Source organism: Protopterus annectens, chromosome 2.part0, assembly GCF_019279795.1.
Source record: "Protopterus annectens isolate FY-2018-M chromosome 2.part0, PAN1.0, whole genome shotgun sequence".
Lineage (NCBI taxonomy): Eukaryota > Metazoa > Chordata > Ceratodontiformes > Protopteridae > Protopterus > Protopterus annectens.
The window spans coordinates 899,385,023-899,457,111 of NC_056728.1; positions in this window are offsets into that span (position 1 = coordinate 899,385,023).

The following is a 72,089-nucleotide window of genomic DNA, read 5'->3' on the forward strand; positions in this document are numbered from 1 at the left end:
CAGGGTATCACACTGCTCCTCCTCCCTTGTTGTGTCTGAGTCTGATACAGGGTATCACACTGCTCCTCCTCCCTTGTTGTGTCTGAGTCTGATACAGGGTATCACACTGCTCCTCCTCCCTTGTTGTGTCTGAGTCTGATACAGGGTATCACACTGCTCCCTCTCCCTTGTTGTGTCTGAGTCTGATACAGGGTAGCACACTGCTCCTCCTCCCTTGTTGTATCTGAGTCTGATACAGGGTATCACACTGCTCCTCCTCCCTTGTTGTGTCTGAGTCTGATACAGGGTAGCACACTGCTCCTCCTCCCTTGTTGTATCTGAGTCTGATACAGGGTATCACACTGCTCCCTCTCCCTTGTTGTATCTGAGTCTGATACAGGGTATCACTCTGCTCCTCCTCCCTTATTGTGTCTGACTCTGATACAGGGTATCACACTGCTCCCTCTCCCTTGTTGTGTCTGAGTCTGATACAGGGTATCACACTGCTCCTCCTCCCTTGTTGTGTCTGAGTCTGATACAGGGTATCACACTGCTCCCTCTCCCTTGTTGTGTCTGAGTCTGATACAGGGTATCACACTGCTCCCTCTCCCTTGTTGTGTCTGAGTCTGATACAGGGTATCACACTGCTCCTCTCCCTTGTTGTGTCTGAGTCTGATACAGGGTATCACACTGCTCCTCCTCCCTTGTTGTGTCTGAGTCTGATACAGGGTATCACACTGCTCCTCCTCCCTTGTTGTGTCTGAGTCTGATACAGGGTATCACACTGCTCCTCCTCCCTTGTTGTGTCTGAGTCTGATACAGGGTATCACACTGCTCCTCCTCCCTTGTTGTGTCTGAGTCTGATACAGGGTATCACACTGCTCCTCCTCCCTTGTTGTGTCTGAGTCTGATACAGGGTAGCACACTGCTCCTCCTCCCTTGTTGTATCTGAGTCTGATACAGGGTATCACACTGCTCCCTCTCCCTTGTTGTATCTGAGTCTGATACAGGGTATCACACTGCTCCCTCTCCCTTGTTGTGTCTGAGTCTGATACAGGGTATCACACTGCTCCTCCTCCCTTGTTGTGTCTGAGTCTGATACAGGGTATCACACTGCTCCTCCTCCCTTGTTGTGTCTGAGTCTGATACAGGGTATCACACTGCTCCTCCTCCCTTGTTGTGTCTGAGTCTGATACAGGGTATCACACTGCTCCTCCTCCCTTGTTGTGTCTGAGTCTGATACAGGGTATCACACTGCTCCTCCTCCCTTGTTGTGTCTGAGTCTGATACAGGGTATCACACTGCTCCTCCTCCCTTGTTGTGTCTGAGTCTGATACAGGGTATCACACTGCTCCTCCTCCCTTGTTGTGTCTGAGTCTGATACAGGGTATCACACTGCTCCTCCTCCCTTGTTGTGTCTGAGTCTGATACAGGGTATCACACTGCTCCTCCTCCCTTGTTGTGTCTGAGTCTGATACAGGGTATCACACTGCTCCTCCTCCCTTGTTGTGTCTGAGTCTGATACAGGGTATCACACTGCTCCCTCTCCCTTGTTGTATCTGAGTCTGATACAGGGTATCACACTGCTCCCTCTCCCTTGTTGTGTCTGAGTCTGATACAGGGTAGCACACTGCTCCTCCTCCCTTGTTGTATCTGAGTCTGATACAGGGTATCACACTGCTCCTCCTCCCTTGTTGTGTCTGAGTCTGATACAGGGTATCACACTGCTCCTCTCCCTTGTTGTGTCTGAGTCTGATACAGGGTATCACACTGCTCCTCCTCCCTTGTTGTGTCTGAGTCTGATACAGGGTATCACACTGCTCCTCCTCCCTTGTTGTGTCTGAGTCTGATACAGGGTATCACACTGCTCCTCCTCCCTTGTTGTGTCTGAGTCTGATACAGGGTATCACACTGCTCCTCCTCCCTTGTTGTGTCTGAGTCTGATACAGGGTATCACACTGCTCCTCCTCCCTTGTTGTGTCTGAGTCTGATACAGGGTATCACACTGCTCCCTCTCCCTTGTTGTGTCTGAGTCTGATACAGGGTATCACACTGCTCCTCCTCCCTTGTTGTATCTGAGTCTGATACAGGGTATCACACTGCTCCTCCTCCCTTGTTGTGTCTGAGTCTGATACAGGGTAGCACACTGCTCCTCCTCCCTTGTTGTATCTGAGTCTGATACAGGGTATCACACTGCTCCCTCTCCCTTGTTGTGTCTGATTCTGATACAGTGTATCACTCTGCTCCTCCCTTGTTGTATCTGAGTCTGATACAGGGTATCACACTGCTCCCTCTCCCTTGTTGTGTCTGAGTCTGATACAGGGTAGCACACTGCTCCTCCTCCCTTGTTGTGTCTGAGTCTGATACAGGGTAGCACACTGCTCCTCCTCCCTTGTTGTATCTGAGTCTGATACAGGGTATCACTCTGCTCCTCCTCCCTTATTGTGTCTGACTCTGATACAGGGTATCACACTGCTCCCTCTCCCTTGTTGTGTCTGAGTCTGATACAGGGTATCACACTGCTCCCTCTCCCTTGTTGTGTCTGAGTCTGATACAGGGTATCACACTGCTCCCTCTCCCTTGTTGTGTCTGAGTCTGATACAGGGTATCACACTGCTCCTCCTCCCTTGTTGTGTCTGAGTCTGATACAGGATATCACACTGCTCCTCCTCCCTTGTTGTATCTGAGTCTGATACAGGGTATCACTCTGCTCCTCCTCCCTTGTTGTGTCTGAGTCTGATACAGTGTATCACTCTGCTCCTCCCTTGTTGTGTCTGAGTCTGATACAGGGTATCACACTGCTCCTCCTCCCTTGTTGTGTCTGAGTCTGATACAGGGTATCACACTGCTCCTCCTCCCTTGTTGTGTCTGAGTCTGATACAGGGTATCACACTGCTCCCTCTCCCTTGTTGTATCTGAGTCTGATACAGGGTATCACTCTGCTCCTCCTCCCTTGTTGTGTCTGAGTCTGATACAGGGTATCACACTGCTCCTCCTCCCTTGTTGTGTCTGAGTCTGATACAGGGTATCACACTGCTCCCTCTCCCTTGTTGTGTCTGAGTCTGATACAGGGTATCACACTGCTCCCTCTCCCTTGTTGTGTCTGAGTCTGATACAGGGTATCACACTGCTCCCTCTCCCTTGTTGTGTCTGAGTCTGATACAGGGTATCACACTGCTCCCTCTCCCTTGTTGTGTCTGAGTCTGATACAGGGTATCACACTGCTCCTCCTCCCTTGTTGTGTCTGAGTCTGATACAGGGTATCACACTGCTCCTCCTCCCTTGTTGTGTCTGAGTCTGATACAGGGTATCACACTGCTCCTCCTCCCTTGTTGTGTCTGAGTCTGATACAGGGTATCACACTGCTCCTCCTCCCTTGTTGTGTCTGAGTCTGATACAGGGTATCACACTGCTCCTCCTCCCTTGTTGTATCTGAGTCTGATACAGGGTATCACTCTGCTCCTCCTCCCTTGTTGTGTCTGAGTCTGATACAGGGTATCACACTGCTCCTCCTCCCTTGTTGTGTCTGAGTCTGATACAGGGTATCACACTGCTCCCTCTCCCTTGTTGTGTCTGAGTCTGATACAGGGTATCACACTGCTCCTCCTCCCTTGTTGTGTCTGAGTCTGATACAGGGTATCACACTGCTCCCTCTCCCTTGTTGTGTCTGAGTCTGATACAGGGTATCACACTGCTCCTCCTCCCTTGTTGTGTCTGAGTCTGATACAGGGTATCACACTGCTCCCTCTCCCTTGTTGTGTCTGAGTCTGATACAGGGTATCACACTGCTCCTCCTCCCTTGTTGTGTCTGAGTCTGATACAGGGTATCACACTGCTCCTCCTCCCTTGTTGTGTCTGAGTCTGATACAGGGTATCACACTGCTCCTCCTCCCTTGTTGTGTCTGAGTCTGATACAGGGTATCACTCTGCTCCTCCTCCCTTGTTGTGTCTGAGTCTGATACAGTGTATCACTCTGCTCTTCCTCCCTTGTTGTGTCTGAGTCTGATACAGGGTATCACTCTGCTCCTCCTCCCTTGTTGTGTCTGAGTCTGATACAGGGTATCACACTGCTCCTCCTCCCTTGTTGTGTCTGAGTCTGATACAGGGTATCACACTGCTCCTCCTCCCTTGTTGTGTCTGAGTCTGATACAGGGTATCACACTGCTCCCTCTCCCTTGTTGTGTCTGAGTCTGATACAGGGTATCACACTGCTCCCTCTCCCTTGTTGTGTCTGAGTCTGATACAGGGTATCACACTGCTCCCTCTCCCTTGTTGTGTCTGAGTCTGATACAGGGTATCACACTGCTCCTCCTCCCTTGTTGTGTCTGAGTCTGATACAGGGTATCACACTGCTCCTCCTCCCTTGTTGTGTCTGAGTCTGATACAGGGTATCACACTGCTCCTCCTCCCTTGTTGTGTCTGAGTCTGATACAGGGTATCACACTGCTCCTCCTCCCTTGTTGTGTCTGAGTCTGATACAGGGTATCACACTGCTCCTCCTCCCTTGTTGTGTCTGAGTCTGATACAGGGTAGCACACTGCTCCTCCTCCCTTGTTGTGTCTGAGTCTGATACAGGATATCACACTGCTCCTCCTCCCTTGTTGTATCTGAGTCTGATACAGGGTATCACTCTGCTCCTCCTCCCTTGTTGTGTCTGAGTCTGATACAGGGTATCACACTGCTCCTCTCCCTTGTTGTGTCTGAGTCTGATACAGGGTATCACACTGCTCCTCCTCCCTTGTTGTGTCTGAGTCTGATACAGGGTATCACACTGCTCCCTCTCCCTTGTTGTGTCTGAGTCTGATACAGTGTATCACTCTGCTCTTCCTCCCTTGTTGTGTCTGAGTCTGATACAGTGTATCACACTGCTCCCTCTCCCTTGTTGTGTCTGAGTCTGATACAGGGTATCACACTGCTCCTCTTCCCTTGTTGTATCTGAGTCTGATACAGGGTATCACTCTGCTCCTCCTCCCTTGTTGTGTCTGAGTCTGATACAGGGTATCACACTGCTCCTCCTCCCTTGTTGTGTCTGAGTCTGATACAGTGTATCACTCTGCTCCCTCTCCCTTGTTGTGTCTGAGTCTGATACAGTGTATCACTCTGCTCCCTCTCCCTTGTTGTGTCTGAGTCTGATACAGGATATCACACTGCTCCCTCTCCCTTGTTGTGTCTGAGTCTGATACAGGGTATCACTCTGCTCCTCCTCCCTTGTTGTGTCTGAGTCTGATACAGGGTATCACACTGCTCCTCCTCCCTTGTTGTATCTGAGTCTGATACAGTGTATCACACTGCTCCCTCTCCCTTGTTGTGTCTGAGTCTGATACAGTGTATCACTCTGCTCCCTCTCCCTTGTTGTGTCTGAGTCTGATACAGTGTATCACACTGCTCGCTCTCCCTTGTTGTGTCTGAGTCTGATACAGTGTATCACTCTGCTCCCTCTCCCTTGTTGTGTCTGAGTCTGATACAGGGTATCACTGTGGCAGCCCTCCTCCCCTCTCCTTCATCTACTTTACCTGTCAGAATAGATACTGTAGGTATTAATCCTCTCAGTACTGTTATCACATTTCTGGTTTGGTGTTCTTCCTCTTCTCTTTCCTGTCATCTGAGACCTCCCTTTAGAGTGCTACTCCATCTCCATGATTCCATTCTCTGTGATTCCTGAAAAACCTCTACCCCGGCACCTCCATGTTCCATCCTCTCTTGTACTGGCCATGTTTCTGGGATACCAGTAATGTCTACCCTCACCTGTCACTCCATTTATAAAGCTTTATGGAAACTCCATATAGCTCGGTGCAGTAGACAATTTATATAATTACTTCAGCCCATTGAAATCAATGACAGACAGTAATTTAAACCTAAGTAATTAAAAGTGAAAACAAAGCACCCACTTAGAAGAGATCTATCTTTTATTTACATGAAAGCATCAGTCAAGTGCTTTTACCTTTAAACAAAACTATTGTACCAGAAAGAAAAATCATGTTTAAATACAAACCAGTTACCACACGTGGTAGCCAGCAAACAATAATACTACTAAAATAAATCCCGTGTATTTCTGCGGTGGTGCAGCGGTAGCATTGTTGCCTCACAGCAAGAGGTTCTCCTGTTCGATTCTCGGCTGGAGTGTGGGGAGTGCCTTCTGTGTGGAGTCTGCATGCCCTCTCTGGTTGAGTGGGCATTCGAAAGACATGCGTAAATGGGCGTGCCTTCATTGAAGGTTGAACGTCTAGCTGGCACCTCTGCATTCGTCAAAATCTACTGCTAATCACTGGTGGACTGGAGTTCCGCTGTGGCGACCCCTAATCGGGAAAAGCCAAAAGACAACAACAGGATCTTAAAACTAATTCTTGATTTAACTATAGGAAAATGTGCCAAATTGTAAACAATGTGAGTAAATGCTACAACAAAATATAAATAGGTATAAAATATACATCACGGATACAGTGCTTATACAGTATGTAAAAACATCATAAAACAAAATTCCTGAAATCCTATTTTATTAGTGGGATTTAAAACACATCTAATATATCTAAATGATCATTGAGTTCTAGAGGGCACTGGCATTTAGCTTAATATGCCAGAAAAGTTCTAGAGTCTCTGTATTATTGTTTTGAACCCACCATGTGGCTTTTTACAAATGCTATCTAGGTAAACAAAATATAAACTTCCTAAAATTTGTACATCTTTCAGAATGCTCATATGGAGCATTATATTTATTTTTCACTTTAATGGTATAAAATGCTCACCAATTCTTGAGCTTTATTTTTTGTCTTGCTGACATAAAAGTCACTAGAAGAAGTACAAATTGCATGGTACACCATACCGGTACAGTTTGCAAGAGAATGTACCAGTGCTACTCAAACCTGTACCAAGATACTCCAATGCCACAACTGGGCCTTTATTATTAAGGAACATTATTTACAAAATCTGCAATAATATATGCTGTACTTCTGGAGGTATCTTGGATTTCAGGGAAATACCTACCACCTAACTCCAATAGATTCTCAAGATATTACCCTTTTTCTTTACAAAACTAGGAGCTGCACTAACTCCGGATGTTTGTCATATGATTATTCAGTTCTCATGTAAGATATCTTTAAGATTATTGCCATCAACTCAGGAGATGACTGGGAAAGCAATGCTATAATCCTTGCTTCTGTTTGAGAATACACATGTAGGGGCAACATTAACACTACATGTACCTGAATGATCTTTATAGAAATAGCTGTATATGAGTTTTGTCTATTGCTTTCAACATAATCCAAAATGCCTTTAATAAACTCAGTCATAAAGCCCCTTTCACCAGACAGAGAATTTACATTTTCTAAAAGTACCTCAAACATGCCATCATTAGAAATTAACTTGGACAATCTAACTGCTTGATTTTTAATTGCATTAATTTTAACATGGAGTGGATGTGTCCTGTATATACCCTGAATCAAGCTGGCTACTATTGCAAGAGGTGAGCTACTGTTTACCTGTCAGGCATGACATGGCCCTAAGCTTATCAACAATTATCATAGAGAAAAGCTGTATGAGAATACTAGCTAATTAAACAGCTCACTCATGGCACAGCAGGGCCCACATTAAAGATACATATTACCTAGTGGAGGCTTAGTAAAGTGCCAATGAAATCTTGTGAATATGGTGCGTGGATGAGTGTCAATCTGGCTCAGTGAGTCCACATGCACAAAGAAGCAATAAAATGGGAAAGGAAGTGATCAGTCCTAAAGGTCTCACTGCATGTGTTTAATCTATTTTTAAATAGTCAAACTTATTGCACAAAACATATTTTCATATCACTTCTGTACTGCAGTTCTCATGTACGGTACACTTTATCATCACCAGCAGATGGCCCCTTTTCGTTTATATCCTTAACTACACTCCATCTTATCTTTTCCATCAGACACAGCCAAAACTGGTGTTTTCAATTGATAATTTTATTTATTTATTTATTTATTGCATTTGTTTACCGGGAAGGTCCACAGGGCCTAGGAGAGCCAATTTTCAGTGGAGGCCCGGAGAGAAAAGCTCCACATACATTTCAGGTAGTATACATTACAATAATACAGAGAAATACTGTTACAGTTACATAGATAACTAGAGGCAATAGAGAAAACACAGAAATATAGTAGCAGTTACATAGCTAGCTAGATGGAAAAATACAGTAACAATCCTAGGCATTAATTTAAATATGTTATTTAATACATTAGAGTACGTGCATTATGAGTAAAAAATTTAGAACATATTGGGGTACATACATTCATAGGATTCATAGAAATGAGGACAGGTGGAATAGGTAAGTTGAAAACAAAGAAGTAGGGATGGAGAGAGAGGAGGGATAATCAAGCTATGACCTCAGGGGTGATGCTGGGGCAGTCACAGTTTTAATAAATGTTTCACTGCTGTTAGTCACTGTGATACTCATTGTCACCCTCAGAGGTGATGCTAGAGCAGTCACAGTTTTAATAAATGTGTCACTGCCCCAGTAGTCACTGTGGTACTCATTGTCACCCTCAGGGGTGATGCTGGGGCAGTCACAGTTTTAAGAAATGTGTCACTACCAGTAGTCAATGGGGTGCTCATTGTCACCCTCAGGGGTGATTGTGTGGCAGTCACAGTTTTAAGAAATGTGTCAGTGCTGGTAGTCACTGTGGTGCTCATTGTCACCCTCAGGGGCGATGTTGGGGCAATCACAGTTTTAAGAAATGTGCCACTGCCGGTATTCAGTGTCATTGGGTAGTCATTATCACACACTGACCCTGTATCATCTGACTGTGCTTACGAGTTCATGTCCTTTATGACACAGAAATAAGAGTCTCTATACAGGAGCTGGTCAAGATGTGTCACCCTCATCTGCAGACAAGCGGGATTCATGGAAAACTGTCCCAGTGTCCCAAAGTATCTGTGGCTTTGAGAATATTAGCTGCAGAGCTCTCACAGTGATCAACAGAAGATTTAATTGGAAGGTATCCCAGACACTTTCCTCAAACATACCCCATTAGTCCCTCGATGCCATGTTCCCAGTGTTGACGAGAATATGTGATTTCCTTATACAGCAAAGGAGAGAATAGAACCAGTGTCATGAAGGATGGTTATGATATTGCAAGCAGAGAACAAGATGCTCTCTGGTTTGATTCTCAGCTGGGGTGCTCTCTGTGTGGAGACTGCACATCGTCCCGGCATTCGCATGGGTTTCTTTTGGGTGCTTTGGTTTCCTCCCACATTCCAAAGACATGAGTCTGGAGCTTTTCTCCTCTGGCCTCCACTGAAAATAGGCTCTGTCTCAGTCAGAATTTCTTGGAAAATAAATGTTAAAATAAAATAAAATAATAAAATATAGACAGTTTCAGTGAGATACTGGGGGCTATAGACTGCATCCAGACTGAAATAAAGGCCCTACCTGGTGAGCTGGGATAAAAGTACATTACTGGTATAGATTACCACTCCATCAACTGCTAGGTGGTCTGCAATGTACAGGGTATAATCTTCAATGTATTTATAGGTGACTCATGCAGTACTTGTAACTGCCACATATGGCACACTTGCAGTCTATAGTAATGATTTTGTGAGGAATGATTTTCCTCAGTTATCTTATTGGTGATACCAGATATGCCCTGGAGCCATGATTAATGACATAAATCAGAAATTCACAGACCGTTGAAGACAGTGGCTACAACTTAGCCAAGTCACAAACCTTAGTTATCAGAACATGTGTTTGGTCTGCTAAAAGCATGTTTTCACTGCATGAATGTAGCACCCTGCAGTATGATCCTGGCACATGTAAGAAGATATTCCCTGAATGTGAAATGTTACATAATGTAATGTTGAGGAAACAGTTGCAACAGGGAGTATGCAAGTAGAATGAACATGCTCATCACACCCAACAATGGACAGTGAGCAAGATGGAGAAATATTGGAGGAGCAGGAGAGAACCATGACAGAAGAAGGAAGGCTCAGTACACCATGCATTGGCTAAAAGCTAGCAGCTGGCCCATAACATTGGTCTAGATTAAAAGCAATACACAACAGTAAAAGTGCTGCATGCGAACATACAACCAGAATGTGTTTACCAATGCACATACTGTCCACAGTCTTTATCAGACATAGACAACCCAAATAACATTCAAAGAGCATGACAATAAATATATCATAAATATAAATAAATATATAATATAATATAATATAAATATAGCATAAATATATCATCATTACAGAAATATAGCTACCTTATCTGGTGTCCTGTGCAGTTCTCTGATGTGGCAAGTTGTGCACACAAAAAAAAAAAAGGAAGAGCCCTCTCTAAAATTGGTGGGTGGAGAACACAGTGGCAGTGTCTTCTACAGGGAAAGTGTGTGTCCTCCTCTATCTATACTACACATTTTGCAGCTTGTATGAAGTGTGTTGGGCCAGGGCTTAAGGCAAACTAATCTGGAAGGGGGGCACTCTCATCATGTGTGTGTGCATGTATGTGGAACTGGGAACTTATGTGCGTGTGTGTGTGTGTGTGTGTGTGTGTGTGTGTGTGTGTGTGTGTGTGTGTGTGTGTGTGTGTGTCTGTCTGTCTGTCTGTCTGTCTGCCAGGACAGTAAAAGTTGCACCCAGTACTCATGGCATCTACAGCCACCAGCATGTGGACCACCCTGTCCTCTACACACTCGTGGCAAACAATATGGCTTGAACCTATATGCTCCAGGGATCTAAACCTTGTCATCACAATGAACAAACATGCTGGAAGGATAGGTTCCTGACCCAGACACGTGAAGCAGAGCGCCTCATTGGCCTTCTTCAAAAGGAACCTTGATGGTTGGATGGGAGATAGGAAATTCACCCTGGGGATCATGTCAGTTGCCCTGCTAGACAGGTGTCCAGGGAAGTAAATACTGTGGGAAGAAATAGCCAAGGAATTGTTATGACTAGGCTTGTATAGGCCCTAGGGCTGATAGCCTAGTACCAACCTATGAACCACAGGAGAAGAGATACTTTCCCAGCTAGAATTTTCAGTGAAAAACTGTCCTACACTATCTATCTATCTATCTATCTATCTATCTATCTATCTATCTATCTATCTATCTATCTATCTATCTATCTATTTGTGTATCTGGAGTGGGTTCCTTGTCCAATGACTGGGAAAGAGATCTGGATTCCACATTCCCTGTGCCCCCTGACCTTGCCAAATGTTAATTGTTGTCATTGTCTGAGTCATCTCCAACATCAGGTAATGGTATATCCATGGTGGAGGAGCCAGAAAGTATATCACCAGTGAATAAACAAAATGAAACTACCTACAATAAGTAAGACCCATCACCATTACTTTTTTGCCAGTGAAGAAATGATAAGGTTGGTTTATAGTGGTAGGATATAATGTGATAGACCTTATCTTGCTCAGATGCTCTTCTTATTTGCAGCCCTGATGTTCCTACACAATAAAGGACACTACACTAACAGTATACTACACCGTTAAGCAGTATGCATTCCCCACAACAGTACTGATACACACCTGTGGCATCACCAATGGAGATTCTAGGAGGACTCTGTCATTTTGTACGACAATCCAGCACCCCATCATGGGATACTGATGCATGTGTTTCCCTCATGGAGACAGGCATTGAACTCCTCCATCTCAGTTGATGGTAGCTTGCTGTTGGACTGATTACCATTACCCTAACCTTCTGGGCCAGCTAAGCAAGTTGCATCTGGACATCACAAATCAAGTTAGTGGCTGAGTATCTGACCTAATGGTAATCTTTGCCCTGGCCATTGGCTGCATTGATATCATTAACTGCATCCTGCAAAGTATGTCTCCTGGATGAACATCTGTCAGCTGTGGAGATGGAAGATATGTGGCAAGATCTCATTCTTTGCACAGGAAAACCTGTCATTTCATGGCTTCCTTTTGCCAGGAATTGTACTGTGTGGGGAAAGAATAAAGTGTGTGAGGACATGGGGCATGGCTACATTTATCAAACGTATACAATCAACTACTCTGTGGTGATGACAGAGTCCTGTTAATACAATATTGTTACACACTGGCTTAACAGAACTATCACCACAAATAGTACCATGCCATACCATTCCCCTCACCCCCACCCAGGAAAGTAACACTATACCTTTTAAATAGCATAAACATGACCTATCAGGGCCTCTGGAATTAATATTTAACTGTAGCCTCCAAACAGACTTCAGAGAAAGATACCAGTCATCCCTCTGCACAATGGTGGGCAATATGCAGACCCTAGAAACTACAGACCCATAAGTCTCACTAGTCTTATATGTAAATCCATGGAAAGAATTATCATGGAGATAATCAACAGAGATATAGTAAACCTCCAGACAATGGACCCAACCCAGTTTGGTTTCATCAAGGGCAGATCATGCCTAATCAACCTGGTGGACTTCTTTGAGAAGACCAGCAAAGCAATGGATAAGGGCAAAATCGTTCACACTGCCTACCTTGACCTAGCCAAGGCATTTGATGCAATACCCCACTCCGGGTATTGTTGACAAAATCAAGAGGTTAGGTACAAACTTGTATGTCACCAGGTGGATAGCCAAATGGCTCACAGACAGGACCCAGGAAGTCAGAATTGGGGAGTCCACCTCTAAAAAGAGGCCAGTCACAAGTGGAGTTCCACAGGGATCAGTCCTTGGACTGCTTCTTTTTGGAATTTATTTCTCAGAAGTCAAGGCCAATGTCAGTGGTCTCTGGCTGACTAAATTTGCAGATGATTGCAAATTAGGAGCTGTCATTGAATCTCACACTGACACAAATGTTCTCCAGGAGGGGCTGACATAGACAAACAACTGGTGTCAGAGTCACTGACTAAAACTAAATGCCATGAAATGCATAATAGTATCCCTTGGGAAGTCATCCATTCCTGGTAACTATTATATTGACAACACACCCCTTAGAGTTGACCCAGTAGTCAGGGAATTAGGGACTTAGGGACACACATAGTAATCTAGCCTTTGATCATCACTTGTCTACAGTAGTGAGGAAATCATTCTATGTTGCGCAACTTATAAACAAAGGTATGGCATCTAAGTCCAAGGAAGACATTGTTCCATTGTATTCAGCATTCAACAGACCTATCACTGAGTACAATGCCCCCTTTGGTATGTACCTAACCAGGCATATCCAACAACTGGAATGTCCACAGAGGCTCCTCACTAAAACAATACAGGGTGTAAGTAATATGTCCTGTGCAGAATGTCTCAAGGCCCTATCCCTATATTCTGTCTCTTACAGGCTATTGAGGGGAGATCTATGCCTGGCATACAGGGCATTGTCAGACCCCACTCTGATGAACCACTTGCATATCCACAAAGCAAACAGTATCAGAATTATTCATTACAAAGACTTAAACCTTGCCTGTGATACAAATAGGACCTGCTGGAGAAATAGGTATGTATCCTAGAGACTACCCCATCTATGGAACAGGCTCCCCATCCACATAAAGCAGAGTTCCTCCCTAACCCAATTCAAGTGCAACTTGGATAATTGGATGGGAAAACAGAAATTCATTCCTGGTTTGGCACCTATGTCTCTAGTGCCAACAGGTAACCTGTAAATAGTTCATCTTCCAGGCCCATGCTTACACTTATCAAGGGTATCAGAACTTGTCAAAGATTTGGGATGCATGGCTAGGCTTAAAAAGGCCCTTGTGGTCATTAGCCTAGTAAACACCTATGAACCTATATCCAGTATACATACTATGCTCAACCTGCATTTCAGGTTATCTGACAAGGGATTTTTTTCTCAGACAGCCTTGTCACTTGTTTTCTGTATAATACTTGCGTGTTGCTGACCTGGCATTTGTCATATCATTCTTTGCATCGGATTCTAAGCATACAGATAGAGACCACATTTAGCAAAGAAGAAAATCTGTATAGGTCTAGCAGGCCCTATACAGCATGCCTGCAGGAAGGGTCTGAGTTCCTCACCCAAGCGTAGATAACAAATTAGATTCTTCAGCTGTATTTACTGTCATGCACATATGAGCAGATTCTGTTTATCCTGCTGTACAGGGGTGTCACTGCCCATATCTGCGGTAATGTGCATGAACTTTGAACTGCAGTTGGCTACAACAAAGCAGACTAATAAACTGGATGAACAGCCATTTCCTGTGAAAGTTATGCTCTGCTGTGATAGTGTACTCTATAAAGTCCCCCCCCCCAAAGGAAAAAATCTCCTTTGGAAATTACAGTATAGCATATGTATGGTCATGACTGGATGTAAAATAAGCATGTAGTACTGGCAATGTAATCATTAATCATAAACCTGAACTCAACCTTGTACAGCAGCAGCATACAACACCTGAGACTTGATAGTCATGTCCTGAGTTTCACAATGGGGGGTCATAACAATTCCCAAATGTATGGCTTTGCTCCTTTAATGCTAGATTGCACCTTTACCTCAAGCAATTTTACCCTAGGTAACCTCCCCTTTTAATTAGTACACTTAGTTTGATTACACTTCTTAGTGCAGCAGTAGCTTACAAATGGTTCCTCCCACTGAAACCTTATATTGCAAGCACGGGTCTAGAAACAAGAAGCTCCTGAAGGCAGACCAGCTAAGGTAAAGGTCAGAAAAGGTTAAGGCTTTCTTCACTAAGCAAGATATGTGGCTTCTTTTTCAACACATTAGTGCAGCTGTAACACACTCACTGAAGTTGCTACCTTTAGTCTTCTGCAGAGGGATGAAACTGTTGGCATCTGTTGGGATTTATATCATGTAGACTTCAACCTCAGAGTACAGTCATAAACAAATGAAGGCCCAACACATGAATGCTTCTGAATTACACTTTCTGTGTGTCACATCTGTGGCCCTGGTTATACTAAGACACTGCCACTCTCTCATGAACCCTCATGGACACCAGTGGAGAGCTCTGAGCAAGCGTGAGCCATTGCTGACATAAATGGGGACACCATGCAATATATTTTACATTTGCAGCTGATGAAGATGCTGAATAGCAAATCTACTCTCAAAGCTAATCCTTCTGCATATAGTGCATGGATGGAATACCATTCCTCACACATTCATGCCTGTAGGAGGAAACCCGTAATCTCTGTAGACTGGACAGAAAGTTACAGTAAATCACAGGTACCCTTTCCCTGACCTCTTCATCCCATGAGCTCAGGATGTCAGGATGGTGCACAAGTTACTGCAGTGGTATGGGCAGTTACATGACAGATCCTTGTGGTGATCCCTAGTGGAGGCTGGGGATATTTCTTTGGGGGTGTTGTCTAAAAAGTGGGAAGGGTGGTGGGCCTGCCTGAGCTGCCATGGAGGTTGGGTGATTTGTCAAATGCCTCCACTGCATCCCTGCCTCTTGGACACATCCACAAAGGCCTCAGTGTGAGACAGGAAGTAACAGGGTAGGCCAAAAAGCAAAATCCCTTGGGCTGATGATAGTGATGGCAAAGATTTTCAGGGGATACTTAAGTTCTTTGACTATCCACAGCTACATTGGAGTTAAACAAAAAATGCAGGACAAAGCACATTCAAAACTCAGGAATCTTCAGCTATTCAGCCCTTTAATGAAAAAACAAGACACAGTGCCTCACTGAGACAATGAAGTAAAGCGCTTTTCATCTGGTGCAATGACCACATTTCTTCAGACAAAAAACAGCAGGCACAAAAGTGGTTAGGTTTATATCTTCACATGAGTGTTCTTCACAAGAGCCCATCTTCCTGCAGATAAGCAGAAGAACTATCCATGTGCAGGGTGTGTGTGGTTTCTGATTATTGTTCTGGCTCTGCCAACACATCATGCTTCATACAGAGCCAGAAAGAGATGGAAGTAGGGATCCAATCATCTTCTCTGCTGCCTTCCCCACCTTCTGTATGGCCTTTCCGAGGCTTTACAGTTCCCAAATCAGACTAAGATTACTAGTCAAGGTGCTTTCAGTGGTATCCCTATAAAATGTTTTGAGTACAGAGGAAAGGAGACTAGCTTTCCTTAGCTTGCCCGAGAAGGTGAAAAACAGTTTAGCGCTTTCATCCTGATCTTATCCAGGACTTCATGAGAACTGGAGAAGATCAGGACAAAAGAGCTTAACTATTAAGTACAAACAAAGAATTTTGGAATATATTCCAGTGTTGGTGTTTCACCTTTTGGACTTATGTGGTTGTCCATTACACTTCGTCGGTGGCATTTCTGTGTTGACAGGTTTTGGTCATTCAGTTTAAGGGAATGCAGGAATTGATACATTTATGTAATGATGAATTGATTTTAAATATGCAAAAAATATATGTGATATGTTTGCAACTGAGAATATGTTAATATGTTTTGCTTTCTTTTATATAAATATATGTTTGCTTATATCTTATAGTGGATCTAAGAAGTGTACACACCCCTGTTAAAATGCCAGGTTTTTGTGATATAAAAAACGAGACCACAATAAATCATTTCAAAATTTTTCCCACCTTTAATGTGACCTATAACCTGTACAATTCAATTGAAAAACAAGCAAATCTGTTAGGGGAAAAATATAAAAAATAAAAAACGTACAATACGCTGGTTGCATAAGTGTGCACACCCTTAAACTAATACTTTGTTGAAAAATCTTTTGATTTAATTACAGCATTCAGTCCTATTGGGAACACACCTGCCATCAATTAAAGAGACTCTGATTAACCCCAAATAAAGTTCAGCTGCCCTAGTAGGATTTTCCTGACATTTACTCAGTTGCCTGCTACAGCAAAAGCCATGGTTCACAGAGAGCTTGCAAAGCATCAAAGGGATCTCATTGTTGAAAGGTGTCAGTCAGGAGAAGGGTACAAAAAAAATTTGTAAAGCATTGGATATACCATGGAACACAGTGAAGACAGTCATCAAAAAGTGAAGAAAATATGGGACAGCAGTGACGTTGCAAAGAACCATTAACTTCCAGAGCATGTTGATGAAAAGACAAGATGAAACCTTATCAGGGAGACTGCCAAGAGACCTACAGCAACACTGCAGGAATTTCTGGCAAGTACTGCTTGTGTAATACATGCGACAATTATTCTCCATATGTCTGGACTCTGGGGTAGGGTTGCAAGATGGAAGCTTTTCTTACACAGAAAAACATACAGGCTTGGCTAAAATTTGCAAAACAATACATCAAGTCTCCCAAAAGCATGTGGGAAAATGTGTTATGGTCTGATGAGACTAAGGTTGAACGTTTTGGCCACAATTCCAAAAGGTACGTTTGGTGCAAAAACAACACTACGCATCATCAAAAGAACACCATCCCCACGGTGAAGCATTGCTGACATAAATGGTGGCAGTATCATGCTTTGAGGTTGCTTTTCTTCAGTTGGAACTGGGGCTTTGGTCAAGGTGGAGGGAATTATGAGCAGTTACAAATACCAGTCACTTTTGGCCCAAAACCTTCAGGTGTCTGCTAGAAAGTTGAAGATGAAGAGGAATTTCACCTTTCAACATGACAATGACATCAAACATACATCCAAATCAACAAAAGAATGGCTTCACCAGAAGAAAATTAAAGTTTTGGAATGGCCCAGACAGAGCCCAAACCTAAATCCAATTGAAAATCTGTGGTGTGACCTGAAGAGGGCTGTGCACAAGAAATGCCCTCGCAATCTGACATATTTGGAGCACGTTTGCAAGGAAGAGTGGGCAAATATTGCCAAGTCAAGATGTGCCATGCTGGTAAACTCCTACCTAAGAAGGGTGAATGCTGTAATTAAATCAAAAGGTGCTTCAATATAGTATTAGTTTAAGGGTGTGCACACACAACAAAGTATTAGTTTAAGGGTGTGCACACTTATGCAACCAGCATATTGTATGTTTTTTATTTTTTATATTTCTTCCTCTAACAAATTTGTTTTTCAATTGAATTGTACAGGTTATAGGTCACATTAAAGCTAGGAAAAGTTTTGGAATTATTTATTGTGGTCTCATTTTTTTATATCACAAAATCTGGCATTTTAACAAGGGTGTGTACACTTTTTATATCCGCTGTAAATAATAATTCAATAAAGGTGTTAAAATAATATGAAATTAAGTTATCTTCTAGTAACATATATAATGTATTTGTCTGGTCACATCAAATTCTTTATGTATTGATTCAGTACAATATCCAGCTGTGTCATAATTAAAAAATATACTGACATGCAGTTATAGTGTTGCATTGTGATTCATACCACATACATTGCAGACCCATTATTAAAACATGAATAAAATCAATGTAATAGCCTAGCCCTTTCCCAGGATTCAGAGAACGAGAAATTTGAGACAAACACTGTACTGGAATAACAATGCTGAATACTGAGTCAGGAGTAAGCAGCCCTAGTTTATTCATTACACCTCCTGTATATATCTGTGTCAAACACTGTTTACAGTACCAAGGGATACTGCTGACCTACTGGTCCTGGGGTATCACTGCATAATAAGCAGCTACAGAATCATACTGCCATAACTTTTAGGGAGCAACAATTACCTCTTTTTTTAGTAAAGCCAAATGTGACTGCACCATTCATTTTTACCCTAATGTTTGCTCTTCTCTTTTTTCACATTCTTATACTTGGATACAAACGCTTTTACAATTATTCATCACAAATATGAAAGCACAAGAGTTTCTAACTTCAGCTTATTGTGAAGGAGGAAAACTTCTGACTTTCTTTTTGCTCCTGCTACTTAAGTCTTTACCCATCCCTTATATATTTTTCCATCATGCTTTAATTCAGGGTGGTGAGTTCTCACAAATTTTCTTTGTGATCAAGTGCTTCAAATACTTGTATTTCAGCCATGTTCTGTCCCTTACTTTAAGCTACTTTTCCATGTCTTGTCCTGGATTCCCTTCACAAGCTCGAAGTTTCAAAACTTTTAAACTGCAAATGGTCAAGACCATAAGATCGAAGTTATGAAACTTCAAACATTTTGAATGGAGATTGCTGTACAGAGCATAATGGGAAATTTACTGTTTTCCGCACTGTAGTGTGATCTTGGAGTTGGTATATTTAATTAACAGGGTGTGAGGGGGATGCAAGGGGCTTGCCCCCAGCAAAAAGTAAGACAATGTTTTCGTTTTTATTTTTTTATTAGAATTTCGAAGTTTCAAAACTTTGATCTTATGGTCTTGACCATTTGTAGTTTGAAGCTTTGAAACTTCAAGCTTATGAAGTAGATCCCTTGTTCTTCAAGTTTCAGCTCTTATGGGAGACTGCTTCTCATGGCACTGACTTACAGTATGGCCTGACAGCAGCAGTTATTCTGGCTTTTCATGCAGGCAAGAATCACTAACTATCCTCCCTCCTTTTACCAGCCATTCGTCCATGATGGAAAGAGTAGCTTGTTCTGCTCCAGGTCTTGGCTTGTTTTCTTCCCTGATGCTAGGATGGACAATTGGCATCTTTAACTTGGTCTCTGGAAGTAAGTGTTGGATCACCATGCTGTGTGATCCAGGTAAACCTGTCATTCTGAAGGGCATTTACAAAGATTTCACCTTCATAACAAGAGGTAAAACATGCAACAATGTACACAATGCCTTGCATGAGCTTTGATGCATTATAAGGGAAGAGGCCCAATCATTAAATCTATAGAATTCAGCAGATCTCTAGTAGTGAACTCCGTCTCCCATCAGAGAATGGGACCTGTAATCAGGTGCTCTAAAGAAGAAAGTTCATTTCTGGACTTAGTGACACATGCAGTTGGCCATTGCTGCACCAAGGGGCCAGCACTCCTCTCTCCTCTTCCACTGGAAGTAAATAATTATTGCGTGTAGATGAACTGTCACTTCTTCAAATCCACAACCATCAAAGCCATGTTCTTTCTTGGTGTAGATACAGCAGTTCTGAAGGTTGTCTCCACATGGCCTCTGTAGTAAGTTGTCCTTCCTAATTAAGCTTTCATAGTATGCATCCTTAATGACATTTGCATGCTTCTTTCAATCACTGAATTGTCTGCTGCAGTGGCAATCTGACTGGCAAGGATGAAGCTCATCTAGCCCACTGCTAGATGTAATCCTTTAGCCTGTTTGAAGCTCTAGGTCAGGCAGCTGGCCTCTCAGTGCAAGTCATATCTTGCAGGGATTACCTGGGCGTTTCACACTTATATGCAAGCCTATCTCCCACTGAGACATCTGAGTGCTTACCCTGATCTATTCTGCACTGTATATGATGGAATCATGCAGACCATTAAATATTAATTTTGCACAGCCATCAGCCAATGTCCAGAGAAAGTATCAGACCATCTCATCTGCTCCAGTGCATGTACAATTGTACTTTGTTTTTCCTTTGCTTTAGAGGTTCATACATGGTCAACATTACTAGGTGCATTCTGGCAAAACCATTGTTCACAAGATTTTGCCTGCTCAGTCTCTAAAATACAAAAAGAGTTCCTACATTAGCAGCAGAATAAACTAAAGTGTTTTTTCAGTGATGTTAGCCCATTTCTGGTGTTTATGGAACTTTTAGTATAGGTTAATGATGACTTTTGTACCTCTATAATTTTAGACCAAGATAGGAGAAGAATTGTAACTTAACGTATAACTAAATAACTACAGGGTACAACTTCAATACTCTTCATGCCTTACACCAATGAGTGCTGAAATTGATTCCTCAAACAATTAAATATTATTTTAGAGGTTATGCCAATACTTTTATTGTTTTACAATCATCAGCTGATATATATCTTTATTGTACATTAAAAGTTATATTAGTTTCAACTCTTAGAATGGGTATGTGGTGCTTTGAAACATTATTTTTGTCATACTAATGACTGTAAAATTCAAAAAAGACTTCTTTGTAATTGGGGATCCTGTATGTGGCTATATTTTCTTTATGGTATATTGTCATACTCAGGATTACACAGTTCAGATTTGTGGGTTAAACAGAAGTCCAGGTGCTTTTATGTTTATGAAACTACAGTTCTAATGCAACACTTTTTTGTTGTGTCTTTCGGCTTTTCCCGGTTAGGGGTCGCCACAGTGAAACTCCAGTCCGCTAATGATGGTAGTTGATTTTTACGTGCCGAGTTACCAGCCCTGATGCACAACCTTCAACAAAAGTACACCCATTCACGCATGTCTCCACGCACAAGACGCTCTAGCTGAGAATCGAACCGGATAGCGTCTTACTGTGAGGCGACAACGCTACCGCAGCACCACCACCGCGGGTAGCTCTAATGCAACACTGGATTCCTCAAATTAGTTCACATTAAAGGAAAAAAAACACCCTATTGCATTACGATAAGTAAAGTATTACATCAAAATGCACAGAAGTAAATGTTTTTCATATTTACATCACACACTACATCAACAATTTCTAATTAATCCCAGATTTTAATGAGAGATCTCAACATACAACTAATCATGTTAGATGTCCAGTCAATGCAACGGAGCATAGTAACATTATACTGTGTGTCCAGTCTTGTATGTGTGCAGTCTGCAGTTAGGACACCGCAGCAGGGCATTCATCACTGCTCTTCCTTTCTTTACACGTCACAAATTAATTTAAAGGAAAATCTGTTTATAAGCCATCTGTCTATAACCACACCTGTCAGTAGTGTTTTCTTATGAAAAGACTAAAGTCAAAAGTCAAAAGTAACTTTACTGTCATTTAGATCTACACAAGTCTAGATTAAATGAGATTCTGTGTAATCTGCTTATCACGGGACAGACAAAAAAGAAATCACGTACATTGAAAGACATAATTTAAAACAACATATAATAATACTACCACTATCTTATAAATCAACTCTACACTTAAGTATATCGCTAAATATATTCCTAGAAACACACACTTGTTAAGATACTAAAAATACACATCTAACAGCAAAGTTCAAGTAATAGTATTGCATATCAATCATGTACCACATTATGGGTGAAGAAGCATATAGCAGTAGCAGCTGAAGAAAAAAAAGTATTGCACCTGAGTTAGTAGTATAAATGATAATGGTTGGCTGGTCTAAATAAATAATAGATAAAATAAAATCACACAGTGAGTGGGAAGTCCCAACACCCTGACCTGTCACTGATCAGACCTAATGTTGGAGTTAAGAAGTCTGATCACCTTTGGATAAAAACTGTCTTTGAATCTAGTTGTCCTGCATCGAATACTGTGGTATCTTTTACCCAATGACAGGCTCATAAACAAACTGTTTACAGAATGAGTTGCATCATTTAAGTATTTTAGTGACTCTCTTTAGGCTCCTCAATGTATAAAGATCCTGGATTGTGGGCAGACTAGTGCCAGTTATCCTCTCAATAACTCTCACAATCTCCGTAGGGATTTCTTACCTGTGACTGAACCGCTCCCATACCATACCAAAAAACTGGATGTTAAGATGCTTTCAATTGCTGCTCTATAGAAGGTGGAAAGTGCCGACAATGGTAGTTTCACATTTTTGAGTCTTCTCAAAAAGTGGAGACATTGGTGTGACTTTTTCACTATGTGGCAGGAGTTTCCTTACGAAGAGAGAACACCAAAATATGAACTCCAAAGAATTTGGTACTGTATACACTTTCCACCATCTCACTGTCGATCAGGAGTGGTGTATGGGGTGTTTGCCTCTTCCTGTAGTCTACAATGATCTCTTGATTTACTTATATTCAGGTCAAGGTTGTTTCTTGCACACCAAGCAATCAGTGTGTTAACCTCTTCTCTGTATGCACTCTTGTTCTCTCTCCTGATGAGACCCACGATTGTGGTGTTGTCACCAAACTTGATGATATGAGCTGTACTGAAATTTGCTGTGCAGTTATGGGTTAGGATAGTAAACAGTAGGGGGCTGAGAACGCAACCCTGAGGAATACCTGTGTTGAGTGTTATGCTCCTAGAGGTATTCTTGCCCACACAAACCTTCTGTGGCCTGTTAATCAAAAAGTCCAGGATTCAATTGCAGAGGTGCTTGCTGATGCCCAGATGTACTAGCTTATTGATCAATTGCATAGGGTCAGCTGTGTTAAATGCTGAACTAATGTCGATGAACAGCATTCTCACATAGCTGTCCTTGCTCTCCAGATGCTCAAGAGCAAGATGCAATGTAACTGCTAATGCATCAGCTGTGGATCTGTTTTCTCTGTAGGCAAACTGCAGTGGATCAGAAGTTGATAGTAGTTCTGCTGACAGGTGTTTCTTGACTAGCCTCTCAAAACATTTCATAACTGTGGATGTTAGTGCAACAAGCCTGAAGTTGTTCAAGCTGGAGGGTGAGCTTTTTTGGGTAGAGAGATGGTACTTGTTACTTTGTAACATGAAGGGACCTTTGCTAGGCCACGTCAGGTATTAAATATGTCTGTGAGTACTGTACATAGCTGGTCTGCACAGCTCACTAACACCTTACCCAAGATATTATCTGTACCAGCCGCCTTTCTGGGATTGACTTTCTGTAGCACCCGTTTTACTTCCATCGAGTTAAGGCTGAGTACTGCATCATACTGCTCTGTGTGTAACCTTGCACAGATGCGGTGTTCCTCTCCTCAAATCTTCCAAAAAAGATATTCAGCCTGTCTAGGAAGTCAGTGTTATCATCACATATCATGTGCAGCTCTTGTTTTATAGTTCGTAATTTGTTGTATACCCTGCCACCACTATCTGGTATCCCTCACGTCCTCAAACTGGTTTAGTACCTTCCTCCATATTTTCTCCTAGCCTCTTTTATGTCTTTCTTCAGGTTTGCCCTTGCCACACTTAAGGTTTCCCTGTCATTTGCCGTGAATGCTGAATTTTGTGCTTTCAGAAGATCATAGACCTTACTTGTAAGCCATGGCTTTTGCTTAGCTCTTGTGATGATGTTTCTGATCTCTGTGACATCATCAATGGATTTTATGATGTAAGACATCACTACTTCAGTATGTTCATCTAGGTCTATATGCTGGTCTGTTGTGGCTGCCTTCCTGAAAGTGCTCCAGTTAGTACATTCAAAACAATCCTGGAGAGCTGATAATGCCCCCTCAGGCCAAATCCTGATCTGTTTCACCATAGGCTTCGCCCTGACCAGAGCAGGTTTATAAGCAGGCATTAGCATGATAGAAAGATGATCCAAACCGCTAAGGTGTGGATGCTGAACTGCTTTGTTGGCTTGCTTTATATTGGTATACACTTTATTCAAGGTACCCCAACCCCTTTTTGGAAAGTTTCCATGCTGGTAGTAATGGGGCAGTACTGACTTTAGATCAGCCTGATTAAAATCACCAGCTATCATGAGAGCAAACATGGGGTGTTTATTCTGCATGTCACAGTTAGACTGGTACAATTTTGGGAGTGCCTCATTTGTGTTAGCAATAGGTGGGATATACTCCACTGTTATGCAGATTCCATTTAGCTCTCTTAGAAATGTAAAAAGGTATCTGTTTTATAGAAAGAAACTCCAGATTCTCAGAGCCGTGGGGCATAATGACTACACAGTTACTGCACCATCTGTTATTAACATAAATGCAAACTCTTCTTCCCTAGTTTTTCCACACAGTGCTTGTTTTCTGTCTGCATGACACAGTGTGAAACTCTCTAAATGAACTGCATTATCACTGATATTGCTGTGTAGCCATGTCTCAGTAATCATAATTAAACAAATGTCTCTCAGCTTGTTCTTTGAAGCTGTATTGAGGGCAGTGCAGGCCTGTGAGGCTTTGTCTTTAGTTTAGCAGCAGTAACAGCCCTACATCCTCTTTTTCTTGTTCTTTCACTTCTCTTCCTTTTCTTACTTATTCAGCCTATTTCAGCACCTCCCATCTCATGTTTCAGGCACTAGCAGCATGCAGGATTAACATCCATAACTCGTACAGATCTGAGACTGTAGTAGGCCCCACAGACTCTGTAGACAATAGAATATCAGTCCAGCTGCATGGCAATGAAGTATGTTTGATTTCCAACAATTTCTGTCTACTGTAAACTCCTGTATTTTCATTTTAGAGCCTAGAACCAGGTTTTCTTGTATTTATGAGTGAAAAAGGAGAACAATTAAGCACTTTTCTGTGACGAGCTGATGTAGCCACTGCCTCACAGGGCACCACCATTTTTTTTTTGTTGTTGTTGTTAAAGTTGTCCCCCTTTCTAGCTATATGATATACTCTCTCTTCTCTTCTTTGCCCTTCCTCTCCAAATGAATCTCTTCATAAGCCCCAGCTATGACCTTGTGTACTCATATTATATCTTCCTATTCTGTTCTAGACTTTAAAGAAAATAGCTGCAAAGTATTTAGCCTCTGCACATAAGGCAGTCTTATCAAATCATCTAATCATTATGGTGAATTTCCATCTATCCTTTATTCTGTTATTTGTTGTGGAACTTCACATCTTGCTGACATTGTCAACTTTTTTCTTCACTTCTGTTGTCCCAGTGCTGCACAAGTGATCACTGCTAAGTTTCTTTCAAATAATCTATTGCTTATAAGTTGCAGCAAGGTAAAATCCATTTGCTAGCCCTGAGTTCTAACCTTCTTAATTACCTTTTAATGCTGGTTCCTCCATAGTAAGTTTGGTCTTTAATCAATGTGCTCTTGCTATGCTCCATAATCAGTGTTTTATGTGCATGTATGTACTAAACAGCCTCGTCTGCAAGGCCATGGAACTCATAAACAAAGACATTGGAGATCTCCAAACTCTGGACCTCGCACAGTTTGGGTTTGTAAAAGGCAGATCATGTCTCCTAAACCTGATAGACTTCTTTGAAGTAGTCACCAAAGCCATAGATGAGGGTAAGGTAGTTCACACAGCCTATCTAGATCTCACCAAGGCATTTGACACCATCCCCCACTTTGGAATTATAGATAAACTCACTAAACTAGGTATAAATCCCTATGTCACAAGATGGGTTGCCATCTGGCTTACTGACAGAACCCACACTGTGAAAGTAGCAGACTCCAAATCAGACTTCAGACCAGTGACAAGTGGAGTACCACAGGGTTCAGTCCTGGGTCCTCTCCTGTTTGGTATCTACTTCTCTGAAGTACAGGCTAACACAGAAGGTCTTTGGCTAACTAAATTCGCAGATGACTGCAAACTAGGAGCCATAATCGAAACTCCTAATGATGTGGACATTCTACAAAAGGGCCTCACTGAGACAGATGCCTGGTGTCAAAGACATGGCCTCAAGCTCAATGCCAAAAAGTGCATTGTCATCCCCTTTGGTAAAAACTCTGTACCCATGAACTACCACATAGGCGGTAGTCTACTTAACACTGAAAGTGTGATAAGAGACCTTTGGACACAGGTGGACAGTAGTCTCTCCTTTAATAATCACATTGCCACAGTGGTCAGGAAATCCTTCTACATGGCACACCTCATCACAAAAGGTTTCTCATCCAGAAAAAAAGAGGTCATTGTTCCCCTCTACTCATCACTCATTAGACCCATTATAGAGTACAATGCTCCTTTTGGTATGTACCTCACAAGACATCTACAACAACTGGAATGGCCACAAAAATACCTCACAAAGAGGATTACTGGCCTCAAACAGATGCCCTACGCAGATCATCTCAAAAAACTCCAGCTTTACTCCATTGCATATTGCCTACTCAGAGGCGATCTCTGCCTAACATACAAAGCTATGTCAAACCCAGAGCTGTTGGACATGCTACACTTAAAGAAATCCCAATCCCTCCAAGCTACATGCTCTAGGTACCTAAACCTTGTCACCACAATAAACAGAACATGCTGGAGGGATAGATTCCTGTCCCAGAGACTTCCCATACTCTGGAACAGACTACCTATCTATGTCAAACAGAGCTCCTCATTAGCACTCTTCAAGAAAAATCTTGATGATTGGATGGGTAATAGGAAATTCACCCCGGAGATCACTTCTGTGGTTCTGCTTGACAGAGGCACAGGAAAATAATTTTCTTAGGTGGCGAAAGCCAGGGTACCTTTTTGGCTAGGCTTGTATAGGCCCTAGGGCCAATAGCCTAGTACCTACCTATGAACCTATGAACCTAGGTACTAGAACTGACTCACATACCACATGTATATGAATCAGTGCAGGTCCCAGGACTGACTCACATGCTGCATGTATACTAAGCAGTGCAGGTCCCAGGACTGACTCATGTATCACATGTATACTAAGAAGTGCAGGTCCGAGGACTGACTCACATACCACACATATACCAAGCAGTGCAGGTCGCAAAACTGACTGACATGCCACAAGTATATTAAGCAGTGCAGGTCCAAGAACTGACTCGTGTCACATGTATACTAAGCAGTGCAGGTCCCAGGACTGATTCACGAGCCACTTTCCTAGGCTCATAGGTGTTTACTAGATTAATAACCACAGGGCCTTTTTAAGTTCAGCTATGCATCCCAAATCTTTGACAAGTTCTGGTACCCTTGATAAGTGTAAGCAGGGGCTTAGGAGATGAAACACTTGCAAGCAGGGGCCTGGAAGATAAACCATGTACAAGTTGCCTTTGCCCATTAGACACATAGGTGCCAAGCCAGGGATGAATTTACTGTTCCCATCCAATTGCCCAGGTTCCATTTGAATTGGCTTAGGAAGGAACTCTGCCTCATATGAATGGGCATGTTTATTCCAAAAAGTGCAGGTGCCAGGATTGACTCACATGCCACATGTATACTAAACAATGCAGGTCCCAGGACTGACTCACATGCCATATGTATACTAAGCAGTGTGGATTGCAGGACTGATTCATGGATACCAAGCAGTGCAGGCCCCAGGACTGACTAATGGGCCACATGTATACTAAACAGTGCAGGTCCCAGGAGTGACTCATGTGCCACATTTATACTGTGAAGTACAGACACAGGACTGACTAATGTGTCACATGTATACTGAGCAGTACAGGTCCCAGAAATGACTCATGTGCCACATTTATACTCTGCAGTCCATGTCCCAGGACTGACTTACATGCCACACTTAATATAAGCAGTGCAGGTCTCAGGACTGACTTAGGTGCCACACTTAAACAAAGCAGTGCAGATCCCAGGACTGGCTCATGTGCCACATTTCTACTATGCAGTGCAGACCTAGGACTGACTTACATGTCACATGTATACTATGCATTGTAGGTCCCAGGACTGACTGATGTGCCACATGTGTACTAAGCAGTGCAGATCCTAGGAGTGACTGACATGCCACATGTATACTAAGCAGTGTAGGTCCCAGGACTGACAGACATGCCACATGTATACTAAGCAGTGCTGGTCCAAGGACTGACGTACGTGCCACATGTGTACTAAGCAGTGCAGGTCCTAGGACTGACTCATGTGTTACATGCATACTAAGCAGTGCAGGTCCCAGGACTGACTTACGTGCCACATGTATACTATGCTGCAGTGCAGGTCCTAGGACTGACTCATGTGCCACATGCGTACTAAGCAGTGTAGGTCCTAGGACTGACTGACATGCCACATGTATACTAAGCAGTGTAGGTTCCAGGAGTGACTCACATGCCACGTGTGTACTAAGCAGTGCAGATCCTAGGACTGACTGACATGCCACATGTATACTAAGCAGTGTAGGTCCCAGGACTGACTGACATGCCACAAGTATGCTAAGCAGTGCAGGTCCCAGGACTGCCTCATGTGCCTCATGTGTACTAAGCAGTGCAGGTCCCAGAACTGACTCATATGCCACATGTGTACTAAGCAGTGCAGGTCCCAGGAATGACTTACGTGCCACATGTATACTATGCAGTGCAGACCCAGGACTGACTTGCATGCCACGTATATTCTAAGCAGTGCAGGTCCCAGGACTGACTCGTGTCACACATATACTAAGCAGTGCAGGTCTCAGGACTGAGTCTCATAGCACTCCACTGGTTACTTCATTCTCTTTAGATGCCTCTCACTATCAGTCTGTGTCCTTTCATCTAACCATATCTCTGTTCAGGCTGGGGTCTTCCTACCAAATCCTACCCACTCAGCTTCCTTGGAAGGCTCTTATGTGATTGTGAGCCACAGACCTTGCTGGCATCCATGTAGACAACATCTAATGGACTCCATCTGTTTTCTGGTAAGATTTCTTATCAATGATCCCATGCTGTCTTTCCCTTTAAGATTGTCTTTGTGACCTCACCTTGCACAAAATTTGGATTAAGTGGTGTAGAGCTCTATGAGATGTTAGCAGACCCCTTCTTGTGCAGTAGTGTAGTGTTTATTGTTCTTGTCCTCTGTGAACAACCCTTCTTTATTGATCCATTAAACAGTTAGAGCCTACCTGTCAGATGAATATTAGACCACCTGTCCTTTGCACTGTATCCTGCTTAATGCCCTAGGGCTGATGCCTGTTCCTTGGTGTTTAGCCCCACGTGCTCATTTGTCATTATCTATTTATACTTTCGTACTAACATCATTAATCTGTTTCACCTCCCTCCATAAATATGTAAAGAAAACATTTTCTGCAGAATATCTGCTAGTAATTTCGAAAAAACATAATTAATTTTCCATAGTTCATTTACCCACAATATTATTTTCCCTTTCAATACTATGTATCTAAACAAGGCCTTCTTCCATGTTTTATTTTTGTTTTCCATTACCTCCATCAGTACTACCTTATCTCCAGTCTCTCTGGGAACTCTATTTCTGGCTTCCTGATATGTTGTACTTTTCAGTTAAGACACATTGACTGCAGTTTAAAAAATCTACATAGCTGTCTGTTTCATTAAATGTGTAGAATGCAGAACTGCTTTATTTTAATTATCTGAAATTATTCATGCTTATGGTTGTTACTTGCTGCTTTCTGTAGCTGGATTGTATCACCTTGGAATAGGACTCTTTATGATGCTACTCTCAAAAGGAAAAACAGACTCTATTTGCATTTGAAATATTTCTGATCTCTGCGGAGTGTACTGCATCAGCGGTGCTGCTGTCCTTTTATCTTCTTGCTTGTTTGAGATTATTATATGAATTTTGGGAATTCTAACAGCAGAGAAATATATATCAAAATGGTTGTATTATAGAAGTTTTGTTTTTTTAAATCCTGACATTTCGGTCATTAGCCATAAGTATTTGAAATACCAACTACAAAGACGTGGTTACAGTTTTTCTGTCATTAGACTGTCACGTGTGAATTAATATTATTTTCCTTTTTCTGAGCAGCTGACATACAATTGTACATGTGTAATTGGATTTTGTTTTAAAAGTAAAATGTTTTTATTAGTTCATGTGACAAAGATTGCGGCTGATGTCTTATTTTTCTAGGAGTGACATCCTTATAGCATATGTGTGATAGGAGCATGTCTTGATGGATCAACATAAATCCTGTTGTGACTGTTGATATCTGCTGTTTTGAAGACTGAGACTGTTCAGCCATCAGCTATCATTCATAAGGTTGGTTAGTTGATTAAAGGAATGATCAGCAGTTTTGCTCTTTGGTAATAGAGTGGCAGTTTAAGTGATGGCAGCATGCCATGAATGTGGGCAAGGAGTACTGCCAGTAGAGAGGTATATGAAGCTTTTCCTGGGGAATATTGGGATTGTGAATGTGTATGAACAGCCATTTGGTTAAGTGTCACTTACTGATAGTAAGTCAGCCCTGGAAGGCACTGGACAATAACTGAGCTGGGTGAAATCCTAGGGTTCCAGCGATTATAGTTTTTCTCTGGATCTCACAGTTTACAGCTTATTTGGGTGTGACAGGTGTTGGTTATAATCAAGGCAGTAGTGCACATTTGCCTCAGCCTGTTAAGGTCAATCACCCTCTTGCTTACAAATCTGGGTGGTAGTGGTGCAGATTTGTCCTCTGCACCCCTGCTATGCATCACATCAGTGTCACCTGTATGATTCAGATATCTTCTCCTCATCATAGTACTGTGTGGGTCTCCATTTCCTTCTGCATTCCTTTTAGGTCCTTCCTTGTATTTCTTGGCAGTATTATTTAATAACACAAACTTTCTTTCTTTTTTGTTTTGCTTTGGATACCTAGTGATTCTAACATTTACTTCCATAATACCTAGTTTATGTTCTAAAATAGTTAATTTAAACCACAATTTTCTCCAGTCTCCCATTTATGTAATTAAATACCATCTGGAATGTTTGTATTACTCTTTTTTTCCCAAACACCTTTTGCTCATTTGCATCATCCTACAGCCTTCCTACCCAGTTCCCTGCTGGGTCTATGATCTTCTCTGTACCCCCCCAGATGAACTCCAATTTATCTGGGACTAGTTATGGAACCTAAGGGAGGTCTGGGGTCCTAGCTACCACCACTCACCTGGGGAGGGGGGGGGATTATTTAGGCCTGACCTGTACCCCCACTGTGTCCTTTATGTTTGTGTCCAATGGATTGACATGCAATGATGGGTGTGTGGTGTATTGCCCTGCCTCCACAGCAGCCAGGTCCAGAACCCTTTCCCTCTTTAGACAGCATCTTCACAATGTGACATCCATAGCCTTCACCAGGGATTGCTGCAAGGAGCACCCATCTAACCACCCCCACCCCAGATATGCACACCCATCCTTTCCCTTCCTTTCCATCAGATGTCTGAACTGTTAATCGAATCCAGGTCAGCTGGGCTGTCGTCAGTGTTCCAGCCATCTATTCCACTGAAGTGGAATAAAATTCGCATAACCTGCATTCCTGCAGTTTGACACCTTTGTGTTGGTTCCTGCTCTTGTTTCTTCTGTCTTAATGGTGTACAGTACTGTGGCTTGTTCACTGTTTGCAAGAATGACCTTCACTTCTCCCTCCACTTTATCTTCCATGCAGATTTTATGTCCTTGAATTTTCTATTTCCTTGTGCTTCTTTCAGTCAGTGGATCTGCTGACAAATGACCTAAGTGGTTACTAGGATACTTCACTCTGCTTGTACTATAGTGAACTCTCCCTGTTACTATCACCCCACATCTTCATTTCCACATTCCTTCAGGATCAGCTTGTCTTCCCTTCTCATATCTTAGAATCTGTAGGTAATATTTTGTCATAAGCGTTCTCCTTTACTCTAGTCATTCATAATTTCCTGGTAGCTGACTATATCTGTGAATTCTTTCACTTCATCTTCCAGCTACTTCATTGTACTCATTGTCTGCAGTGCTACATTTAATCTCCTTCCTTCCTTACCCATACTATTACTGCCTTTCTCCTAAATTTATCTTAATCTTATTAATTCTGTGTCCTAAAATCGCCATCTCAAAGTCTTTTTTTTCACATTTGTTCAGATCTCAGTTGCCTCCAATATAATCAAATTCTGTTGTCATGGTCACTAGTAGGCCCCCTGTTTTTCGTCAGACTCCCATAGATGATATTTTAAGTCACAGGAAGCTCAGCTCCATATTTCGGCAATATTTAATTGTACCACAGGCGTAATCAACCTGACCAAAATGTTGACTTACCATTATAAATTATATTTAAAAATAATATATCAAAATTAAGGTATTTACATAGAAATCCTTGTAGACCTTTTGTTATTATTGTTCTGTCTTGAGCTGTGACCAAACAAAATGATACAGTGATTCAATCCACTCCTGCATTTGTAAAAAATGCAACACATCATTCTCAGACTTGCATCATTAAGGTTACAGTATGAATAGCCTGCGGTTTCAAAAATGACTCTACAATTTGGGGGTTAGAACTTGTGGTAAAAGATTTTGTTTCATGCTGGAAAAAAAGATTCTTCATATAAAAAAAAGCTGTTATCTTAATAGTGCATTTATTTTTGTTGTATCATAATGCTGTGAACTGACAACTATATCCGGAGGTCAGTATTGATCCTCACACTTCTTGGCAGCCTACATGATAAGAAAGAAACGTACTTTAGAACAATGTCCCAACACTACTTAAACAGTCAGCAATATTTCTAACTCTGTGGTAAGTGCTAAATGTGAAGAAAAAAAAAGATGTTTAAGAATATATATGGGTTCATTCACAATTTATGCTACAGTTTGTATTCTTGCATTTATGTGAAAATAAGTTCACTTTCTAGTGGTTCAAAAATAAATTTCATATATAACAGTGATTCTGGAATAGAGTTACCACCAACCAGTGAAGAATAAACTATAATATATTTTATAATCTACTTTTCAGATAACTTGCTAGTATTGAATATTCAATTATTTTAAACAAGATGCCCCAAATGAATGTATTACCTGTTAGCCTTTTATTGCATTTAAATTTAAGAAGACCTTGCAATAATCACAGACTTGACAATATTTGTATTTGGAATATTAATAAGTCAGTGACAATTCTAATATCCTAGCGTAGTCCATCTTGCCTTAATTCACTGTCTTTCTCTCTCACTCTGGTCAAACAAAAATAAAAAGAAATGCTTACCAAAGTATATTAATGACAGTTCTAAATGACAAACTTATGACTTGGAACCGGACCTACTCCCTGGCTTTCACATAACTGAAACTTGAGATTAGACTGAAACCTTTCAACACCAGGTTCTCCTTTCTTTCTACTGTTCATTTAGGAAGAGTGGGATGAATGAGATGACAGCAGCACCTTAGTCATGTGCTTGTGATTATCTTCTTGTCGTCTGTGACTGCTTGACCATTCAATACAGATTTGTCTTCAAAGGCCTGAAAGGTTAACTGGTGTAAATTTCTGTATGATAAGCTTCTTTCCCAACTTATTAGGAGCCTGTGACAAGCATTTACCAGTGGCAGACAAACAGTGACTTGCTTCAGTAGTTATATGTGGTAATATGTTACAAATGAAAACAATAAGAATGTTTACAAAATGTAGTTGCAATGTTGATATAAGAGACAGCTGCTACTTTGGTGTTTCTGTGTTATGGAGATAGCTGCAAGGCATCAGAGTACCAGACTGGCACGCTGCTGTTATAGCTTATATATGATGTATATGATTAGATTTGAATCATGCGTTCATCCTAAAAGAATAACTTGTATAAAGATATGGCTTTTTATATGGAAACAACAAGAAGTATTTCTTTCCTATAGCACTTTATTTTTCCTTCATAATGTGAATTGAGCTTAATCTGTCAGTGCAAAACATTGGATGAATGTAATAATGACATTTCTTCCTACCCAGCAGCAATATAGCTTGTATGGTATACATCAATAGTGTTGTTATAGCAGGACGATGCAAAGAAAGATTTAACCATTTCACGGTGACTATACAGTTTTAACACTGTCTGTCATACGTCTGTAAACATTTTCAGTGAGGCGTGCATGGCATAATATACAAATGAACACTGAGGGAATAAGCAGCAAGACTGCATTGTAATCTGTATTTTTAAGGGTGTATATGTAACCACTGTGTGAGACAAAGAATGCTCATTTCTCAAATATGTAAAGAACAAGGGATGTGGCAACTCCAGGTTACTTTTTCTGCTGGAGCACAAAAGGGGCACAGTAGGTAGCTGGTGAGGTACACAGGACACATTTGGAAAAAAATACCAAAAACACTGTACTACTAAAGTATAGAATATGTGATACATGGTAACAACTCATCCATAATCCAGTGTTAAAAAGAAATTTTAATGCTATAATCTTACCAATAATAGCAATGTTCACAACACAAAAATACTAATTTTATGAACTTTGACTTAGGAATGGAGTCAAATTTCTTGATGGAGAGATGAAAAAGTCAGAAAGCAAAGGAGTGTAGTAGTGCTGAAGTTGAATTCATCAAGTCTTGGGGAATACCTTCGCGAAGTGGACCCTGTTTTTCACAAAATCTCACCAAGGTGACACTGATATATAGACCGTATTTATATAGCATATATCATGGACAGAAGTCAATCAAAAATAAAAAAAAGATAACTGGGTGCACAAGACCCAGGATAAAAAAGTGCCCAATCCTGGTAGGTGCACTGGTGCCAGGAGTGGAAAAAATGACAATGAAGAATCCTCAAAATATGGAAACAGTCCTACAATGGGGCCAGGTCAGGCTCAGGGGGAAGATGGCCCCCATGTTGTAGAAGGAAGTAGTAGTCCACAAAGACGACAAAAATTGATTGGCCAAAGAAGAGCCATAAAGACGACAGAGTGGACTATTGAGGATAAGAAAGAAATTACATATTGTTACTATTATGTAAAAAGCCCGGAATTTCCAGACAGAAGATATACAAAATGATTAAGAGAGAAATTAGAGGAAAGAAAAATACTTCCACAGGAAAAACTGTTACAAGCTTCAAATAAAATGTGCTTTCATTAATACAACAGATTTTTGAAAAACGGTATATAGATCAAGAAACGTTGATCTCTTTGGAAAAAGAAACCTCTGAGGAAGTGAGAAAATATAAACAACAAAACCTAAAGATATTTGAAAAATATAAAAAGAAATATTGACATGGGAAAGAAAGAGAGATTTGATATGGTGCAATATTTATGCAAAGGAGAAAGCCAAGTTACCTAATATACAGGAGGCAGTTTCAAAGATATTCGAAGAAAAGTACAGGCAAAGGCATCCAGATATAGAAAATTTCACAATAAAAAGACTAAAAGCATAAAGATTTCATGTGGAAAAGACGAGTAGTAAAGTAGAAGTTAAAGAAATAGAAGTTGGAGTTATGAAGTGCCTGCTAAGTGAAGGATTTAATGTAGAAGGTCTAAAACAAGATGACATCGCAGCATGATGGAGTGAGTCCCCAGAATAAGGAAAAGCAAGAAGATCAGGAGACATGTGAAGAAGAAATATGGACAGGGGAAAAGAAAAGAGATTTAATATGGTGTAATATTTATGCAAAGGAGAAAACAAAACTAATATAAAAAGAGCAGCACCAAAGATATTTGAAAAAAATATATAGGCAAAGGAATCCGGATATGGAAAACTTTATAATACAAAAAATAAGAAGACTAAGAGGAAAAGTAGGAAAAGAGATTAGTAATGGAGAAGTCAAAGAAATAGAAACTGAGGTAATGGAACAGCTGCAAAGAGAAGGATTCAGTGTAGAAAATCAAATGCAGAAAGCACCACACAACAGGCTAGAGCAATGGATATCCAAATTAAGGGGAAACCAGTGGAACAGGAAGCAACAGGTCAGGTGCCATATCAAGATATTTTGGAGCCTTCCACAGGAAACCAGTATAAAAGTTCACTTGAAGCTAAACAGGAAGGAAAGGAACAGGAAACTATGGAAACTCTGATGCAGTCAATGTTGAGGGGTGATAGGCCAGTGAGTTCCCATATGACAGAACAACAGATGAAACAGGATGAAATTGAAGATAATGTGCCACAAGAAGACGTTATAGAACTTTCAATAGAATGCCTGCAGGAAATGGAAAATAAAAGATGTGCCCTCAGTATGGAAGAAAAGGAGCTAAGAGAAGAGTTCCTTGATTTAATAGACAAAGACATATATATTAAGATCAATGAGAGAAATAGACTGCAGAAGATTAATAAAACCCCAAAAGTCAGAAGCTTAATAAAACAAATGAACACAGTAATTAGGACTGTCCATAGAGATCCATGCGATATAACAGAAGTAAACAGAATATATTACTGTGCTGCTAAATTAATAACTGATACAATTCTATCACTAGAACATAGGGTAGCGAGGGAAAACGGGGGGTGGCCGAAAGCGAATACCATCATGGAAATATCGAATAGACAAAACTATAAAGAAGCTAAAACAAGAAGTGTCATTATTAGAAGATTATAGAAGAGGGAACAGATCAACAAAAATATTAAGAAAGATAGATGTGATAAAAGCAGTGCGCAGTATTAGAACAGACCAGGATCTATTATGCACTATTGGAGATAACAAACTTAAAATTTCAAAACAGGCAGAAAGACTCAGAAGATACAAAAATAAATATAAGGGAAAAGCACAAAATAAGTAATTTACTGATGACCCAAAAAAGTTTATAGAGAATTGGGAAATAAGGTAAAAGGATTTGATAGACCGCCGAAAAAAGAGGAGGTAGATACATTTTGGAGAAGTATCTATGAAGATCCTGTGGAACATAACAAAGATGCTAAATGGATAGAAGAAGTAAAAAAAAAGAATAAGAATTTAAATGTACAGGACATGAAATGGGATTAAGTAACAGCCAGAGAGATTGAAATAAAGTTGAGAAAAACCTCTAATTGGAAAACCCCAGGCCCAGATGCAGTACCTAACTTTTGGCTTAAAGTATTAACTTCTTTACATGAGGATCTAGCTATGAGTAAGAACTATTTATATGCACACCTCGAACAGACACCACACTGGTTAACAACAGGAAAAACAATGTTCTTACTTAAGAGTGAACCTGCAAGCTATCCTAAAAAGTATAGACCAATAACTTGTCTTCCGACGACGTATAACCTATACATGGGGATTGACGCTGACAGAGTTTATAGTCATTTAGAAGAAAACTCAATTATGGCAGTAGAACAAAAGGGCAATAAAAAAGTCATATGGAACAAAAGGATCATTTGTTGTTAAATAAAGTTAAAGTGGAGAACTGTAAGAAAGGGAAGAATCTAAGTATGGCATGGATTGACTATAAAAAAGCATTTGATAGTATCCCACATTAATGGATAAAAGAATGCTTAAAAATGTATAAGATGCACCCTACACTGATTGATTACATTACAGTAACCATGAAACAGTGGCAGACCGCTTTGCAATTAAGCCATGATAAAGGATATATTATTATCCCAGTGATAAAAATCCAAAGGGGGATATTCCAGGGTGACTCTCTGTCACCGTTGCTATTTTGTCTTGCCATTAATCCATTAAGCTGTTTACTTAACAGCTTAGGTCATGTCTATAATTTGGCTTCTAGAAAACAACAAAGTCTAATGACTTCTCATCTTCTCTTTGTTGATGATTTAAAATTGTATAGCTCATCAGATGAGGAACTGAAAGCACAGCTGCAGTTTGTCAAAACTTTTTCAGATGATATTGGAATGTCATTTGATACTGATAAATGTGCAAATGCAACCTTTAAAAAAGGAAAATTGCAGCACCAGGAAAACATCAGTTTGGGACAAGAATGTGATATAAAAGAACTTGAGCAAGAGGGGTTGTATAAATACTTGGGAATTGATGAAGGGTTAGCAATAAAACATGAACAAATGCGAATAAAGCTTAGTAAGGAGTACTTTAGAAGACTTAAATTAATCCTGAAAACAGCATTGACACCTAGGAATAAGATCCAAGCTATAAATCAATTTGCTCTTCCTGTCCTAACTTCTAGTTTTGGAGTGATTGACTGGGCCCAAAAACTGTTGGATAGATTGGATATTAAAACAAGAAGGATGCTTCATGCTCACCAAATGATTTATAAAAATCAGTGTATACCAACTTTCGCGGTGGTGCAGCGGTAGCGTTGTTGCCTCACAGCAAGAGGTTCTCCCGTTTGATTCTCGGCTGGAGTGCAGGGAGTGCCTTCTGTGTGGAGTCTGCATGTACTCCCCGCAGTTGGGTGGGCATTTGAAAGACATGCGTAAATGGATGTGCCTTCATTGAAGGTTGAACGTCAAGCTGGTACCTCGGCGTTTGTGAAAATCTACTGCCAATCATTAGTGGACCGGAGTTCCGCTTTGGCGACCCCTAACCGGGAAAAAGCTAAAAAACAACAAGTGTATACCAAGATTAAATATTCCCCGTTCTGAAGGAGGGATGGACCTCCTTGAAATTGATTACATGTATAGATCTGCAATTGTGGGACTCCACACATATCTACTGACCTCACAAGATCCAAATGTGGTGAAAGTTTTGAAACATGAGGAGAATAAATCTAAGATGACATCTCTGCTTATTTTAGCCGAAGCATATCGACATCATGCAGGAATGGAAATCAAACCAGAAGTGGATAAAAACCAGGCAGCAACTGAATGTGCTAAAAAACAAAATTAAGAATATAAGGTGAAGGACCAGATGAGAAGGCAAGAAATGTGGAAAAAAACATAAATATAGTTGCATAGGTTCATAGGTTCATAGGTTGGTACTAGGCTATCAGCCCTAGGGCCTATACAAGCCTAGCCATAACAATTCCCTGGCTATTTCTTCCCACATTATTTACTTTCCTGGACCCCTGTCTAGCAGGGCGACTGACGTGATCCCTGGGGTGAATTTCCTTTCTCCCATCCAAATGTCAAGATTCCTCTTGAAGAGGTCCAAAGAGGCACTCTGCTTGACATGTATGGGCAATCTATTCCAGAGTCTGGGGAGTCTCTGGGTCAGGAACCTATCCCTCCAGCATGTTTTGTTTATTGTGATGACAAGGTTTAGATCCCTGGAGCATGTAGCTCTGAGGGATTGGGATTTCTTTAAGTGTAGCATGTCCAACAGCTCTGGGTTTGACATGGCCTTGTATGTTAAGCAGAGATCACCTCTGAGTAGGCGATATGCGACAGAGTATAGCTGGAGTTTTTAAGGCGGTCAGCGAGGGCATCTGCTTTAGGCCTGTGATTCTTTTAGTGAGGTATTTCTGAGGCCTTTCCAGTTGTTGCAGATGTCTTGAGAGGTACATACCAAATGGGGCGTTGTATTCTATAATGGGTCTAATGAGGGATGAGTACAGTGGGACAATGACCTCCTTTTTCTGGATGAAAAGCCCTTCGTGATGAGGTGTGCCACATAGAAGGATTTCCTGACTGTTGTGGCGATGTGGTTATCGAAGGTGAGACCACTGTCCACCTGTGTCCCTAAGTCTCTTATCACACTTTCTGTGTTTAGTGTACTGCCACCTATATGGTAATTCATGGATACATGTTTTTTTCCCAAAGGGGATAACAATACATTTCTTGGCATTGAGCTTGAGCCCATGGCTCTGGCACCAAGCATCTGTTTCTGTAAGGCCCTTTGTAGAGTATCCACATCATTTGGGGATTCAATAATGGCTCCCAGTTTGCAGTCATCTGCAAACTTTGTCAGCCAGAGTCCCTTAGTGTTGACCTGTACTTCAGAGAAGTAGATGCCAAACAAGAGCGGCCCCAGGACTGAACCCTGAGGTACTCCACTTGTCACTTGTCTGGAGCTGGATTTGGAGTTGGCTACTTTTACAGTGTGGGTTCTATCAGTAAGCCATTTAGCAACCCATTGGGTGACATAGGGATTAATACCCAACTTAGTAAGTTTATCTATGATTTCAGAGTGGGGGATGGTGTCAAAGGCCTTGGCAAGGTCTAGATAGGCTGTGTGGACCACCTTACCCTTGTCCATTGCTCTGGAGACTGATTCAAAGAAGTCAATCAGGTTCAGGAGACAAGATCGGCCCTTCACAAACCCAAACTGGGTGGGGTCCAGTGTTTGAAGTTTGCCAATGTCTTTGTTTATAAGTTCCATGATAATACGCTCCATGGCCTTGCAGATAAGGCTTGTCAGACTGATGGTATGGTAGTTTCTGGGATCCAAGGTGGATCCCCCCTTGTGGATTGGGATAACTGTAGCTCTGTGCCACTCAGTGGGCACGAAACCTGAGGTGAGGCTATGATTAAACATGACACTTAGGTGAGGTGCCAGTTCATATTGTAGTTCATGTAGTACACAGCCCGGGATGTCATCTGGTCCCATGGATGCTGTATTCTTGGCTTTAGAGAGTGCATTTTGTACCTGTGTGGCCGTTATTACTGGAATTTGGCAATCTTCCGGTATTGAGATGGGCCATTTAGGGGTGAGAGGGGGGTGAAGTTGGCACTGAATCGATCTGCCAGGATATTGGCAATATCCTTTGGATCAGTATATTTATTGCCATTCTGTTTTAGCTCAGAGCAGATCTGAGCATTGCCATTCAGATTCTTGACATAGTTATAGAATGCTTTGTGGTTGTCTTTGGAATCTTTGGCAATTTTATTTTCATAACTAGCTTTGGAGGATTTTATGAGGCATCTCAGTTTCTTACTGAGGCTAGTAAGGGAGTTTTTTGCATCCTGGGATTTTCCTCTTTTCTGCAAAAGTTTCTTCCTTTTGTTGTAAAGTTTGTTTATGGCAGGGGACCACCAGATTGGCTTCCTTTTTTTGAATGAGAGCATTTTGGTTCTATTTGGGACTGTTTGGGATTTGCAAGTATAGAAAACTTTGGAAAAGCCTCATGTTGATCAAGAACAAATGCAGGAATGGTTAAGGAGAGGTGAATTTGCATCAAGAAATGAAAGGTTAATATTGGCAGCCCAAGATAGTGGGCTACATACATGCTGGTTTACTAAGTCCATTGAACATGTGGGAGAAACAGACATATGTAGGGTTTGTGGAACCGAATTGGAAACAGTCACACACCTTATTGCTGGCTGCGACTCTCTAATGGCAGAGGGACTGTATACTGAAAGGCATAATAATGTGGCGAGATTGTTACACTGGAGATTGTGCAAACATTATGGTATCGAAGTGGCTGAAAAACACTGGAAACATGAGCCACAGACAATCATAGAAAATGATGAAGTGTACATCACATGGGATCACCCAATACCAACAGTCCAAAAGATAGATGCTAGAAAGCCAGATATAGTGGTCCAAGAAAAGAAGACAAAAGTAGTATTGATCATTGAAATAGACACACATAGTGACTACAGTGTCTTGTGTACAGAGAGAGACACAAAGTCATAAAATACCTCGATCTGCAGGCAGGAACGAGAGTCATGTGGAAGAAAGATACCCCGACAGTTCCAATAGTAGTAGGAGCAACTGGTCTTATAAAAAAGAATTTACAATCCTATTTAGATATGTTACCAATTCATGTAACACCATACGAATTGCAGAAGGAGTCAATACTGGGCACATTGTGGGTGCTGCGAAGAGCACTTCTGGCTAACATCAAAGAGTAAAACAATACTAATTTCATGAACTTTAATCGTACTATGACTTAGGAATGGGGCCCATTCCCGTCATGGTATTAGAAACCCAAAAGACGGAGAAATTAAAAAAGACAGAAAATACTAATTTTATGAACTTTGACTTAAGAATGGAGTCCATTCCCATCATGGTATTAAAAACCTAAAAGCCTTGGAGAGATTAACAAATAGGAAAAGCAGAAAACAACTACTAATTTGACATTCTTAAGGATTATGGTTTGAATGAAGGGTTGGTATGCAGCAGTGCAACAAGTCAACAGTGAAGCTCTTAATACTACATAGGTAGAAAAATGTAAAGCACAAAGGCACTTTTGTCTTAGTAGAAAGAAAAAAAACACCATTAACCCAAATTCAAGAACAGAAAGTCGGACTTATTTTGTTCTGTGCTGCAATGTAAGAAAATGTTTTAAACAAATACAGCACATTTTGCCAGCATTCAATATACAACATATATCTTCTTACTGCAGACATTAAAGATAGTTTAAATGTCTGTTAAAAGTTCTTTGAAGCATATGCAAGACTGGTCAGTTCACAACTCCTGAATTATGATAGTTTTGACTTCTCAGGAAGCGTGTGGGATAGAGTCTACAGCACATGGGTTAAAATCTGGTAGTCTTAAAACATGCAGTTCAGCTACTTTATTTTATCGAGCATTTGCAATGGTTGTTAAAGAGATAAGAGCTGCTCTGATAATATAAATCAGAGTAATTCAAACAAAAAAGCGAAAATAAAAATAGGTTCCAGAAACTGTGCAAGATGCGTGGGACTCACACTACTGCCATTCTATTTATATGGAAGTAAAAAAAAAATATTTCCTTAATCTAGCATGACTTATATAAAGGGGGACTTAAAGTGAATTCTGGGGAAAAAAAGCAACAAGCTCCATAATCACTTTACAGCAGCAGGTTCACTGAGATATAATAAGTCTATGTTCAGCCATTGAATGGAACTTACATTGAATGGCTGAACATCAAACCCTATCCATCAAAAGTTAATTCAGTGAACGTTCATTTAATCGACGGGGAAAGTAACTAGTTGACCACCACTTCCTTGTGTGCCCCACTGCAGTATTTCAAACCCCTCCAGTTGGGGGGCTTTGCCCCCCACACCCTCCATCTATATATACTAACTCTGAGAATGCACTACAGTGGGGTAAAGGGCAGATGGGAAAGTGGTGACCAACTAGTTGCTTTCCCAATCAATGCAATTAACGTTCACTGAATGAACATTCGAATGTTAGGGTTTGATGTTCAACCATTTGATGGAAGTTCCACTTGATGGCTGAACATAGACCCAGATATAATAACCATAACCACTTTTTCATTCTGATGCATTAAAACAGAGTACAATGATATCATGAAATAATAGTGGCAAGCATAATTTATTTATTTGTCTATTTATTTATTTATTTATACTTTTTGTTGATTGGGTTAGTCCCACTAGGCCAGTGGCTACTTTTTAGAGGAGATCTGAGGTGGTATTCATACTGACTAGGGGAAATGTGGCCAGGACACCTGGGAACTTCCCTGCTCTTCTTGATAAGTGTTATAGGATCTTTTACATACATCTGAGCTATCACTAGCTTAGGCAGATGGTGCCTCAATTAAACATCTCACCCAAAGAATTGTGCACCTAAGAGTGGAGTCCTCCCCATTATGCTCCACTGCAGTGTCAGTACTGGAAAAATATGTACTTGGCTTGGGAATAGAGCCCACAGTCTTCTGCAGCAAAGACTAGCATGCTACCTGTTGGGCTTCTGAGACTACAAACAGACACGTTAGTTTTCTAGCCCCCTCTGAGTAAAACAGCACTGATAAAGACAAAATAGTTATGAACATATGCAGCAACTTGAACTCCCTAGTACTCTCTGGTTTGCTGAAATAACTCTGGTAGAAATAATTTGGATCTAACTACTTTGGATAGCACCATACCTCTCAACTTGTTTTAGTCAAGAATTCTGGACAAAACCAAAAATAATTCTAGGGGCGCTATGATAAAATCAGGAACAATTTTAAAATATTACTCTCATTCACATAAAAAAAATTACTAGAACAACATCTTTTGCATAAATATGCATTTTTGAACAATAAGAAGTCTAAAACTGATATTACTGGCTGGCTGTAATCATGGGTGATTTACAAGAAAAATGTTATGATAGACAGGACAAATATGTGAAGCAAAGTCATGGACATTTTGCAAAAATAGGGACAGTTGAGTGGTATGGGTAGCACTTAAAAGGGAATGTCTGGTCATAACAGCCAGTTCCAGTATTTCAATACTTTTTTGGATATGGAAGATTTTAAATAATGCATTATGATTTTCTAAATGCTATTATAACTGTCTATGAATATGTTTCAGCAGAAGAATTTGTAGTTTTCAATGACTGAGATAATGAAAACCACATATCCTTAAACTATTACACTGAAGCTTCTTCAATTTCAGACAGTTTAGTATGGTTGGACATTAACTGTAACATTAACTGTAACATCTGTAGCACCAATGGTGTCAAGCGGGAATGGAAATCAAACCAGAAGTCGATAAAAATCAGGCTCAACTGAATATGCAAAAAAAAAAAAAAAAAAACCCACAAAAGAAAGAATATAAGGTAAAGGATCAGCTGGCAAGGCAAGACATGTTTAAAATGCATAAATATAGTTGCAAGTACAGAAAACTCTTGGAACAACCTCATATCAATCAGGACCGAGTGCAGGAATGGTTAAGGAGGTGAATTTAAATCAAAAAACAAAAGATTAATATTGGCTGCCCAACTTACACATTGATTCAGAAAATCCATTTAACATGTGGGAGAAAAAGACAAATGCAGGTTTTCTAAAACAAAATTGGAAACATTTGCACATCTTGTTGCTGGATGTGATACGCTAATGGCAGAAAGACTGAATACTGAAAGGCATAACAATGTGGCAAGCCTGTTGCATTGGAGATTATAGAAATATTATAATATTGTAGTAGCTGAGAAGCACTGGAAACACAGACCATAAAGCATTATACAAAATGATGAAGTTTATATTACATGGAATCACCCATTACCAACAGTTCATAAAATAGATGCGAGAAAAGCAGATATAGTAGTCCAGGAAAAGGAGACAAAAGTAGCCTTTATCACTGAAATTGTTACAACCAGTGAATACAGTGACTTGTATACAGAGAGATGCAATGTCATAAAATGCCAGTATTTACAGGCAGAAATGAGTGCAATGTGGATGAAAGATACCCAGACAATAGTAGTATGAGCAATAGCTCTTATATAAAAGAATTTACAAGCGTATGTAGATATGCTAGCGATACATGTAACTCCATATGGATTATAGAAGGAGTCATTTCTGGACACATTGCGGGTGCTGTGAAGAACACTTCTGGCTAACATCAAAGACTGAAACAATACTAATTTCATGAATTTAATCATACTTTGACTTAGGAATGGGGCCCATTCCCATCATGGTATTATAACCCCAAAGACTTGAAGAAATTAAACCAAGAGAATTAAGGAAATCACAGTTGTAATCAGCTTTCCATCTTTAAAACATGGAATGCTACAACTTCTATTATAGGATGGAAAAAATGGGCAAAACATGGAACATTTACTAACAACTTGGGAGGGAGCTCACAGCATGGTTAAAATGTTAAAGTATACTTGTTTTACCACATACCAAGTTCTTTGGTCATTAGAGACTCTTGGGAGAAACAACTGAAGTTGCAAAAGTTCAAGGCCCCAGATGGGCAAGCCAAGCAACCCCCCCCCCCAAATAAATGCACAATCAACTTCAGTCAGCATCATGCAATCCAGAAAAAAGGTAAGAACAGCCTTGCTGCATCAGAAATTCCATACCATATTATCCATAACACCAACAAGCAACAGAATTAAATGAACTATAGCCATAGTCAACATTCCATGTTCAAAATGTAGAATACTACACTATCTTGCACAATATAATGCATTTATTAATAGTTAAACTGTGGACTTTATACTTATAAAAAGTTCTTTGATACCCTAGTATCACTTGGTTACAACATAGAAGTTTCCTTTGACAGTATACGGCAGGTGTAACATATTGTGTTTTACCACACACCCAGCTCTTCAAACATTAGAGATGAGTGTAAGTTTAAAAAGCCCACGATCCCCATACTCACACAAAAAAATAAGCTAATTGTTCTCATATTCTCTCTTAGCATCTCTACTTATCAGTGGCAAATCACTGCCTTTCTTCCCATCTCCGTTTTTATTTCTTCATTATACTTGCCACATTGATAATACTTTGATCTTTCACCCACACATCCATGAGTGTACGCGCCCATCAGTTATAGCCTCTTGTATGAATACACGCTTAAGATATTTGCTTGAGATCAAGGGAATGAATGCATTCATAAGTACTATCTCAGAAATGTATCTCAGCTAAATGATGTGAGAAATATACAGTGTAACTCCCATCTTCCCTCTCAACTCAAGAAACAAGAAACAAATCAGGAACAGCTTTTAAATAATCCCATTATATACTTACAACATTGATAGAAAAACAAGCATTATATTATCAAGCATTTTTGAGGGATACAAAATCTGAAACGTACATGCCTGCCATTGCTTAGTTATCACAATCTGAAACAATTCTCCAGAAGCCACAAATTTTAAAAGGAACAGACCAAAATACCGTTCAGTTTCTTTGTACAAGGATTCTGGATAAAGACAAAAATAATGGAGGACAATAAATATTATTTGATGCATTTGTAAAACAGGTAAACCCAATGGACAAAGTGTCGTTGGTAAGGGGGTGATCCAGAAGCACTGTCTAGTCAGATGATTTGCTCAAAGTCTTAAAGTAGGCAGATGGAGATGAAAGAATTCAAAGCCTATAATTGTCTGACTTACAAGAAGCAGTTAAGTTTGTTAACATAAGTGCCAGGCAACTCAAAATTAATTAAAATGTTAACAGAGTAATACGAGTTGCATTGAGGTGCACTCTCCGAACAATAAAGCTATAATGACTGGCATTATTGACGGTAATCCTCAGTGATTTAGCAGAAAAAAAGAAGTTAATGAGGGACAAGGCATAAATATCAGGCAAAAATCAGAGATGTTTTACAGAACTGGAAACAGATACGTGCAAACTACTCTAATTCACTTAAAAGTTAACATATTGTTTGTATCAACATGGATTTTTGTAACACTTGAACAACAAAAACTATGAAACTCTAATAATTAACATTACTGACTGATTAAAAATGTTAATGATTTTTTATCTTCAGTGATTTGTCAGAAACTGAAAACACAAGTAAAGATCTGCTGGTTAGCACAGAGGATTAGGACACTAAACTTAGTGAGCTGATTTCCATATTCAAGGGTACAGGGTTTGATTTTTTTCCACCTCCATTTGCCTGTGTGACTCTGAGTAAGCCACTTTAAATAGTGCTATTGGGTTTCCCATTTACATTGTTTAAAATATAAAGAAACAAAAAGATAGACTATACATCCGAGGCTTAATACTCATATGTAGTTTCTGAACAATAACAGCAAAGCTGGATCATAATCAAATGGGGCCCCAGGCCAAGTAATGACCAGACCCACAGCCATACCAGTTCCCCATTACTTGGCTGTCACTTCACAGTTACCATAAACCAGTGTTGAAACCCGTCAGTGTGCATGCTATTCTGTACTTTTACAATGATCACAGAGATTCGGATTTAATTTAAAACTTTTATTAAAAATTTTACAGCAAAAACAATGACAGTCATTTGATGAATAAAACAAAATACTGAGGAATTCAAAAGACGAATATGTCATGAATTTGTTAACAGCTTGGTACAACGTACTGGACCCAAGTGTCTCCTTCCAGGGGCAGCCCAGGAGCAATGTTTAGGAAAAGGACTTGATCAGACTCATATTAGATAAATGAAGGTGGGGGAATCAAAAGGTGCACTACAGAAAACAGCTCATTGACAACTCATAGCTTTAACTCATCTGCACTAACTACCAAATTGTTGTAATCCAACAAAGTGCCAAAGTGTTGCAGTCCAACAAAATGCATTTCATATCCTTGTGTCTGCAAAAAACAAGTTAAATAAAGATACTCTCATACTTAATATTTTATAGAATTTATGGTGTGCAGTTAATTCACAGACAAATAAGTACACTGTCTAAAGTGAAGAAAACAAGGTAACAAAGGAGTGTACCCGATGAACATGGGTTATACAATGAAGCCTTTGTTTACTACAGTTGATTTCTTCCTTTACTATAACTACTCTGGTATACAGGATATACAGAAATATAATACACACACACACACACACACACACACACACACACACACACACACACACACACACACACACACACACACACGTCCAACAAATACAACCTCTTTTGTTACTGCAAACTGTGATGCCCCACCACTGAACCAGTAAGCAAGGAGCCTCAATTCTCACCACTGGCACCAATGGGAGACGTACAATGGGGGATGACAAGTACACACACAGTATTACCAGATGCAGCTCTCTGCATCATGTGCAGTTTCACTTAAGAGCACACAGAGACCACAAGTCAGTCTGGGGCTGGTTTCTCCCTCTTTCTCCAGATCCCCAATAAGACTCCCCATTGGCACAGCTATAGGGTTGAGATCTCAGCTGAGTTGCCAAGCCAAGACATCCAGCACCCTCTATGTCCAACCAGGGCTTTATATCCCTGCCCAAGTAGCTGACACACACACCATTTGAGGTTTGATTTACACACACACACACACACACACACACACACACACACACACACACACACACACACACACACACACACACACACACACACACACACAGACATACACATGGGAAAGGCTGGCACAGGTTTACTAGCTATGCCCCCTTTTGCCCAGACTATAAGATAGTTAGCACTGCTGCCAGTCAGCTCCTTATCAGCTACTTTTAGGACCTTAACAAATGGTGTCCAATCTTACTGTGTAATGTCACTACTAATGCAAATGGTAGTTTGACCAAGAGCAAGGGTAGTCACCAAATAAATATGCAAGTACTCTCAGAATTTAAATATCTCTAGACAGATCAACCACAATGAAAGGTTTAAATATATTTAATAATAAACAATAAAATACTCAGTATATAATTACAATGACATCAGAGTTTAAAATCACAGGAAATATTTAAAACAACATTGCAAAACAGTTTCAAATAAATAAAGAAAAACATCTAAATTAAGATTTCCTATATTCTGAACATATCTAGAGAATTACTATCCTAGTTAACTTACTTACAGAGCAAGCCAAGTGTGGTGAATGGTTCTTGTCTGGTCCAAGACAGAATACAGAATGCTCTGTCTGTCTCAGAGACTTCTTAAATTAATATCTCAGATATTACTGCTGGGATAGCTTGCAGAATTACGTCATTTCTTGTCCTCTGACTCTATCCCAGGTAAAACCCCCAACTGCTGGAAGCTAGAAGTAGTTAGCATCCACCTGTGTAATTACATAGACCTCAGATCTTTGGCAAATGGAGGAAGTCATAAAACAATAAAACACTTCCAAGACAATACAGAAATCTCCCTAGTTTTAGACACTATCCTCGGGATTCATGAAGCTTGCGCCAGGTGCAGGCATAGCGTAGGTGGTATAATGCCAAATAAGGCCACCGAGCGATTCAGATATGATCCAATTCCACATGCACTACCAGCGTACGCCAGATCTGTGCAGCCCTCAGCTCGGGTATGTTAATCACCCCATGCGCAGTACTGCACCATGCAAATGAAGGTACATAGTGGTTCATTAAGTGGTGCAGGCGTAGCGTAAGCCTACAGAAATGTAAACCAAAAAAAAACGGTTTACATTTTGCCAAACAGAACATTGGAGCTATGAAAGCAGACCAGACTCATGTATTACAAAGTTAACATATGCCAATGGCTAACTATACAGCCAATGGCATAAGAAAAGATGCATAACACCTAAAAAACAACATTTAATGTCATGTCCACAGTAACGCAAAGTACAACAGCAGGGCATGTGTGCGCAAACAGGAACACAAGGAAAATATATACAAATGTCATAAAATCTCAATGTAATACAAATCATGATTTCACCATAATACTCATTGGTATGCATGGTACACCACAACCAAGCTGCAAGGGTTGCTAAGGGTCTTTGACAGTGTTTGGCACGGTAACTATGAATTAGTAGCCAATGCTATGCAAATGAGGCAAGTAATAGTGAATCGCAAACGTCCCGCCGGACTAAGGATGTACCATACGGCGCAGCGCTACAACACCAAGGAGTGGTTTGGAGGTATACATGACATCAGCAGTGGGGTGTGCCACTGTAGCTGTAAGCACATTGGAGCAATGCAAATCCGGGCTGCCCATTGCTAAGCAAAGCCGCAGGATAGGGGTGGGGATGTAGGTATAGCATTGTTTAGCTGAGAGCACATATGGTGCCCGAAAGTGCATGTGTACGTGGATGAAAACGTGCCCGAAACCCGGTAAGCGGACGCACGCGCCGTGCACCACAGCTCAAACAGGAAGGTTAGGAGAAGAAAATAAGGAAATGCTGCAGTAGGGTAACTGGAGTACAACTGAGCAATTAACACCTATTAACTCACAGTGGGCAATCGACGGCAGCTAACAAGTCTGCTTGCAGCAACCTGCAGAACAGGATAGGAGAGGTATCGGACTGCAAAGACAAGAGAACTGTCACCGCAAAGCAAAGCAAACCTGCAGTAGATCAGTCATAGAACACATTTCGCAAGATAAGCCATGTTTTGGAAAGTACAAAAGAAAGCAGGCTGCTGGTTGCATGCCAGAAAATGGGAGGGGAAATGTTAAGAAATGTTAAGGGAAGGGCAAGCGGTAATCCACGGCAGCTAAATGTAATTCAACACCAAAGGCACCACAATAGCAGTACCTGTGGTAAAACACATAAGATACCCTGTAGCTCCAATTGTACATACACACCCTATGACATCATCAGTGTTCAAAGCACAATAGTATAAAGTGTGAAGGCACCTCACACACACCTGTGTATTCCCAAACACTGCACCATCTGTGTAAACAGATGGGGAACTTTTACAATGTACATGTTGGGAGCTGCCATAGCTGTGATTCATCACCATGTGTTAGAGACCGAAGGTGTTGTGGAGGATGATGCTGACAACCACCGCAGGCCCCAGAGGATGAGAAGAGTGTTCAGACCAAGGGTAACCTATCAGGGGCTACATGATCTGGAGATAGTAGAGCATTACAGGGTGGACAGGGACATCTTACAGCAAATAGTTGAGCTGTGCCAGCCACGCCTGTGATCCAGAAACAACAGAGGGGAACCCATCCCAGTGGACATGAATGTATGTGTAAGCTTGAGAATACTAGCCACAGGTACCTTTCAAAGGCCAACTGGAGATATAATGGGAATCTCACAAGCATCAGCATCCAGGGTACTACACCAGTTCCTGGATGCCATGTTACCACATGCCAATGAGCATATATACTACCCCTGAACTCAGAAGGAGTTGGCCAGCAATATGCGTCTCTTCCACCATGTGGCACACTACCCGGAGGTACTGGGTGCAATAGACTGCACGCACATACATATCAAGTCACCACCCAGTGAGCATGGTAGGCGCTACATAAACCGCAAGGGATACCACTCCATCAACTGCCAGGTTGTGTGCAATGCCCAGGGCATTATCATGGATGTGTGTGCTGGCAGCCCTGGAAGCTACCATGACTCCCACATCTGGCATGCCTCACAGCTGTATCAGGTATTTGTCAGGGGGGACATCCCATATGGCCACCTTGTGGGGGATGCTGGCTATGCACTGAAGCCGTGGATGATGACAACCATCAGAAATGCACACACACCCATGCAAGAACGGCATAATGAGGCACATGCACAAACCAGAATCATCATAGAGCGTGTGTTTGGGATGTTGAAATCACAGTTCCGTTGCTTGGACATATCTGATGGAGCCTTGCAGTACTCTCCAGGCATGTGTGCCCACATCTTCATAGTATGTGCCATGCTACATAATATGATCCTGCGGAAACAGCTGCAGCAGGGACATAATGGTGAAGGCCCTTACATCCCACCACAGTTGCCAAGGCCATCACAAACACAGAGGGATTCAGACCATGAACACCCTGTGCCAGCCCCAGTAGGCAGACGGAGGCATGCCCAATATGCCCACGCCTTGGCAAAGAGGGAACGTATAGCACATACACTGACAGTGTAGGCCCCTATGGACTGACACACCTCTCCACCTGCATACACAGTAAACTGGATGGCACACACACACGACCACCTGTAAATTGTAATGTATAGGTGGCCTACTGTGTGAATCCTACATAGGCAGCCCTCAACCATTGCACACACAACAGCTATTGGAACAAGGAAAGTCAACACCTGAACAGTACACACACCTAAGAGCATATGTTGATACTGTATGTATAGGTTCCTAGGTACATCGGTAGGTACATGCCTGATTGTCAGAGGCCATTCATCAGCCGAGGCAAACAGTGTCTGCTTTCACCACCACATCGATTAACCAACTGTCCCTCAGTGGAGCAGAGCCAGTTACGGGATCCATGTGTGTAATCACTATTCCCCACACACTCTGCATGGATTTCCTGGTGTGTTAATGAGGGGCTCCATATAATGTAATCAGGGATGTAGTGGCAAAGCATGGGGAGTACCCATGACAGGTATCTGTTACCTCAGCATGCTCCACCTATGGTTGTGTGAAGGTGTCGCACATTATAGTGTGTGCCTCACTGTGACATAGATTCCCAATGCTGGAGCACAACCATTAAACATCACTTGGACATACCATTAATAGGTCTCATCCATATGTAAACTAACTGAGTTAAACATTTGATTGCAGTATGGAGGAACAGCCATAGTACAGTTCACATACAAAACACCATAACACGTGTACAAATCCCAGATGCCCAAGTGGAAAAGGCACTGACTGTCGTGCATGTTCCTGGTTCCATGTCCTGCAAGGGCCGTTACGTAATCCCAAAGGCACGAATAATGGATGTTGGATGCAGGTCATCAGATCAGGTTTAGCACATGTTAGCGGGTTTATGCATTGGCAAGTGCTGCTAAGCGTTGTTTAAACATGACTATACGGATATGTGTGAAACAGGGCTAAGCTTTGCTGAATATCATGCAGATCATGGTCAACGATGTCCAGAACAGGTGAAACTAGCATTATTCACCCCTGTACTAATAGTGCCTGCTCTGAAAGGTAAAATGACCACTGACAGGAGTAGAACACGCAATCATGTACACAATCACCTAACACTAAGCTACCCGAGATGTACCAATGGCAGGTGTGTTTTGTGACAGGTTAAAACACAAACGTGTGGAGTTCAGGAAACAGTATACACCGCCATGTACACAACGAAAGGTGTTTTCACTCTTCCTCTCACTCTCTCTCTCTCTCTATATATATATATATATATATATATATATATATATATAGAGAGAGAGAGAGAGAGATAGAAAGGGTGATAGAGAGATATATGTTGATATATATGGATTCACCTATATCTGCAAATATATAGATAGGTCAACGACATGTACACAACCATGGAGGTACAAATAAATAGGATACTGTCAACTACCGAATGTTTTACATACTGACACGTGTAATCACGAGACTTAAAGACCGAAAGACCACAGTACCGGAACACTAGAACCGCGAGTAATATTATCATGATGTTAAGGGACATTTAGTTATCGCTGCCGGTGCTGCGGTCCAGGTAGGTACTGTGTTCAACTGTGTTTGTGATTGCTGTAGTTTGTGTAAGTGTGTGTTGAGGGTGCCATGTGCATTTCTGTGGGACTGTAATGTGTGTGTGTTTGCATCGTGTGTCTGTTAGTGCTAACTCGGAGGTAGATCATTACGGTAGGTGTGGTCAAAGCAGGCCGTAGGCATACGGTTACCACCTGTCCCACTTTAAGAGGGACAGCCCCTCCTTGGGCAGTTGTGTCCTGACAACAAATATTAAAAAGGGCAAATGTCCGAGATTGTAGGACATAATTATGTCCCATATATTATGTAATAGTTGCATTAAATAGTTATTCCTGTATCAAAAATACGTAAATGTTACAAGAAACATGATAAGTAGCTAAAGTGCTACAAGAATAAGTATGTATTTAGGATAAAAGTATGTTCTATCCTGTGTACTGACCATGGGTATGTGTCAGCCTGTAAACACTGATATGTGTCCTGCAAATGTCCCACTATGGCCATTTGAAAAGGTGGCAACCCAAGCCAAAGAGATTCAGTCACCAACACAACTGCAATGAGTGCAAATATCTGTGACAGAAATACACGAGACAGCTGTCATTTAGTAACATTCCCTTACATATCGATGTATTTCCAGAGGGATTGAAGTATCAACCTCACCTGCATGCTATATAGGAACCAATTAACAATGGCTCAATGTATAAGCCTGCAACAACCATAATTTTAGTCTACTAAATGATAGGTCTTCAATTAGGGAAGAAGCCCACACACATATATGGAATATGTAGAAATGCAGTCCCCACAAACCTGTATATGCTATGTACACCCACCTACATCTCCCCCACACCTGAAACAATTGCAATACAGACTGTAATAACATCACAAACATCCATTCACTCAATTACATCTGCAGAAGCGTTAACATACCGTGTGAGAGACACACTTGTAATGGCGCCATGTGAAATTGTAGCTGTTGTATAATGGAACAGACGGCAATGTTACAGGTTTTGTTTGCAATAGTCCCTTATCAGACGGTTGAGATGACAGGTACACTCACATGTAGAACGACATACTTTAGCCATCACACACAATCCACGGGGGACATGAATTCAAAATATCCGTGTCTCTCCAAATAGCAGTTGCAATTCCTCACAACAAAACACATACAGGCTGTCTCCCCGAAGGTAGGGCAAAATGGCAACGCCCAAGTGGAGTATTCAATTACACCCCACTGTTGCCGCGTAATTGGCGAATGGAGTAGCTGCACAGTTGATGTGCATGTAATAATTTACTCAGGAACACCAATTGGTGGCAGGATACCACATGTTACAGGTATCTATGTATATAAGGATGCCTCGCCATACATTCAAACTGTATGCTCATACCATAGAACCGTTTAAACAGGAAAGGTGTAAGAGAAATATTTACGAAGACTCTGAATGCTAACAAGGTATGTAGAACACTCAGTATGTTAGTGTATGTAGAGCCTGTTTTGTATTAATTAAAGTGTACACAATGCATAAAGTGGGAAAAGGTATTAGTAATGATGTCTTGTTGAGCATAGTAACGCTTGTAGAAATTGTGTGTCCTGCTGTGGGCCACAAGGTAAACATCTCATACACCACAAGGGATGCTACATGAGGGCTTTAAACACAACAAGTCCACACCACCCGCCATCAGTGGTAGGGTTTGTCCAACAAGTACGTGCCATAGCAGGGGATAGTATATGTTGATATACTGTCACAGTAGGCATGTGTATGGGCATATAACGAGAATAACATGCCTAAGGTGGTCCTGCTGTTCAAGTATGCTTTGCATTATGGGATAATGTTTAAAATATGTGTAATGTACACTATTGTAGGTAGATATGTCAGATATTTTACACAGCATAACTGTTATATCATGCAAACAAAAGGTATGTCTATTGGCATGTACAATACACAATAACAGGATACATATGGCTTGTAGTCACGGGACAGTGTAACAGCATGATAGCTAACTGAAATGGAAGAGCTACTCAATTATCCATGCACAAAGGACATGTAATAGCTTCACAGGTTCATAGTTAGGTACTGTGTTGTCTGGCCACTCCATTTGTAAGCCCAACTACAGTGTTTTCACTGGTGGCACCTCCCTAGGGTAGTGTCCTGTGTCTGTGAACAGCAGAGCCATTTGTTACCTGCACCTGTGTACAGTACAGCCACTGCAGTGATACCTGGCGTATATGTGTGTCTCCCATCCACCCATCGAGGTATCTCATGAAGAGTGCTAGTGAGGGTCCCTGCTTGATGTACATAGGAATCATGTTCCAAAGCATGGTGAGTGTCCGGTTCAGGAATGTATCCCTTAAGCACTTCCCACTCATCGTTGCATTTGTGTACATATCCTTGAACATGTTGCTCTCAGTGGCTTTTGCTTATGTTGCTTATGTGGAGTATATCCATCAATATTGTTGTGGACATGGGCCCTGTATGTTCAGCAGAAGTCATCCCTGAGTATGCAGTATGCAAATGTGTACAGTTGTGGTGTCTGTAGTTGTGCTGCATACGTCATCCTTCGGGGGTCAATAATTCTCATGGTGTGTTAATGTTGTGGTATGTAAAGCCATTGCTGTTCTGTAAGGTACACCCCAAAAGGGGAGTTGTACTCTTGAATGTGTGTCATACGTCAGGAGTATAGAGGCATACCTCTCAACCTGGAAACATCAAAAATCTGGACAAGGCCCATGAAAAATAGGTACAAATCTGTACGCTGATTACCATCTAATTTGCATACATAATTATGTAACCCCACCCACTCCAATGGAATTGTGGGATACCAACTTTCAAACGCAAATTGAAGAACAGACAACCAAAACATGGCACCAGAGTCCCCCTGCAGCCATTCCGGTGTCCTGTTACCTGGCTATTTTGCCCCATTTACCATAAACACTAGTAATGTATGCATACTACTTTACTTCTACAATGATTTGAATTCTATTTTTACATTTTACAGCACAACAGTGCAGAAACAATAAAAGACATCTGGTAAACAAAGCAATACTGTCTCACAATGAAAATAGGCTTGACATTAAACTTTGCCTTTGAAACTCACATTCATTGAAACAGCATTGAAACCCACACACACCACATCCAAAGAAAATGCATCTGGCCAGTGGTGGATAAAGATTACCTTTGGGCTGTTTTCAAATCACTGGCCCCTTGCACATAAAACAAGAACCATACATGTGTTCTTTTCTTTATACACCTTCCTGACTTTATTAAATTATATTCCTTGTATAATACAACACACACTAGACATGAAGTACAGGAGACGAGGTCAAATTCCCAACTGCCCCATAAATTTGTCTGGTTAAGTGACTTGCTGACAGTACATGAATGAAGGTGGAAAGATTCAAACCCAGTTCCCTTGGCACAGAAAGCAACTCATTAAAAAGTCAGAGCATTAGTCTTATGCACAAACTGCCCAGTTTCATTCTGTGTTTTTAGTCAATTTTTATGTTTTTATTTTTAGGATGTGCCTAAGGTATTTCAGTTTAAATAAGACAAATGTCCTTCCACACCATCTATTAGTCATCCACATGATGTCTTTGTATGTCACTGTACTCCAGAAGTGTGTCTTATGAAATATCTCTATATATTTGTGTTCAAATTTGTACATAAAAAGATCAGCAAGAATGAAATAAAACTTTTCATCCACTGGCATGAATTTGATATGTAAATAATAATCACAGCTGTTATAAAAAAGAAAATTCCTGGAAAAATGGATAGATGCATGCACTAAAACTAAAGTTCATACTAAATGGACTCAACACCACTCTGGCCTGGAGTTTTGGTATAAAAGCAATCCATATGCACAGTGACCTGGATCACCCAGAAACAATGTGTAATTCATCCACCAGATTTAAAATGCCAGTAGCATTCTTACAGCTTTCTTGTATATTGAATAAATATTTCTTCAAAAGTGTATGAAATTCTTAGAAAGGATTAGTAATTGAATTACTGCAATGTGCCATAGGGTGTGTCAGGAGTGGGATATTGTGAGGTATTATTTACTTTAGGCAGTGCAAGAAATAAGCCGTCTCTGGGCAGATCACAGAAAGCTGTCAGTGTTCCTTTTCTGATATAAGCTGGCAACTTGGGCCCATTCCAAAAATACATCAGACCTTACTTAGATGTGTGTATATCATCATTCAACAAAGGGACATAATTGCTGATATATTATTTAGTTGTTTTAGAACCTCTTTATGAAAGACAAGATAATCCTAAATTACAAATGCCACCCTGTCAGATGAACAAATACTAATAATGTATTATCACAGATGTCACTCTAAGTGCTTACATTTCATGAAATGTTATGTTATGATCCTCAGGATGGAACAGCCTCTGCTGACTGTTATACATATGCTTCAAAACACCCAAAGCAACGTAATAATATGGACTCTAAATGTGGGAAAAAAAGACCTAAATTCAAAGTTTGAACATAGATAAATAAAATTCCAATTGCTATCCATGTATTGTTCAGTCTTAGGAAAATATATATTTTTTTAAATTAGCTGCCCGATGAATTCTCTAATATCATTTATCGTTCATAGGTTCATAGGTTCATAGGTTCATACTAGGCTATCTGCCCAAGGGCATTTATAAGCCTAGCCCATAGTTATTTGGCTTTCGCCACCCCTTTAGTTTGAATAAAACTATGCCTATTATTTTGCTGTGCCTCTGTCAAGCAGTGACACTGAAGTAATCCCTGGGGTATATCTGCGATCTCCCATCCATTGGTCAAGATTCCTCTTGAACAAGGCCAGCGAGGTGCTCTGCCTCACATGTACCGGGATTTTGTTCCACAGCATAGGGAGTCTCTGGGTGATGAATCTGTCCCTCCAGCACGCTCTATTAATAACCATGTCAAGGTGTAAGTCTCCGCCTTGTGGTTCTGAGGGATCTAGATTTTTGAGGTGAAGCATATTCATCAAATCAGGGTTTGACATGGCCTTATATGTCAGGCACAGGTCACCTCTGAGCAAGCGGTATGAGACTGAATAGAGCTGGAGTTCTTTCAGTCGGGCAGCATAAGACATATTTTTGAGACCCTTTATCCTTTTGGTGAGGAACTTTTGGGGCCTTTCCAGCTGCTGCAGGTGTCGGGTCAGATACATTCGAATGGGGTATTGTACTCAATCATAGGTCTAATGAGTGATGAGTACAGGGGACGATGACCTCCCTTGATCTAGATGTGAATCCCTTCATGATCAGGTGGGCAATGTAGAAGGTTTTCCTAACTAATTTAGCAACATGAGTGTCAAACGAAAGGCTACTGTCAACCTGGGTCCCCAGATCCCTAATGACTTCTTCTGTGCTCAGTGGATTGCCACCTATATGGTAGCTAGGGTAACCTTGTTTTTCCCGAAGGGTATGACTATGCATTTCTTGGCATTTAACTTTAGGCCATGGCTCTGGCACCAGTTATCCATTTCTGTGAGGCCCTTCTGAAGGATATCTGTGTCAGATGTGTTTTCGACTATGGCGCCCAGTTTGCAGTCATCTGCAAACTTTGTCAGCCATAACCCTCCTGCGTTTGCTTGTACTTCAGAAAAGTAGATGCCGAACAAGAGTGGACCCAGAACTGAGCCCTGTGGGACACCACTTGTGACAGGCTTTGAGTCTGACATGGCTCCAGCAACTCTGACCCTGTGGGTTCTGTCACTTAGCCAGTTTGCAACCCATCTTGTGATGTATGGGTTTACATTCAAGCTGATGAGTTTTTCGATGATACCTGAGTGGGGTATTGTGTCGAAGGCCTTTGCCAGGTCAAGGTAGGCTGTATGGACTGCCTTTCCTCATCAATGGCCTTGGTGACTGTCTCAAAAAGTCAACCAAGTTTAAAAGGCATGATCTGCCTTTGACAAAGCCAAACTGGGTTGGATCCAAAGTCTGCAAGTTCCCTATGTCTTTATTTATGAGTTCCATTATGATCCTCTCCATGGCTTTGCAGATAAGGCTTGTCAAGCTAATGGGACGGTAATTTCCAGGGTCGGTGGCGGCACCGCCCTTGTGAAGTGGGACCACAGTCGCCGGCGCCACTCCTTGGGCGTATCCTGAGGTGAGGCTAAGATTAAACAGCTGTCCTAACTGCAGGTTTAATTCCTCATCGAGTTCGTGGAGCACACAGCCAGGGACACCATCCGGTCCCATGGATGCTGTGTTTTTTACTTTGGAGAGAGCAGTTCTCACCTGGGCGTTGGAGATGTTTGGGGGGCTACAATCCTCTGGTATAGATATCTCTCCTTTTGGGGGGGAGGGGGGGAGAAGTTTGCACTGAACCTGTCAGCCAGTATGTTGGCAATGTGTGTAGGTTCAGTAATCTTCACATCATTTTGAACTAATTCTGAGCATATCTGGGAGTTTCCTCCTAGGTTTCTAACATAGCTAAAGAAGGCCTTATGATTGTCTTTTGAGTCCTTGGCGATTTTTCTCTCAAAATTTGCCTTGGATGATTTTATGAGAGCTCTTAGTTTTTACTTATAATGATCAAAGGTGTCTTACCTTTCCAGGATTTTGCTCTATCTTGTAGTAGCTTCCTCCTTTTGTTGTAGAGCTTGTTTATGGCTGGGGTCCACCAGACTGGACGCTTGCCTTTGGTACAAAGAGTCTTAGTTTTGTTTGGGATTGCCTGATCCATGCAGTCCTGTAGGTGCTGGTAGAAGGCATTTGTAAGTGATTCAGCGGTTTGAGTAATGTTTACCACTGGCTCAGGGGCCTTAAAGGAGACCACACTAGTTTTTAGAAGTGTGAAGTCGGCTTTTGAAAAGTTTTTCACTGTGGTCTTTTTTATTTCAGGTGGGGGCGGGATGAGGACCTCCAGCAAGATTAGTTTATGATCTGATCTCACCAGTGAGGGTATACTTCGTGTTGAACATTGTGATCCCATGTTCGTGATGATGAGATCAAGTATGTTTTCTCCTCTTGTGGGGATGGTGACTAGTTGTTCCATGTCATTTGAGTTTATGAACTCCAGGAACCTTTAGGCTAGAGTGTTTGGCCTTGAGTAGTGTTCCCAGTCTATATTAGGGTAGTTGAAGTCACCTAGTATGATGGTGTTTGGAGATACATTTATCCCCTCCAATGTTTTCAGGAAGGCCATGTGAGGTTCCTGAGTTTGAGAGGGTGGCCTGTAACATGCTACAAATTGCAGAGCAGTCTTGCCTATGGTTAATTGCACCTGGATGGTCTCCAATGCATCATGCGTTGCCACCAACCTTGAGGTGTGGGTGTCCTTTATGAATATGGACACCCCCCCTCCTTTCTTGGTGTTGTCTGGATTTTGGGGCCGGAACGCATGATATGAGGTGAAACCTGATAGTGCTGGGGTGCTCTCAGGAGCCTTGAACCAGGTTTCTGTCACAGCACAGACATCGATGTTCTCCATACTGAGAAGGGCCTCGAAAAGCGTGCATCTTGAGATTGAGACTTCTGGCATTGAGCAGCATTACCCTTAGTTTTTACTTTTTGTGTTCTAGGGTGGCAGGTTTAGAATTTGAGCCTTGCCTAAAAAGGCACTATGGGGTGGCAAGAGCCTTTGCCAATATCCGGAAGCCTAGGGGTGACAGGTGCAAGCCGCCCCTGAAGCAGCGTGGCTTGTCCAGCATGTCATCCCAGGCAGACAGACATTGGATCCCCTTTGAATGACACCAGAATTTAAGCCAATTATTAAAGCTGATCATCTTATCACTGTATTGTGGCATCATTCTAGGTGAAGGCAGGATACTGCTCAAGGTCAGGGTCATACCTGCCTGGGCTACATAATCAGAGAGCTCCTCAATGTCTCTTTTCATGTAGTCCAAGGAGGTACATCTCAGGTCGTTGACACCAGCGTGGACAATGGCTGAGTCGTACTTGTACCTGCTGTTGAGAGACCTGAGTGCTTGCATTATGTGGCGGATTCTAGCGCCCGACAGGCAGCTTACTGTGACGTTCTCCTTACTCAGTCTGGTGAGCGGGATGTCAGTGTGTCTGACTATGGAGTCACCTATGACAAGTATGTTTGGTGTTGTATTTGGCCTTCAGGGCAGTGACTGCTTTGCACACTGATTTTGTTGTTTATGTGTTGTTTGTGTGGTGTATTGAGTTTGCAGTTGCTTGGGTGTCTGCTTTGGAGGCCTCTGCTGTTTAGGTAAATTTTTACTCGGAGCCTCCGAGTATGTCTTAGTGTGTTTATGTGTTTGATTCAGTGGTGTGGTTGAGTTATGTGAGACTGGTATTGTGGTGTGTGTAGTTGCCTTCTCCTCCTGCCTGGTCTTGCCAGTCCTGAGTTGAGAGAGCTCAGCCTCCAGTCTGGCTAAATAGCTGCATCTCTCACAAGTGTTAGTGTTACGTGGGAGGAGGAGAGGGTTGTCCGTGTACATGAGGCAATCATATTCATTTAATTAGTGTGTCTGTAGTGATCAAAGGTTTACCATTATGTAACATATGTTTTTAACCACAGCAGCAACACTCTGTAAAAGAAATATTGATATCGGTATCAATTATTCTTCGGACCATTCTGTTTCAGCAGGAGAGCAGACTGAGTTTTTATTTTCTTCCCCTCTTCAGTTTTCCCTGTTGTGGCATTTTACTGCCACTCGAGTTTAAATTGGAACTTACAGCTGCTTTATGTGGTTAGAAGTAAATGCTCCTTCAAATGGTCCCAAGAACTAGATCAAAATATTGTATTCAGCACTGTCAGTAAGCATGTCAGCATCAGCGTCACTCTTAAGGGATAAAACTGCATTTTTATAGGTATTTTAGAATGTAGCAAATATATCACTTTCAGGAGATCCTCCATTATATTATAGAGATCGCTATTTTAAAATGAACACATTTTCACTTACATTTTCTATGAACTGACTCAGGAAACCACATGTGCGGTGATGGTTGTCCTAAGGATGCCAAACAGGAGCTTCTGTGTTCTGTGTCCTGGCCGGCGAACTTTGCTGCCATTACTCCTGGTGAACTGCTCTTCTTCTGTTCGTCGTCGGCCCATTAATCCTGGCTCTAACTGCTCAGCGAGCCGGAAATGTTCCTTGCCGCCATAAATCCCAGCTCTCTAACTGCTTGAATTCCCGCCGTTTCAGCCAGCCGGAAATGATGATGTGAGCTCCTTGAGCTCAATTCCGACTGGCTGGTAGCCTGGCGGAGCTGACGTCATTGCGCACGTGATGACGTCAGCTCCGACAGCGTGAAAATTTCAAAAATGTAAAGAAAAATCGGAAATGAAGGGGTGCCTCTCGGGAATCGTGGCACCCCTTCATTTGGACCCCAAAACTCGGTAAAAACCGAGTAATTCGGAATGGTTGGGAGGTCTGTATAGAGGTACAATGGGTGCCTTTGTTCCAGCTACAAACCCATTACAGATTAGGGTGGTCACGTAGAAGGATATCCACGTCACATTGGCAATATGGTTATCAAAGGAGTGGGTGCTATATACGTGTGTACTAAGATCCCGTATAATGTCACATGTATGTAGGGGACTACGTGATAGTCAGTGGGTGATTGGTGTAATCCAAAGGGGATGTCTATGCACCTTGTTGCATGCAGCTTGAGGCCATGTTATCGACACCAGGTATCCGTCACAGTGACACCCTTATGGAGGGTGTTTGTATCAGCTGGTGGATCAATCATGGCTCCTTGTTTGCAGTCATCTGGAAACCTATTCAGGGAAAGTCCCTCTGTGCTAGCCTGTACCTCAGGGAAGCATATACCGAACATGAGGGGCCCTATGACTGAGGAATGGGGTACGCCAAGTGTAACTGAATTACAGTAGGTACTACGGTATGCTACCCTCACTGTGTGGGTCCTGTCCATGAGCCACTTTGCATAACATCTCGAGATGTAGGGGTTGATGTGCAGGTGGATGTGTATGTTGTCAATACCAGAATGGAGAACGGTGCTGAAAGCCAATGAGAAGACAAGATAGGCTGTGTGGACCCCCTTACCATCATCAACTACCCCGGTAATTGTATCAAAGGAGTCCACCAGGTGTAGGAGCCATGGTCTGGCCCTAATAAATCCAACCTGGGTGGCATCAAAGGTCTGGAGCCCACCAATGTCTCTGTGAATGACTTCCATGATGATGTGCCCCATAGCCTTGCAGAACAGTCCAGTCGGGCGTATAGGGCAATAGTCCCTCTGGTCCATTGTGGTGCCACCTGTGTGGAGTGTGATAACTGTTGCTGTGTGCCATTCAGGGGCCACAATGTCTGATACAAGGCTATTAGTGAATCTGGTGGCCAAGTGGGGAGCCATGACATTCTGAGGTTTGTGTAAATCGCAGCCTGGGATGTTGGACGGTCACATGGAGTCTGTGTTCCAGGCCTTAGAGAGTGCAGGTTGGAACTGTGTAGTTGTGACCGCAGGGACTCTGCATTGTTCCTGTATAGATTTTGGCCCTGTAGGGAGTGAGAGGGTGTAAAGTTAGCATTGAACCTATCTGCCAGGATGTTGCCAATATCAGTTGGTTCTGTAATGTTCCTGCCTAACCGTCGTATGTCAGAGCAGATGTGGGTATTGCCATTGAGTACTGACATACCTCCATAATGCTATGTGGTATTCCTTGGAATGTGTCGCAGTCATGTTTATGTAGCTAGCTTTGGAGGATGTGATAAGGGATCCTGGATTCCTACTGAGGCTGACCAGTGAGCTACCCCACCCATGGGATTGTACTCCACTTTGCAACAGCCTCCACCTTTTGTTGTACATTATGTCTATGGAACTGGACCCCCAGAGTGGCATCCGTTATCTGGTGGGTACCATCATGGCTCTGTTTGGAATAGCATGATCCATGCAGTCGTGTAAGTGCTAATGAAGTGCAGTGGTGTAAGTTTCAGTGTTTGTAAGTACATTGTCCATCTGCACGGGTGTCATGATGTTTACTACCGCTGTCATAAGACGTCTGAAGTAGGCCTTGTAGAAATCTTATACTGTGTATTCCGTGAAGGATGTGGTGCCAGGATGTGGATAACAAGGGTGATTAGCATACGTTCGGAAACTACCAATGAGGGGATAACCCCAGGTGTGGAACACCAGTCACATGTTGATAATGTCCATGTCTAGGATATTGTTGGCCTTGGTGGTGGTGTATATGGGTTGATCCAGCCGATTGGAGGTTATGAATCCCAGAAAGCGTTGGCCTAATGTGTTGGTACATGAGTAGGTATCCCAGTTAAGTGTGGGGTAGTGCCAGTCTCACATCAGTAGTTCCTGTCTGAACCCTACTGTCCAGTACACCAAGAAATGAGGGCTGGTAACCATGAGGTATGGTATGGAATCCGTAGCAAGTTACAATGTGTATAGCAGTTCTGGCCACAGTTAGCTTCACGTGGATTACCTCTGATGCATTGTGCTGAGTAACCAGCCTGGAGGTGTGTACATCCTTGTGAAATATGGACACACCTCCGCCGTGGGTGTTCCGGTCCTTGTTACATGACTGAAAGGTGTGGTCTGCGCATAACCTGTCAGTGCAGGTGTGCTCTCCCGAGCCTAGAGGCAGGTCCCAGTCATTGCAGAGATATCGATGTGGTCCATTATAAGGAGTGCCTCACCTGAGTGCGTTAGAGATGAAGATGTCAAGCATTGAGTAACTTTACCCCAGGTTTTGCTTGCCTGTTCCTGTTCTGGTGGTGAATATGTTATTGGAAACTGTCCAAGACAGGCAGTATAGGAGCAGCAAGAGCCTTACATGTTATCCGTAATCCCAGGGCCGACAGGTACAGGTCATCTGTGCCAAAGCATCGTGTTTTGTTGACGATGTCATTCAAAGCAGACAGATACTGGATGCCTGTGGAATGACAGCAGAAGCATAGGCAACTGATGAAGTGAAACATTCAGTCGTTGTACAGTGGTATCAGTCTGGATGAATGCAGAATGCTTCTCAGGGCTTGGGTGATACCTTCTGGGCTACAAGACCGGAGAGCTATTGCATGTCCCTGTACATGTAGTCCAGGAAGTTGCATCTCAGGGCAGTCACACTAACATGGAGAATGACAGTCAAATTGTACCTGGTGAGGTGTGGCATGAGTGCATAGGTTATGTTGCGGATCCTGTTACCCAGCAGCCAGATGTAAGCGACTATCGCCTTGTGTAGCCTGCTGAGTGGGACATCAGTGTGACCGCCTACAGAGTCACCTATGACTGGTGTGTTGGGTATGTTATAACACCCTATTGGCTGTAGTTGATGGGCACACATGAGTCTGTGGGCTATAAGTAATTGGTGTTGAGTTTGGTGATGGGGGCTGCCTCTGTTGCCTACACAGAGAGTATGGAGAGATTCTGCAAATGTCGTAGTCATACTATGTGTGGCCTGTGGTGGTGGAGATCTAGTGAGACTATGTGATGAGTGGGGTGTGTTGCAAATGTTTAATGTCCCCACATGAATGTCAGGTTCAGTCTGGGTTGGATAGAGCATTATCCCCAGCATGGCTACATATGTGCATCTCCCACAGGCTGTAGTGTCGTATGTTGGGAGGTGAGCATTGACTGTGTACATGAAACAATTGCTCTATTGCCTCATGTTTGCCATATTCATCATATAGACAGGCAATAACACTGGTAATTGACACTTGGACATGCCTGTGTATTCAACCGTGTCTCACAAGATATGTGAGGTACTTTTGTACAACAGCTGTTGTACTGTAAGCAAGCTGGAAATGTAAGGACAAACAGTGTACTTGCAGGAAATGAGTTGGAATGGGTGCTATAGTAATTAGTAGCTCATGAAGTGCTTACATGTTCTGAACAAGTGCTGAGCATGAATATGCAATACAGATAGGGTGTTGGATAATATAAACCCACTGCAACCCACAAGTGGAGACGCCAGTCATAATTTGAGGCACTGCACTATTACCCTGCTGAGTATGGTCTGCAAGTCCATGAACCTTTATCAACGTAGATGTTAGCAGTACAGATGTAGATGACAGTACAGATGATTTCACACTGCATAGCATACCTGTGACAGGTCATAGGACATCATCACCCATACTGCGTTCCAGCTACACTGAGTATACTAGATGTACCTTCGTATGTCACAGGAGTGTTCTTCCAGTGGCCTGTTGACAGAAGCAACACTACAAAAGGTGTCTGAGTGACATGTGCATATCACACCAGTGGCAGCTACAGTAAAACAGGGTTAATGTTTTGTACTCCCCCCTCATTGTAGCCCATACCACACAGAAAAATGGGAGGCATCTGCATATGTAAGGATGTGAATGGCCATGACCTAGGAGCAATAGCTGTCTCAGTGTTGTGGACAACATACAGAATGGGCTTTGTGGGTGAGGTGCGTGACATATATGCACAATCTAACAGCTGCTTATAGCATTGTCACCGCTAGGTGAATAACCCTGTACCCATTAACTACCACCTAGGCAGCGGTCAACATTATGAACACTGTGTGTAAGGGATGGTGCAGTGCAGTTTACCTCCCTGAGCTGGTGATGTCTCCAGGCCTATTAGGTAGTCATACGAGGCACCCAAGTCATGACAGGGTGCCATCCATGAGCATGGAGATCATTGGGCAGGCATACTCAGCACTCAGGTGACCAATATTGGATCACATATCACCTTTAAGGGGTATTGGCCAAGCGTGGTTGGGCAACACCAGCCTTCACAATCCTCACATCCACTATGCAGCATGCTGGCTACCTTGCATAAAGACATGTGCAACAATGTGATGTTGGACATGCTACACGTACATATCCTGATCTGAAAGACATACGTCATGGACGGCCACCTTCCTACTACAAGGATCGCCACATGCTGGACAGATCCCTGTGCCATACATGTTACATACTCCTGCCATACCATGCAACCCTGTCCATCAAAGCTGCACATGTCATCTCTGTCATACATGGTACGATGACCGCATGGTAGATGTATCATTAACTGTCTAGATCAGTAATGTGGCACTGATGCACCTGGCGGTGGCAAAATGTCTGTCGGATACAGCTAGAAAACCTCATATCCTATGCCCATACATGGCCCAGGGCATACACACTACTGCATGACCTTGTCCGTACATGCTATAGTTGATAACCATCCCTGCAAATAACATCCGGCTAGCCATTGTCCCATGTGTATCACATGTGCAACACAGGTGATATGTGGCAGGATGTTGAACTGCTGTACATTCCTGTGTAGATGTATATGGCAAAACACATGCATGTAAAGGTTTCCGTGCGCATGTCTGCATTGTCACCGCTCATGTCCATTAAGGCAGTGTATGTGTTGATATGTGACATATACACAGCATCAAGGTCAGCAGCATTACTGTGGACACATCCAGGCATGTGCTGATAGGTAAGAACACCAGTACAGGCAAACAGACATGCCCACATCAAGACAGCATTCACATGGAGTATGAGCAATGTAATGAGGTGACACACATATATGGTGATGATATCCAATGCACAACGGATGTTACATATGTGTGACACAAACATGTCAGGCATGTCAGTGTCATGACGATTTGCAAAGATAACTGTTCATATGTACTAGATTTAATACAAATGTATGTGCAGCTGTATCTCTGTACATCTCTGTGATACTGTGACCTGTCTCCATCATTATGTCTTCCAGATAATGCCTCATTCATGCCTGCCAGCGTATAGCCACCTGGAGGATGATGCCCTCATACCGTACCTCCATGATAACTATGAGGTATTGTTCAGCCATGTGCCACAGCATGCCCAGCAGCATGACGACCTGTGGCAGAAACTTCGCAGGAGGGTTAATGATGTGGGTGGCCATAACCGCACCTACCAGCAGGTGTGCAGACACTGCACAGACCTGATACGACATGTGAAACAGCGTGCCAATGCAATCGCCAGGGAACAAGGTAGAACAAGTGGTGGGCCACCAACCCAGCCCCCACTCACACCTACTGAGGAGCTACTGGCCAGCCTGGGGACACCCTCAGAACAGCATCCACAAACACTAGCTGCCATCGTGGAGGTGGGTGTCTCCCAACCACCAAGCCTGGAGTTGCCTGGTAAGTCACTACTGCACATATAACTATTATATCCCATTTAGTTGCATGTGTCTCTGTACAATATGTAATGTAACATCATATGCAAGGTATGTTTACACACATGCCACATACTATAGTATGCTACCCTGTGTATGCACACATGTGCATACTATATGTTATTGTACAGGCGAACATGTTAACATGCACAGTACACCCTGTAGCTGTCATACAGTCATGGATAATGTTCAAACTGCTGTGTCACCCCCATACAGGTACCTCTGGTGTGCCGCACAGACAGCAGTCTGTTGCAGGTGAGACAGTTATCAGTATCAGGCATGTTAATGCATAGATCTATTCGCCGTGTGGCCAGTTAACACATGTACACATAATGTATGGTCCAGTCACGATATACAGGTTGCATCTGTCATCAATCACACTGGCTACCCATGTGCAATATATACAAACTAAATGAAACACCAACATGAAACCACAGTATCTGTCATTGCTAAATGTGTGGACAGCTGTGCATACAATGGTGGAAGTGTTGTTCAATGTAGGAATATGTACTATACATTGCAATAACACATGTGTGGTACGCAAACAGTACCACACAGTGATCTGGGATATGGGCAGCCCACAGGATTCACCATTGTGGAATATGCCTCTGCAATGGGTGCACACATTGTGATGTGCCATCTAACATGTCCCAGACATGCAGTGTTCCGGCTGCAACATTGTCTCACTATCCCATAATACATACCCCACATACCAAACATACAACCCTTTGTCTGCATAACCCTGTGGACAGTGACGTATCTGACATCTATGGGTGTATGTCATATAGGACAACACAGACATGTGAGATAGCCATCACAAACATTTGGCCAACACATGTTCACACATGGCCATGGAGGATGGCCAGAGACATGTAGCAACACACAGTAGATGTGATGTGTATACACCCTGTTGCACATTGTCCACTCATAGTCCAACTTTGTTGAATGGTTATATAGTTGATGTGGAACACTGAACATCCTAAAAGCATGTGCACAGCTTGTGGAGGTGTCACTTAATTCGACCATATAAAATGTGTTGAACATCATGACTGTGTCACAGCATGACAGTAGTCACCTGTACAGCTTCCACAGACATAGACACCACATCAGGCCACAGATACCATACATTTCCCTTGCTGCTGTTGGACATCACTGTCAGCCGTGCACCTCGTGTGTGTGGTACATAAATGCCATGTGGGACATGGTGTATTGACAAGTCTGCCATGTGTGGACATGGTTGCCAGGCAGCTAAGACATTTTAGTAGTTGTGCAGGGGTGTCATCCATAGGTCTTCCAGTGACCTGTCACATGACACAGCATGGTTTAGTGTGTATACACCTCAGCGACATGGGTCACAATCCACAGTATTTATGTAATGTGTATGCATGCAGTCATGCCTATGCACTGTGTGTGCATTCCACACTGTATAGAAATATAGACACCACATGATGCCATGCAATGGCACAGTGTCTGTACTTCACACTGTATAGCAATGTAGACACCTCATACTACCCTTCAATGCTCATGCACATCTGCTAAAAGTGCATTATATCTGTAGGGCATGCAGACAACACTGCATTGTGATACCCTTTATACTGCTGTACATGTGTCAGGACACCATTGTGTCAGACATGTATGCATGTCAATGCACACATCAGCAGATTACATGTAATACTACATGTTAATGTCAAGGTCACATCAGCCATGTGTACTGTTAACCTGTGCTGGTCCACATGGTGTATCACAGGAATGCATGCTTACTACCATGATTGTGTGAATTTCATGGCTTCTGATATGACACCTGCTTGCTGTTGTGTGCAACCCAGGGATGTATGCTAACTACCACTATTAATGTCTGAGCTGCATGCCGTCTGCTGTATCACATGCATGCTGCATGCCTTCTGTCAAATCACATGCATGGTCTGTCTATGTGTCTGTGTGTGTGTGTCTGTCTGTGTGTGTGTGTCTTTGTCTATCTCTGTGTGTGTCTGTGTCTGTCTGTGTGTGTCTGTGCTCATGTCTGTCTCTGTGTGTGTCTGTGCTCATGTCTGTCTCTGTGTGTGTCTGTGTCTGTTTGTGTGTGTCTGTGTATGTCTGTGTGTGTGTGTGTGTGTGTCTGTGTGTGTGTGTGTGTGTGTGTGTGTCTGTGTGTGTGTGTGTCTGTGTGTGTCTGTCTGTGTGTGTCTGTCTCTGTCTCTGTGTGTGTCTGTCTCTGTCTCTGTCTGTGTCTCAGTCTGTGTGTGTGTGTCTGTGTCTCTGTGTGTGTCTGTGTCTCTGTCTGTGTGTCTGTGTCTGTGTGTGTGTCTCTATTGTAATGTAGAGTCTTTATTTGCATTCACAGGTGATGTAGGTGCGTTACCCTCCTGCGGTCCATCTGATGTTAGTGTCCCCGCAGTGAAGAACATATGCTTGAGGCACAGGCAGGGTTGTCAGGGGCTGAATCTGTGACAATGGTTGCCATCCCAGCTATATCCCCCTCTTCCCTGCACACAGTTCTCATGCCAAAACATACCCCATCACCAGTGGCCATAGAGGAAGGACAGTCAGCGTGTGTTAGCTTGGAACAGGAACTTGTGGTGGCTACAGAAGGTGTGTCTTCACACCATGGTGTCAGTGTAATGACTGCAGATGTGCCACACAGGCATGTGGCCAGTGTTGCTCATAGGAGGACCTCTGGCAGACATGCCCCTGCAGGACAGAGCGCAGCAGCTGGTGTCACCAGACGCATGTTTCAGACTGTAATGGCAGCACAGGCACGTGCTGAACAGCAGAACAGAGAAGGGCAGAGGCTTCAGAGGGCTGCTATCCATTCTTTAAATGACAACATCCACGTGGATGTGGCCCTGGACATTCCCAGTGGGGACACGGTTCCAGTGGACATGTGTCATCGGACAGTAGCCAATCTGTACCTCTGTCTGGTAGTGCACGCACATCCCCTGGCAGGCACAGGTCATGTGGCCATGGCCGGACACAGTGAGCTGTACATCCTGGTCTGTACAATCTGGAGCTGTCAGTAATACCCCTGTGTAGGCCGGACACATGGCAGAACTGTGTGCACACACATACACACACACAACAGAAACATCTGTAGGGTACCGCAACACCCACATGCATAACAATCACACATGTCCAATCAGATCACCGGCCCTAACCCACACACATGATGTCATCCACTGGTGCAGCCTATGCCCCTAGCAAACATTATCACCCTGTGCATATGATGATGCCTGTGCCACATTGCTGTCATCCACACCATCAGTGCAGGGACATGCTCATATGGTCTGATGCACAGGGTGAACAGAATAGTGAGATAAGTGTATATTACATTTGTTGTGTACTGTTGACACGCACCAGACATACCATGTAGTACAGGTTTAGAATGCATTGTTATATGTTCACAGTATGTGTTGGCAACAACAGTAACAGCATGTTGGTAATTATGCCCTGCTTCCCTCCTTAAGGTCTAATTGCATGTGCCAATGAGTAGCAGTGTTTGCAGTTTCCCATTTGTAAATGTGGAGTACTCACAGGCATGTATGGCAATACCAGCATGCTATACGTAGCCTCAACCTCACTGTTAGAAAGGCTACCATTCCACAGATGTCCACACATCTACTGATCCAGAAGCATGTGAGCTGTTTAATAGGCTACAGTGGCTAGAGACGTGACATCCATACCAGGTCACATCACAGGTACAGTGACATGGTGCGGGGGGTTTA